The sequence below is a fragment of the Pseudophryne corroboree genome, unplaced genomic scaffold (assembly GCF_028390025.1).
Source record: "Pseudophryne corroboree isolate aPseCor3 unplaced genomic scaffold, aPseCor3.hap2 scaffold_543, whole genome shotgun sequence".
NCBI lineage: Eukaryota > Metazoa > Chordata > Amphibia > Anura > Myobatrachidae > Pseudophryne > Pseudophryne corroboree.
In genome coordinates, this window is record NW_026970144.1 from 81,562 (window position 1) to 153,650 (window position 72,089).

Genomic DNA, 72,089 nt, shown 5'->3' on the forward strand with positions numbered 1-72,089 from the left:
GGGCTGGTAACACACAGTGACATGATGTGAGGGGAGAGCAGGAGTATAATAGGGGCTGATGCCTCCTGACTCCCTCACAGGGCAGATACATTTCCCTCATTAGTTTGTACTGACAGAAGAGGGTGTAGGATAAGAGATTGTTGTAGTGACTGAGGAAGGAGAATATGTGACTGTAATAAGTGTTTATTACTCACCTGTGCTGATATCTGTAGGGATCTCCTCCTCCTTACACTGCTGATCACCCCTCACATACGTCCCTTCTTCTCCCTCTATATCTTCTGCCTTTATATCAGTCACATAAGTCTCTTCTTCTCCCTCTATATCTTCTGCCTTTATATCAGTCACATACGTCTCTTCTTCTCCCTCTATATCTTCTACCTTCATATCAGTCACATACGTATCTTCTTCTCCCTCTATATCTTCTGCCTTTATATCAGTCACATACATCTCTTCTTCTCCCTCTATATCTTCTGCCTTTATAGCAGTCACATACGTCTCTTCTTCTCCCTCTATATCTTCTGCCTTTATATCAGTCACATATGTCTCTCCTTCTCTCTCTATATCTTCTGCCTTTATATCAGTCACATACGTCTCTTCTTCTCCCTCTATATCTTCTGCCTTTATATCAGTCACATACGTCTCTTCTTCTTCCTCTGTATCTTCTGCCTTTATATCAGTCACATAAGTCTCTTCTTCTCCCTCTATATCTTCTGCCTTTATATCAGTCACATACGTCTCTTCTTCTCCCTCTGTATCTTCTGCCTTTATATCACTCACATACGTCTCTTCTTCTCCCTCTGTATCTTCTGCCTTTATATCAGTCACATACGTCTCTTCTTCTCCCTCTATATATTCTGTCTTTATATCAGTCACATACGTCTCTTCTTCTTCCTCTGTATCTTCTGCCTTTATATCAGTCACATAAGTCTCTTCTTCTCCCTCTATATCTTCTGCCTTCATATCAGTCACATACGTCTCTTCTTCTCCCTCTATATCTTCTGCCTTTATATCAGTCACATATGTCTCTTCTTCTCCCTCTGTATCTTCTGCCTTTATATCAGTCACATACGTCTCTTCTTCTCCCTCTATATCTTCTGTTTTAATATCAGACAGAAGTTGTACCTAAAAAGAAAAAAAACACTATAATGACATTTGCATACAGTCAGATTAAACTGAGGTGAAACATTATAATATCAGTGTATAAGACACACAGCTTCTCTACAGATCATATAGTGATATATTGGGGAGACCCTGAATCCCACCTACATGATCCTCCTGTGGGATCCTGTGATTCTCCCCTGTACAGTCCTGGGAATACAGAGGACGGGGACATTTCTCTGGGGTATCTCTGTTACTGGGCCCATCTGTAGGAGACACACAGTGACTGAGTACAGTGTATATATGTGATTATCAGATGATGTGTGTATATAGGGGCCCCCATACCTGCTCTCCCCTGTACAATACATGACAGTCTCCTCTTACCCAGTGATGTGAGGGGCCGGTGATTCTCCATCATCACGTCCTTGTACAGACCCCTGTGTTCCTCTATATACTCCTCCTCCTGCATGGAGACATAGACAGTGACATCCTGACACCTTATAGACACTGGACACACACAGTGATACAGTCATCACCCAGACACATCCCCTGGTGTTACTGTATAATGCCCCTTTTCCAGCAGTCACCTCTCCAGTCATCACCCAGACACGTCCTCTGGTGTTACTGTATAATGTACCATTCCCAGCAGTCACATCTCCAGTCATCACCCATACACATCCCCTGGTGTTACTGTATAATGTCCCATTCCCAGCTGTAACCTCTCCAGTCATCACCCGGACACATCCCCTGGTGTTACTGTATAATGTCCCATTCCCAGCAGTCACCTCTCCAGTCATCACCCAGACACATCCCCCGGTGTTACAGTATAATGTCCCATTCCCAGCAGTCACCTCTCCAGTCATCACCCAGACACATCCCTTGGTGTTACTGTATAATGCCCCATTCCCAGCAGTCACCACTCCAGTCATCACCCAGACACGTCCCCTGGTGTTACTGTATAATGTCCCATTCCCAGCAGTCACATCTCCAGTCATCACCCAGACACGTCCCCTGGTGTTACCGTATAATGTCCCATTCCCAGCAGTCACCTCTCCAATCATCAACCAGACACATCCCCTGGTGTTACTGTATAATGTCCCATTCCCAGCAGTCACCTCTCCAGTCATCACCCAGACACATCCCCTGGTGTTACTGTATAATGCCCCATTCCCAGCAGTCACCTCTCCAGTCATCACCCAGACACATCCCCTGGTGTTACTGTATAATGTCCCATTCCCAGCAGTCACCTCTCCAGTTCTCACCCAGACACGTCCCCTGGTGTTACTGTATAATGTCCCATTCTCTGCAGTCACATCTCCAGTCATCACCCAGACACGTCCCCTGGTGTTACCTTATAATGCCCCATTCCCAGCAGTCACCTCTCCAGTCATCACCCAGACACGTCCCCTGGTGTTATTGTATAATGTACCATTTCCAGCAGTCACCTCTCCAGTCATCACCCATACACATCCCCTGGTGTTACTGTATAATGTCCCATTCCTAGAAGTAACCTCTCCAGTCATCACCCGGACACATCCCCTGGTGTTACTGTATAATGCCACATTCCCAGCAGTCACCTCTCCAGTCATCACCCGGAAACATCCCCTTGTGTTACTGTATAATGCCCCATCAATATCATTGTAAATACTACCAGATCCCCTCACTTCCCCAGTCATGTCCCTATATTATTACTATAGATATAAGTGGTTATTGTGACACTCCCAGACCCCCTCTCCTTCCCAGTCATGTCCCTGTATGATTACTATAGATATAAGTGATGTCACTGTGACACTACCAGATTCCCCCGCCTCCACAGTCATGTCCTTGTATTATTACTATAAATATAAGTGACATCATTGTGACGCTCCCAGATCCCTTCACCTACTGTCATGTCCCTATATTATTACTATAGATATAAGTGATGTCACTGTGGCACTCCCAGATCCCCTCACCACCCCAGTCATGTCCCTGTATTATTACTACAGTAGTAAGTGATGTCACTGCGACTCACCTCCCCAGTCAAGTCCCAGTATTATTATTATAAAAATGTGATGTCACTATGATGCTCCCAGACCCACTCACCTCCCCAGTCATATCCTTGTATTATTACTAGATATATAAGTGATGTCACTGTGACACTCACAGATCCCCTTACCTCCCCAGTCATGTCCCTGTATTATTACTATAGATATAAGTGGTCACTGTGATGCTCCCAGATCCCCACACCTCCCCAGTCATGTCCCTGTATTATTACTATAGATATAAGTGCTGTCACTGTGACACTTCCAGATCCCCTCACCTCTCCAGTCATGTCCCCGAATTATTACTATAGATATGTGATGTCACAGTGACACTCCCAGATCCTCTCACCTCCCCAGTCATGTCCCTGTATTATTACTATAGATATAAGTGATGTCACTGTGACATTTTCAGACCCCCTCACCAATCCAGTCACGTCCCTGTATTATTACTATAGATATAAATTATGTCACTGTGATGCTGCCAGATCCACTGACCACCCCAATCATGTCCCTGTATTATTATAGATATTAGTGATGTCACTGTGACACTTCCAGATCCCCTCACCTCTCCAGTCATGTCCCTATATTATTACTAAAGATATGAGTGATGTCACTGTGACACTCCTAGACCCCCTCACCTCCCCACCACCCCAGTCATGTCTCTGTATTATTATTATAGATATAAGTGATGTCACTGTGACACTACCAGACTCCCCCACTTCTCTAGTCATGATCTTGTATTACTATAAATATAAGTGACATCATTGTGACGCTCTCAGATCCCTTTACCTCTCCAGTCATGTCCCTGTATTAATATAGATATGTGATGTCACTGTGGCACTCCCAGATCCCCTCACCTCCCCAGTCATGTCCCAATATTATTATTATTACATATATAAGTGATGTCACTGTGACATTACCAGATCCCCTCACCTCCCCAGTCATGTCTCTGTATTATTACTATAGATATAAGTGATGTCACAGTGACATTCCCAGATCCCCTCACCTCCCCAGTCATGTCCTTGTATTATTATTATAAATATAAGTGACATCACTGTGATGGTCCCAGATCCCCTCACCTCCCCAGTCATGTCCCTTTATTATTACTATAGATATAGGTGATGTCACTTTGACACTCCCAGATCCCTTGACCTCCCCAGTCATGTCCCTGTATTATTACTAGAGATATAAGCAATGTCACAGTGATACACCCAGATCCCCTCACCTCCCCAGTTATGTCACTTGGATACTAAAGTTTCAACAATAAATGGATACAAAGTATTTAAAAGAAACAATAATGGTGAATTGTATCAGTTGAAGAAAACTATTTAGTATTATCCTGTATTTATGTGGTGCCATAAGGGATCCACAGCACCCATTACATAGTACATAAACAAATGAGCAAAAATAAAATAAACTTACAGTTTGAGACAATATAGGAAAAATACAAGATTTATACAGAAAACCGGGGGTTAGGTGCCATCAAAGGGAGTACGGAGTATAAGATAGTGTAAGTAAGAGAAGGCAAAGCCCATGATGGAGAAGGTCCTGCTCTTGCGAACTTACAATCTAAAAGGTGAAGGGCTAAGACACCAGGGTGACATAGAAGGGTTAGACTGTGAGCGTGGACAAGACGGTTAGGAGGATAGTTGGCTGGGGTTGGTGAAGAAGTGGGTCTTGAAAGCCCAATTGAAGATTTGTAGGAAGGTGGAGAGTCGGATGGGGAGAGGTAGAGAATTCCAGAGAAAGAGAGCAGCTCGTGAGAAATCTTGTAGGTAGGAGTGGGAGGAGGTGAGGAGGCGGCGTGCATTAGAAGAGCGAAGAGAACGGGTGGGAGAGTAAAGGGAGATAAGGTCAGAGATGTAAATGGGAGAGGAGTGGGTGAGGGCTTTGTAAGTGAGTGTGAGAAGTTTGAATTGGATTCTGAAGGGGAAGGAGAGCCAGTGAAGGGCTTGTAGGAGAGGGGAGGTGGACATAGTACATGAGGAAGATGAGCCAGGCAGCAGCATTGAGGGTAGATTGGAGTGGAGTTATGTATGTGTTATGGGTGCCAGTCAGGAGGAGATTACAGTAGTCCAGTCTGGATATGACCAGTGAGTGGCTCAGAGACTTGGTGGAATTCTGGGTGAGAAAGGGTCTAATCTTGGAAATATTTTTTAGATGAAAACGGCAGCACCGTGAGAGATGCTGAATGTGTGGTGTGAAGGAGAGGGAGGATGGAAGGATTACTCCAAGACAGCGCACTTGGGGGCTAGAGGAGTGCCATCAATAGATAATGAGATTGTAGGAGGTGAGGATATGCGGGAGGGAGGGAAGATGATCAGCTCGGTCTTAGACATGTTAGGTGTAATAAAGCGCTGGAACATCCATCGACAGTTGGAGATACGAGTAAGGAGAGCAGGAGAGAGGTCCGGAGAGAGGAAAGATAGATTTGAGTGTCATCAGCATAAAGATGATATTGGAAATCAAAAGAACTAATGAGCTTACCTAGTGAGGACGTATAGAGAGAGAAACAAAGAGGACCAAGGACAGAACCTTGGGGGACACCTACTGTTAGTGGAAGAGGGAGGAGCTGGAGTCATGAGAGGAGACAGAGAAAGAATGGTCAGAGAGGCAGGAAGACAGCCAGGAGAGGGCAGTATCACGCAGACCAATGGAGTGAAGGATTTGCAGTAGGAGAGGGTGGTCCACAGTGTCAAAAGCAGCAGAGAGGTCAAGAAGAACAAGTAGAGAGTAGGATTTAGCAGCATGGAGGTCATTGCAGACTTTTGTAAGGGCAGTTCACTGGAGTGGGGAGGACGGAAGCCAGACTGGAATGGGTCAAGCAGTGAGTGTGAGGAACGAAAGGAAGTAAATATTATAACACAGGCCGCTGCCCCTGTAGAGTAGGATGCCACAGGCCGCTCCTCCTGTTTATTATGACAACACAGGCCTCTCTTCTTCTCTATTATGACAACACAGGATGCTACCCCTGTAAATTATGACAACACAGGATGCTACCCCGGTATACTATGACAACACAAGATGCTACCCCTGTATATTATGACAACACAGGCCACTCCCCCTGTATATTATGACAAAACAGGCCACTCCCCCTGTATACTATGACAACACAGGATGCTACCCCTGTATACTATGACAGCACAGGATGCTACCCCTGTATATTATGACAATACAGGACACTCCCCCTGTATATTATAACAACACAGGCCGCTCGCTCTGTATACTATGACAACACAGGCCGCTCCCCGTGTATACTATGACAGCACAGGATGCTACCCCTGTATATTATGAAAACATAGGCCACTCCCCCTGTATATTATGACAGCACAGGCCGCTCCCCTTGTATGCTATGACAGCACAGGATATTACCCCTGTATATTATAACACAGGCCACTCCTCCTGTCTATTATGACAACACAGGCCACTCCTTCTGTATAGAAAGACAATACATGCCACTCACACTATATAATATTAGTAACAAGACACCAAAGCCCCCTTCCCCTGTATAACAGGACGTCACAATCCACTACCCCTGTATAGAAGGATGCCACAGGCCACTCCCCCTGTAGAGTAGGAAAACATATGCTGCTCCCCTGTATATTAAACAGCTCCTCTGTATATTAAAACAACACAGTCCACTCCCTCTGTATAGTAATAAAACACAGGCCACTATCTCTGTATAGCAAGACAATACAGGTCGCTACCCCTGTATAGTACAATGCCACAGGACAGAACACATTAATGTCTCGTGTGTGCGGTAACGGCGCGGTCCGCGCCACCTGTATTGCGGTAACGGCGGGGTCTGCGCCACCTGTATTACGGTAACGGCTGGGTCTGCGCCACCTGTATTACGGTAACGGCTGGGTCTGCGCCACCTGTATTGCGGTAACGGCGGGGTCTGCACCACCTGTATTACGGTAACGGCGTGGTCTGCACCACATGTATTACGGTAACGGCGGGATCTGCGCCACCTGTATTACGGTAATGGCGGGGTCTGCGCCACTTGTATTACGGTAACGGCGGGGTCTGCGCCACCTGTATTACGGTAACGGTGGGGGGTCTGTGCCACCTGTATTATGGTAACGGTGGGGCCTGCGCCCACCTGTATTACGGTAACGGCGGGGTCTGCGCCACCTGTATTACGGTAACGGCGGGGTCAGCGCCACCTGTATTACGGTAATGGCGGGATCTGCGCCACCTGTATTACGGTAATAGGACACTAGAGTGTCAGCCACCTGTACAGGGATAATGCAGCACCAGAGGCTGCTCCAGCTGCACTATAACAAGGCACCAGAGGCTGCTCCCCCTGTAGTACAGAACCTGACACCAGAGCTGCTCAGCCTATAGAATAATAATAATAATAATAATAATAATATCATTACCTGCTGCCAGACACAGCAATGGCTGCTCTCTGCTCCTGCTGCCTTGTGGGAATGATAGAAGGAAGGCGGAGCTCAGACCAGGGGGAAATGGCCGCCGCTCCTGACGTCACTACACGGCCATGGAACCTATTGCTGCTTTAGCTGCTGCCTGATTGGTCTACAAGAAAATGGCCGCCGGCCTCCTGCACTGAGGACATGTATGGTAATAATCATAACAGAACACGGGCTGTGGGCGGGGTGTGGGAGGGGAGGGGCCTGTCACCAGGAAGCAGCCCAAGCCAATCATCCCCTACTTCCGGCCTGTGCGTTCCACCTTACTTCCGGTCACTGCATTCCATTCAAGCCTCAGTGTCCGTAGAGATCAGGTAATGGCGTCTTACTATACAGGGGGAGCAGCCTGTGGTGTCCAGTTAGTATTATACAGGGGGAGAAACCTGTAGTGTCCTGTTGTTGTTATTATTATAATTTTATTATTTTTATACAGGAGGAGCAGCCTGTGGTGTCCTGTTGTTATTATTTTATTATTATACAGGAGGAGCAGCCTGTGGTGTCCAGTTATAATTATTATACAGGGGGAGCAGACTGTGGTGTCCTGTTTATAATTATTATACAGGAGGAGCAGCCTGTGGTGTCCTGATATTATTATTATTATTATTATTATTATTAATAATATTATAATACAGGGGGAGCAGCCTGTGGTGTCCTCTTAATATTATTATACAGGGGGAGCACCGTGTGGTGTCCAGTTATTATTATTATTATTAGTATTATTATTATTATTATTATTTTACAGGAGGAGTGGCCTGTGGTGTATTATTATTATACAGGAGGAGCATCCTGTGGTGTCCTGTTGTTATTATTATTTGTATTATTATTTTACAGAGCAAGGAGCCTGTGGTATCCTCTTATTATTAATATTATACAGGAAGAGCAGCCTGTGGTATCCTGTTATTATGATTAAGGAGAAGCAGCCTGTGATGTCCTGTTGTTATGGTTATACAGGAGGAGTAGCCTTTGGTGTCCTGTTATTATACAGGTGAGCAGCCTGTGGTGTCCTATTATTATTATTATTATTATTATGCAGGAGGAGCAGCTTATGGTGTCCTGTTGTTGTTGTTGTTATTAATATTATTATTATACAGATGGAGCAGCCTGTTGTGTATTATTATTATTATTATTAATATTATTATTATTATAAGTATTATACAGTGGGAGCAGCCTGTGGTGTCCTATTATTATCATTATTTTGCATGGGTTGCAGCCTGTGGTGTCCTGTTGTTGTTGTTATACAGGGGGAGCGGCCTGTGGTGTCCTGGTATTGTACAGAGGGAGCGGCCTGTCGTGTCCTGTTATTATTATTATACATGGGGAGCAGCCTGTCGTGTCATTTTATTATTACTATTAAGGAACAGCAGAATGTGGTGTCCTGTTGTTATTAGTGTTATACAGAAGGAGCAGGTTTTTGTGTACTGTTATTATTATACAGGGACAGCAACTTGTGTTGTCCTGGTATAGTTATTATACATTGGGAGTGGTGGTGATGTCCTACAATACAGGAGGAATGGTCTGAGGTGTCCTGCTTTTAAAGACATCTGTTATTATTTTCATACTGGGGTGCAGCCTTTAGTGTCATTATTATTATTATTACTATTAATTTTATTATATGTAATTGTGGGGATTGAAAATTTTACAAAAATTTTAGGATATATTAAAGCAGAGACCATAATATCCCTGGCATGTGTAACAGAAGATAATTAGAGCATTATGAAGAAAATGTATATCACACTCCTGGGAGTGTCACAGTGTCATCATTTCTATCTATAGTAATAATACAAGGACATGACTGGGGAGGTGAGGGGATCTGGGAGTGTCACAGTGACATCGCTTACATCTATAGTAATAATACAGGGACATAACTGGGGAGGTGAGGGAATCTGGGAGCATCATAGTGATATCACTTATATCTATAGTTATAATACAGGGAGGTGAGGGTACAGTGATACAGTGATATTGATGTCTCCCCTATTTCACAGGGTTAAACAGTGGTAAAGAAGACATCCGATCGCATTGTGTTAGGAGGACTGAGCAGAGCCCAGAGCCCCATCACGGTGCCTCCACCTCACTCACTGATACATGAGACACAATAACCAAAAGATCCTGGAACTTACCAACAAGACGATTCAGCTGCTGACTGGAGAGGTGACTTTTGGGTATGGGACATTATACAGTAACATCGGGGGACGTTTCTGGGTGATGACTGGAGAGGTGACTGCTGGGAATGGGGTATTATACAGTAACGCCAGGGGATGTGTCTGGGTGATGACTGGAGAGGTGACTGCTGGGAATGGGGTATTATACAGTAATGCCAGGGGATGTGTCTGGGTGATGACTGGAGAGGTGACTGCTGGGAATAGGACATTATACAGTAACACCGGAGGACGTTTCTGGGTGATGACTGGGGAGGTGACTGCTGGGAATGGGACATTATACAGTAACACCAGGGGATGTGTCTGGGTGATGACTGGGGAGGTGACTGCTGGGAATGGGACATTATACAGTAACACCAGGGGATGTGTCTGGGTGATGACTGGAGAGGTGACTGCTGGGAATAGGACATTATACAGTAACACCGGGGGATATGTCTGGGTGATGACTGGAGAGGTGATTGCTGGGAATGGGACATTATACAGTAACACCAGGGGATGTGTCTGGGTGATGACTGGAGAGGTGACTGCTGGGAATAGGACATTATACAGTAACACCAGGGGATGTGTCTGGGTGATAACTGGAGAGGTGACTGCTGGGAATGGAGCATTATACAGTAACACCAGGGGATGTGTCTGGGTGATGACTGGAGAGGTGACTGCTGGGAATGGGACATTATACAGTAACACAAGGGGATGTATCTGGGTGATGACTGGAGAGGTGACTTCTGGGAATGGGATATTATACAGTAACACCAGGGGATGTGTCTGGGTGATGACTGGAGAGGTGACTGCTTGAAATGGGACATTATACAGTAACACCAGGGGATGTGTCTGGGTGATGACTGGAGAGGTGACTGCTGGGAATGGGACATTATACTGTACCACCAGGGGACCTATCTGGGTGATGACTGGAGAGGTGACTGCTGGGAATGCAGCATTATACAGTAACAACGGGGGACGTGTCTGGGTGATGACAGGAGAGGTGACTTCTGGGATTGGGGCATTATACAGTAACACCAGGGGATGTGTCTGGGTGATGACTGTATCACTGTGTGTGTCAGGTATCTATAGGGTATCAGGATGTCACTGTCTATGTCTCCATGCAGGAGGTGGAGTATATAGAGGAACACAGGGGTCTGTACAAGGACGTGATAATGGAGAATCACCGGCCCCTCACATCATTGGGTAAGAGGAGACTGTCATGTATTGCACAGGGGAGAGCAGGTATGGGAGTCCCTATATACACACATCATCTGATAATCACATATATATATATATATATATATATATATACTGTACTCAGTCACTGTGTGTCTCCTACAGATGGGCCCAGTAACAGAGATACCCCAGAGAGATGTCCCCGTCCTCTGTATTCCCAGGATTGTACAGAGGAGAATCACAGGATCCCACAGGAGGATCAGGTAGGTGGGATTTAGGGTCTCACCCATATACCAAAGTTACTGTCCCTCTGATCTGTAAAGACGCTGTGTGTGTATTATGCGCTGATGTTATACTTTCTCCTGCAGGGTCCACAGGTTATCCACAGTATAACTTTGGGACATGAGGTAGCGACTGCGGATTGGCACCAACGATCAAAGCTTTTGGCCTTCCAGAATGCAATGGGCCTATATCCTATTCTATCTCCTATATCCCCGCCTCCTGGCTCAGGCAAATCAGTTTTTTGTTTGGTGCGGCAGGAGCCGGACCATGGTCAGAGGGCTTCTGTTTTTTTATTTTTAGAGTCTTACTCTTTTTTGAGTGATTCGTACCTTAGAAAGAGTCGCTCCAACAATTCCCGCTGGGTCGCAAAAACGCTTACCCATGAGTACAGTGCTGTTTCGGCGGGCGTCTGTGTAGGATGTACTAGCAAGTCCAGCAGACGTTACCAGGCTGTGCCCGGAGCACAGGGAATAGGTAAAGCGTTGGTTCTGTTAAGCGGGAAACGCGAGACACAGCCGCACTGTTTTGGGAGGAGACTACCAAACAGTCTCTGATGCGGCTGCCACCCTGGGTTCACCAGCGCTAGGCCTCAGGTATTATAGGCTCCAGGAGTAGTATGAGGCCGGGATCCCTGGGCTTGATGTCAGCAGTGGGGAGTAAGACGCTCTCCCGGTTCATGACCAGTTTCCTCCGAGTTTCCCACCATGAATTGATTTCCTGCTTCCGTCTGAGACGCTGTGTATCTAAAGGACCCAGTCGCAGCTTAGGCGGCTGTGTGACTTGTGCGTCGGTGTTCATTTGGGCGTCTGTGTTCACTGTAGGTCACTAATAGCGTCTAGATCCACTCAGCGTTCACTAACGTATTGATCGATCCTGGAAGCGGGGTGAAGTCTCCCTGTATCCCACTCTCCTGAGCCAGGTGATACAGCACTGAGTCTCTATCTACCTTTGAGTACGAATATTTGGATACTGTAAGTGATTGATGCATATGAGTCTGTAAATTATTGCTGCTGTTTCTTTCGCTGTTCTAGAATACATTTAAAGTCCTATATAAGGTAATGCAGTAATGTTTCTCCTATATACCTGAAATGTATCTGTAGTTGAATATGTGCTCATATTGCTTACTATACCAATGTATAACCTGTGACTGATTGCTTGTATGATTGCTGACTTTACTATAATTCTGTCAGTTTTCTGTGTATTTCAATCCTCAATGCTGGTGCAAAGCAGGGAGGGATCGGATTGTATGTCACTTTAATAAGTTTGAAAGTGATTTCAGTCACAAATTGTGTAGATAACACTGTACAGGTGTGTGATTTGTTTATCATGTCTAAAAGAGGCAAGGGTGAGGAGGATACACTCTCCACAGCAGCACCAACACTAATTTCATGTTTGTCTTGTAAAGCTGGGTTAACCTCTCAGGATTTGGTTCAAAATGGATTATGTGCAAATTGTTTTAGCTCTCACCAAAGCTTCTTGAATAATCCAAGGCAGGCACAGGTTCAAATGGAACCCCCATGTGCTACGTTTGCACAGTCATTACCCAGTATAGCTGAGAGGATAATGCCATCTCCCATACCAGGGATAGGTTATCCTATTAACCCTTACATGCAACATTCCACCTGGGGTTTATCATATCAGTACAGGTATTTGCAGCCTTTCAACAAAAACAGGCTGAAAGGCTGATGGAAAGTAAATCACATAGACATGAAACAACATCTTCACAGTCTACACATGTTTCAGATGGGGATACTTTGGAGTATGAGAACTCATCGCACTCCGGGTCTGCATACAGAGATGAGGATAAAGGTCAGTGGACAAACCTGAGCTAATTAGTGCTATGAAGGCCTTTCTATCCTTAGAAGAAGCAGCAGAGCCTTTGTTAAAATCCAAGGCACCTGTGTTTAAACGTCCCAAAACAGGACCGAATTTCCTGGGTCAGAGCAGCGGACGGAAATTATGCAAGAGGCTTGGGTAACACCCAGTAAGAAGTTTAGAATTCCAAAGAAAAGGAATTCCCATTATCCTCTTCCAGGTGGGGACTGTTTAAAAAGAGAGGTGGCTCCCAAAGTTGATACACGTCGTTCAACTGGTGCGAAAATCTACATTACCTCTGCCTTCAACATCATTAAATGATGTCATGGATAGGAAAATAGATGGGTTTTTTTAAAACCATTTTCTTCCTGTCTGAGGCAGTCATAAGACCAGCCATGGCTTTAGCCTGGATGGCAAAAGCAGTGGCGGCCCGGGCTGATGCATTGGAGGATGATCTCTCATTGGCATCTAGAGAGCAAAAATCCCATATTGCACATATTAAACAGGCGGCTATGTTTATGGAAGAAGCAGCCTTGGACATGGGTACTATTGTCTCTCAAGCATCAGCCTCAGCAGTAGCAGCTCGCAGAGCGGTCTGGCTACGTACATGGGAAGCTGTCTCAGAGTCCAAGGAGGTTCTAGAGTCTTTGCCTTTTTCTGGAGATATTCTTTTTGGTAAAGAATTAAACATTATTTTGTAGTCAGAGGCATACTCCAAGAAAGTGAAGTTTCCTTCCACACACAAATCCAAACCTAGGTTTCCAGCTTTTCAGGCCTTTTGGACTCAAGGAAAGGGTTATGGCAAACAGTCCCAATCTGACAAGTCTGGGAAAACTAAAAAGCTTTGGGCTACCAGAGTCAGAAGATAAGCCATCAGCCTGATGGTGCGGGCCTCCACCTGGGGGGACCCCAGGGTGGGAGGAAGACTTCTTAATTTTGCACATGTCTGGCAACAGTCTGACACAGATGCCTGGGTGCAAGAAGCGGTATCTCACGGTTATGCATTTGCTTTCAAGAAACACCCTCCACAAAGGTTTTTTTGTACCAGCCCGTCTTCATTGGAAATGAAGACCAGGGCTATTTCAGGAGTTGCTTCAGTCAGGAGTGATAATTCCAGTTCCCCTGCACAACGAGGACAAGGTTTTTATTTCAACCTGTTTCTAGTTCAGAAACAGAAACTTGAGATTGACCATACTCAATCTCAAGGTGCTGAACAAGTACGTTTGGGTGCTTCGGTTTCATGTGGAGACTTTACGTTCCATTATTTTGGCCATGGAGCTGGAGGATTTGATGGTATCTCTAGATATCCAGGATGATTACCTGCATGTTGCTATAGCACTGTCCTATCAGTGCTATCTCAGGTTTGCTACCCTCCAGCAATACTTTCAGTTTCAGGCCCTACCATTTGGACTGGCCACAGCTCCCAGAGTATTCAGCAAAATTATGGTGGTAATGGCGGCTTATCTTCGTCGACAAGGGATAAGGAGTTTTCCATACCTCTACGACCTATTAATCCTGGCACAATCTGAGGAATTGCTTCAGTGTCATCTGCAACAGACTATAGCTTGTTGAGAGAGACACGGTTGGCTCATAAATTGGGAAAAGTCGTCCCTGGTTCCGTCACAGCGAATGACTCACTTGGGGGCTGTGTTGGATTCGGGTCTTTAGAGAATAATTTTACCTCTGAACAAAACGTACAAAATTCAGTAAAGGATTCAGGAGCTACTACACAGTCAAAGGGTATCCACTCACGCAGCAATGCGTGTGATGGGTTTGATGGTGTTGAGATTCGACATGGTGGAGTATGCTCAGTTCCACTCGAGGCCTCTTCAATGTCTGATCCTTTCCAAATGGAATGGTTTTCATCAGACAATAAAAACTCAGACTATGGTCCTTCCTCTGGAATTAAGGAGGTCATTAGCCTGGTGGCTACAGACAACCCATCTGGACAAAGGGAGACCCTTTTGGATATCATATTGGGAAATTCTGACAACCGATGCCCTTAAGGGTTGGGGAGCAGTGTCAGGAAGAAGTTGCTTCCAAGGACAGTGGACCAAGAAAGACAATTGCCTGACAATAAATATATTGGAACTTCGGGCCATTTATATGGCACTCATTCAAGGGAAACCAGTTAAAATCCGCTCGGACAATGCAACAATAGTAGCGTATCTCAATCATCAAGGAGGAAGTCGTAGCCAAAAAGCAGTGAAGGATGTAAGCCGCACGTTAAGGTGGGCAAAACTTCATCATCCAGCCTTGTCTGCAGTGTTTTTTCCGGGAGTCCTAAATTGGAAGCAGATTTTCTCAGTCGACACGCCATTCATGCAAATGAATGGGCCTTACACACCGAGGTGTTCCAGATTCTGGTAGACAAGTGGATGTTACCGGAGATAGATCTCATGGCATCCCGTCAGAAGAATAAAGTTCAGGCATACTGGTCAAAAACAAAGGATCCCAGGACGACCTTTGTGGATGTCAGTGAAATGGGAATTTTGTCTGGCCAATGTGTTTTCACCAATCGCCCTGTTACCTAGGGTGATGCGATAGGCAAAACAGGGAAAGGACACCGTGATACTAATAGCTCCGGCTTGGCACAGAAGACATTGGTACACAGATCTGCAGAGGATGTTGATGGATGCTCCATTTCTACTCCCTCAACATCCAGATCTGCTGTCTCAGGGTCCTTTTTTTTCACAAACATGTGGATCGACAGTCTTTGACGGCGTGGCTCTTGAGACTTCCATTATGAAAGCAAGAGGATTCTCACAACAGGTAATTCAAACAATGCTTAGAGCAAGGAAACCTTCCTCAGCTTGCATTTATCACCGAATATGGCAAGCCTATATTCAGTGGTGCAGTGACCGGAAATTTGACCCTTGGTCTTTCAGAGTTTCCAGAGTCCTAACATTCCTTCAGGCAGGAATGGACAAAGGACCACATGTGGCTTCCTTGAAAGTGCAGGTGTCAGCATTGCCTGTATGGTTCCAAAAGAAAATTACTAACCTACAGGATGTTTGCACTTTCTTCCAGGAAACGCTTCACATCCAACCTCCCTGCAGTGCCTTGAGATATAAGTTTAGTCCTAAAGGCACTTCAAGTTGATCCATTTGAACCACTAAAGCAGGTGGATCTTAAATGGTTGACAGCTAAAGCTCTCTTTCTACTGGTTGTTGCTTCAGCTAGAAGAGTGTCAGATACGGGCATTATTATGTCGTCCTCCATTTCTGATTTTTCATCCAGATAAGCGGTTCTTAGAACCAAATCTTGTTATCTTGCTATAGTGGTGTCTAAATTCCATCTTAACAAAGAAATTGTTGTCCCGGCCTTCCAAGGGACGGACTTTTCTGCGGAAGATGCATCATTGGACATAGTTCTTGCCTTAAGGATCTACGTGGATCATATCAGTGCCATCAGAAAGACAGACACTCTCTTTGTTCTCTATGGATTTTACAATAGAGGATTGCCTGCTGACAAGCAGACACTGGCGAGGTGGCTTCGGATGACTATTTCAGAAGCATATTCTCAAGCTGAACTCCCTATTCTGGCTAATATCTCTGCTCACCCTACACGTAAGGAAGGTCCATCATGGGCAGCACAACGTAGTGCTTCAGCTAAACAGATATGTAAGGCAGCCACATGGTCTTCCATTAACACATTCATTAGACATTATACCTTTAATACCGCAGAACGCTGAATTCAGGCAAAAGATTCTCCTGTCCAATCAGGAGCGTCCCACCCACTAAATTTGCTTTGGGACATCCCAATGTTATCCTGTGGATAACCCGTGGACCCTGCAGGAGAAATAATAGTTATGGTAGACTTACCATTTGATAACTCTATTTCTCCTTAGTCCACAGTACCCACAGGGATCCCACCCTGACGCTCCTGATTTGAGGATCCTTTCACCTACTAACATCTTCCATCTTGTACGGAAGGGTGTGCATGTGTGTTCTTCTCGCCTGATTAGGTCTCTTTATGATGCTTCTGCCTTGAGCTTTGGAAAACAACTGAATTACCTGAGCCATGAGGCGGGGATTTAGGGGACTGGCCTGTTGCATTCTGGGAGGCCGAAAGCTTTTGATCGTTGGTGCCAATCCGCTGACGCTACCTCATATCCAAATGTATATCCTGTGGATACTGTGGACTTATGAGAAATAGAGTTATCAACGGTAAGTCTACCATAACTATTTTTCACCTCAGTTTAAACTGACTGTATGCAAATATCATTTCTCTGACGTCCTAGTGGATGCTGGGAACTCCGGAAGGACCATGGGGAATAGCGGCTCCACAGTAGACTGGGCACAAAAGTAAAGCTTTAGGACTACCTGGTGTGCATTGGCTCCTCCCCGTATGACCCTCCTCCAAGCCTCGGTTAGATTTTTGTGCCCGACCGAGCAGGGTGCAATCTAGGGGGCTCTCCTGAGCTTCTTAGAAAAAGTTAGTTTTAGGTTTCTTATTTTCAGTGAGACCTTCTGGCAACAGGCTCACTGCATCAAGGGACTAAGAGGAGAAGAAGCGAACCTGCCTGCTTGCAGCCAGCTTGGGCTGCTTAGGCTACTGGACACCATTAGCTCCAGAGGGACCGAACACAGGCCCAGCCTCGGAGTCCGGTCCCAGAGCCGCGCCGCTGGCCCCCTTACAGAGCCAGAAGCAAGAAGAGGTCCGGAAAATTGGCGGCAGAAGACATCAGTCTTCAACAAGGTAGCGCACAGCACTGCAGCTGTGCGCCATTGCTCCTCAGGCACACTTCACACTCCGGTCACTGAGGGTACAGGGCGTAGTGTTCACTTTAGGATTTTTTTAGGGCAGGGTGCTGATCACTGAGGAGGGCACATTTTAATTTTGAAGGGCACATTTTTGGAGTGACGCTTTGCGCACAAAGCATAGCGCATATGTCTATAGTTGTTACACATATATTTTCCCCTTGGTGTATCATATACCGATACATACATACATATAGGAGACGTATGTAACACCCAACATCTGTACTGAGAAAAATACTGTATATATCCAGTCTTCTTGAAAGAATGGCTGTAGCATATAAATAAGTAGATAATGAAGGTTTCTTCCAGCACTGAAGTAGTTCTATTCCTTATGTTTTATAAAACAGCAACGTTAAGCAGAGGGTTAAAATATTTAGGTACAAAATAAGTCTGTTCTTCTACTAGTGAAATAGTGTAAGCAGTACATGCTCACTGCTTACCCTGTTCTTTCCCTCTTTATCAGAATGTTGTTTTATACAGGAGCCACAGCAGTGATGTCATTTCCTCCTCTTCTATCCCATTCGCAGAGGACAGAAATTGTGTTCCAATTTAACATGCACTCTGACTGTTGCATTCTGTATACAAGGAGGTGATTTCTGGTCCTGCAGGGTGCACTGAGAAAGGGCAGGGTGCTTTTTCACATTTGAAAAATGGGCAGGGTGCAGCACCCTGCTGAAACAGCCTAGAAGGAACACTAAGGGCGCTAGGGGGGGGCGCCCTGAGCAGCAATATAAACACCTTGGCTGGCGAAAATACACCACATATAACCCCCAGGGCTATGTGGATGTATTTTAACCCCTGCCAGAATACAGCAAAAAGCGGGAGAAAAGTCAGCCGAGAAGGGGGCGGGGCCTATTTCCTCAGCACATTGGCGCCATTTTCCATCACAGCTCCGCTGGAAGGACGTCTCCCTGACTCTCCCCTGCAGTCCTGCACTACAGAAAAGGCTAAAAAAGAGAGGGGGGGCACTAATTTGGCGCAGTTTGATAAGATCAGCAGCTATAAGGGGAAAACACATTATATAGTGGTATCCCTGTGTATATATAGCGCTCTGGTGTGTGCTGGCATACTCTCCCTCTGTCTCCCCAAAGGGCTAGTGGGGTCCTGTCCTCTATCAGAGCATTCCCTGTGTGTGTGCGGTGTGTCGGTACGATTGTGTCAACATGTTTGAGGAGGAAAATGATGTGGAGGCGGAGCAATTGCCTGTAATAGAGATGTCACCCCCTAGGGAGTCGACACCTGAGTGGATGGGCTTATGGAAGGAATTACGTGACAGTGTCAGTTCTTTACAAAAGACAGTTGACGACATGAGACAGCCGGCTACTCAGCTTGTGCCTGTCCAGGCGTCTCAAAGGCCATCAGGGGCTCTAAAACGCCCGTTACCTCAGATGGCAGATACAGACGCCGACACGGATACTGACTCCAGTGTCGACGATGAAGAGACGAATGTGACTTCCAGTAGGGCCACACGTTACATGATTGAGGCTATGAAAAATGTTTTACATATTTCTGGTAATACAAGTACCACTAAAAAGGGTATTATGTTTGGTGAGAAAAAACTGCCTGTAGATTTTCCTGCATCTGAGGAATTAAATGAAGCGTGTGATGAAGCGTGGGTTTCCCCCGATAAAAAACTGTTAATTCCTAAAAAGTTATTAGCATCATACCCCTTCCCGCCAGAGGATAGGGCACGTTGGGAAACACCCCCTAGGGGGTGGATAAAGCGTTCACACGCTTGTCTAAACAGGTGGCACTACCCTCTCCTGAGACGGCCGCCCTTAAGGAACCTGCTGACAGAAAGCAGGAGAATATCCTAAAATGTATATACACTCACACGGGTGTTATACTGCGACCAGCAATCGCCTCAGCCTGGATGTGCAGTGCTGGGGTGGCTTGGTCGGATTCCCTGATGGACAATATTGATACCCTAGACAGGGACAGTATATTACTGACTATAGAGCATTTAAAAGATGCATTTTCTATATATGCGTGATGCACAGAGGGATATCTGCCGACTGGCATCAAGTCTAAGTGCGCTTTCCATTTCTGCCAGTAGAGGGTTATGGACACGACAGTGGTCAGGTGATGCGGATTCCAAAAGGCATATGGAAGTATTGCCTTATAAAGGGGAGGAGTTATTTGGGGTAGGTCTATCAGACCTGGTAGCCACGGCAACTGCTGGGAAATCCACATTTTTACCCCAGGTAGCCTCTCAACATAAGAAGACGCCGTATTATCAGGTGCAGTCCTTTCGGCCCCATAAGGGCAAGCGGGCAAAAGGCTCCTCTTTTCTGCCCCGTGGCAGAGGGAGAGGAAAAAGGCTGCAGCAAACAGCCAGTTCCCAGGAACAGAAGCCCTCTCTCGTTTCTGCCAAGTCCTCAGCATGACGCTGGGGCTTTACAAGCGGACTCAGGCACGGTGGGGGCCGTCTCAAAAATTTCAGCGTGCAGTGGGCTCACTCGCAAGTGGACCCCTGGATCCTTCAGGTGGTATCTCAGGGGTACAAATTGGAATTCGAGACGTCTCCCCCTCGCCGTTTCCTAAAGTCTGCTTTACCGACGTCTCCCTCCGACAGGGAGGCGGTATTGGAAGCCATTCACAAGCTGTATTCCCAGCAGGTGATAATCAAGGTACCCCTCCTGCAACAGGGAAAGGGGTATTATTCCACGCTGTTTGTAGTACCGAAGCCGGACGGCTCGGTGAGACCGATTTTAAATCTAAAATCCTTGAACACTTACATACAGAGGTTCAAATTCAAGATGGAGTCACTCAGAGCAGTGATTGCGAACCTGGAAGAAGGGGATTATATGGTGTCTCTGGACATCAAGGATGCTTACCTCCATGTCCCAATTTACCCTTCTCACCAAGGGTACCTCAGGTTTGTGGTACAGAACTGTCACTATCAGTTTCAGACGCTGCCGTTTGGATTGTCCACGGCACCCCGGGTCTTTACCAAGGTAATGGCCGAAATGATGATACTCCTTCGAAGGAAGGGAGTTTTAGTTATCCCTTACTTGGACGATCTCCTGATAAGGGCAAGATCCAGGGAACAGTTGGAAGTCGGGGTAGCACTATCTCAGGTAGTGTTGCGGCAGCACGGTTGGATTCTCAATATTCCAAAATCGCAGCTGATCCCGACGACATGTCTTCTATTCCTAGGGATGATCCTGGACACAGTCCAGAAAAAGGTGTTTCTCCCGGAGGAGAAAGCCAGGGAGTTATCCGAACTAGTCAGAAACCTCCTAAAACCAGGCCAAGTGTCAGTGCATCAATGCACAAAGGTCCTGGAAAAAATGGTGGCTTCCTACGAAGCAATCCCATTCGGCAGATTCCACGCAAGAACTTTCCAGTGGGATCTGCTAGACAAATGGTCTGAGTCGCATCTTCAGATGCATCAGCGGATAACCTTGTCACCAAAGACAAGGGTGTCTCTCCTGTGGTGGTTGCAGAGTGCTCATCTTCTAGAGGGCCGCAGATTCGGCATTCAGGACTGGGTCCTGGTGACCACGGATGCCAGCCTGCGAGGCTGGGGAGCAGTCACACAGGGAAGAAATTTCCAGGGCTTGTGGTCAAGCCTGGAGACATCACTTCACATAAATATCCTGGAGCTAAGGGCCATTTACAATGCTCTAAGCCTAGCAAGACCTCTGCTTCAAGGTCAGCCGGTGTTGATCCAGTCAGACAACATCACGGCAGTCGTCCACGTAAACAGACAGGGCGGCACAAGAAGCAGGAGGGCAATGGCAGAAGCTACAAGGATTCTTCGCTGGGCGGAAAATCATGTGATAGCACTGTCAGCAGTGTTCATTCTGGGAGTGGACAACTGGGAAGCAGACTTCCTCAGCAGGCACGACCTCCACCCGGGAGAGTGGGGACTTCATCCAGAAGTCTTCCACATGATTGTAAACCGTTGGGAAAAACCAAAGGTGGACATGATGGCGTCCCGCCTCAACAAAAAACTGGACAGGTATTGCGCCAGGTCAAGGGACCCTCAGGCAATAGCTGTGGACGCTCTGGTAACACCATGGGTGTACCAGTCAGTGTATGTGTTCCCTCCTCTGCCTCTCATACCCAAGGTACTGAGAATTATAAGACGGAGAGGAGTAAGAACCATACTCGTGGCTCCGGATTGGCCAAGAAGGACTTGGTACCCGGAACTTCAAGAGATGCTCACAGAGGACCCGTGGCCTCTGCCTCTAAGAAGGGACCTGCTCCAGCAAGGACCCTGTCTGTTCCAAGACTTACCGCGGCTGCGTTTGACGGCTTGGCTTTTGAACGCCAGATCCTGAAGGAAAAAGGCATTCCGGAGGAAGTCATCCCTACCCTGATCAAAGCCAGGAAGGATGTAACCGCACAGCATTATCACCGCATTTGGCGAAAATATGTTGCGTGGTGCGAGGCCAGGAAGGCCCCAACAGAGGAATTTCAACTGGGTCGATTCCTGCATTTCCTGCAAACAGGAGTGTCTATGGACCTCAAATTGGGGTCCATTAAGGTTCAAATTTGGGCCCTGTCGATTTTCTTCCAGAAAGAACTGGCATCAGTTCCTGAAGTACAGATGTTTGTCAAGGGAGTGCTGCATATACAGCCTCCTTTTGTGCCTCCAGTGGCACCTTGGGATCTCAATGTAGTTTTGGGGTTCCTCAAATCACATTGGTTTGAACCGCTTAAATCTGTGGATTTAAAATATCTCACATGGAAAGTGGCCATGCTGTTGGCCCTGGCTTCGGCCAGGCGCATGTCAGAATTGGTGGCTTTATCCAGCAAAAGCCCCTATCTGATTTTCCATTCGGACAGGGTGGAATTGAGGACTCGTCCTCAGTTTCTCCCTAAGGTGGTGTCAGCGTTTCACCTGAACCAACCTATTGTGGTGCCTGCGGCTACTAGGGACTTGGAGGACTCCAAGTTGCTAGACGTTGTCAGGGCCCTGAAAATATGTTTCCAGGACGGCTGGAGTCAGAAAATCTGACTCGCTGTTTGTCCTGTATGCACCCAACAAGCTGGGTGCTCCTGCTTCTAAGCAGACTATTGCTCGTTGGATTTGTAGTACAATTCAGCTTGCACATTCTGTGGCAGGCCTGCCACAGCCAAAATCTGTAAATGCCCATTCCACAAGGAAGGTGGGCTCATCTTGGGCGGCTGCCCGAGGGGTCTCGGCTTTACAACTTTGCCGAGCAGCTACTTGGTCAGGGGCAAACACGTTTGCTAAATTCTACAAATTTGATACCCTTGCTGAGGAGGACCTGGAGTTCTCTCATTCGGTGCTGCAGAGTCATCCGCACTCTCCCGCCCGTTTGGGAGCTTTGGTATAATCCCCATGGTCCTTACGGAGTTCCCAGCATCCACTAGGACGTCAGAGAAAATAAGAATTTACTTACCGATAATTCTATTTCTCGTAGTCCGTAGTGGATGCTGGGCGCCCATCCCAAGTGCGGATTGTCTGCAATACTTGTACATAGTTATTGTTAACTAATCGGGTTATTGTTGTTGTGAGCCATCTTTACAGAGGCTCCTCTGTTATCATGCTGTTAACTGGGTTCAGATCACAAGTTGTACGGTGTGATTGGTGTGGCTGGTATGAATCTTACCCGGGATTCATGAATCCTTCCTTATTGTGTATGCTCGTCTGGGCACAGTATCCTAACTGAGGCTTGGAGGAGGGTCATAGGGGGAGGAGCCAGTGCACACCAGGTAGTCCTAAAGCTTTACTTTTGTGCCCAGTCTCCTGCGGAGCCGCTATTCCCCATGGTCCTTACGGAGTTCCCAGAATCCACTACGGACTACGAGAAATAGAATTATCGGTAAGTAAATTCTTATTTTTAGTGGTGTTTTTTTTTGTGTTTTAGGTAGAACGTCTGTCTGATATTAAATCAGAAGACATAGAAGGAGGAGAAGTGACTGATATAAAGAAAGAAGATATAGAGGGAGAAGAAGAGGTGTATGTGACTGATATAAAGGCAGAAGATATAGAGGGAGAAGAAGAGGTGTATGTGACTGATATAAAGGCAGAAGATATAGAGGGAGAAGAAGAGACGTATGTGACTGATATAAAGGCAGAAGATATAGAGGAAGAAGAAGAGACGTATGTGACTGATATAAAGGCAGAAGATATAGAGGGAGAAGAAGAGACGTATGTGACTGGTATAAAGGTAGAAGATATAGAGGAAGAAGAAGAGACGTATGTGACTGATATAAAGGCAGAAGATATAGAGGGAGAAGAAGAGACGTATGTGACTGATATAAAGGCAGAAGATACAGAGGGAGAAGAAGAGACGTATGTGACTGATATGAAGGCAGAAGATATAGAAAGAGAAGAAGAGACGTATGTGACTGATATAAAGGCAGAAGATATAGAGGGAGAAGAAGAGACGTATGTGACTGATATAATGGCAGAAGATAATGAGGGAGAAGAAGAGACGTATGTGACTGATATAAAGGCACAAGATATAGAGGGAGAAGAAGAGACTTATGTGACTGATATAAAGGCAGAAGATATAGAGGGAGAAGAAGAGACGTATGTGAGGGGTGATCAGCAGTGTAAGGAGGAGGAAATCCCTACAGATATCAGCACAGGTAAGTAATAAACACTTATTACAGAAAAGAGTCGCATATTCTCCTTGCTCAGTCACTACAGCAATCTCTTACACTACACCCTCCTCTGTCAGTACAAACTAATGCTGAATATTTATTTTTCCAGCGTGGAGTCAGGAGCCATCAGCCCCTATTATACTCCTGCTCTCCTCCTCACATCATGTCACTGTGTGTTACCAGTCCAGAGATCTGACCAGTCTCCTCCCCACACTCTCTGGTGTATCTCATACATCAGGAGCCATGAGCCTCTATTATTCTCCTCCTCTCCCCCCTCACATCATGTCACTGTGTGGTACCTATGTTTTCACCTGCAGGGTCCACAGTAGTATCCACAGGATATACATTGGGATATGAGGTATCGTCAGCGGATTGGCACCAATGATCAAAAGCTTTCGGCCTCCCAGAATGCAACAGGACAGTCTCCTATATCCCCGCCTCCTGACTCGGACAATTCAGTTTTTTTGTTGGTAAGACAGGAGCCGGACCACGATCTTTAGGCTGCTGATTTTGACAGTCATAAGCTTGTTTAATTTATTTTTGTAGTCTTAGGTTTTTTGAGCAAGTTTTCTAAAAAGCGTCTTACACCCCACCTTAGAAAGAGTCGCTTCAACAACTACTTGCTGGGTCACGACAACACTTACCCACGGGTACAGTGCTGTTTTGGTGGTTGTCTGTGTAGGATGTACTACCAAGTCCAGCTGACGTTACCAGGCTGTGGCCGGAGCACGGGAAGAAGGTAAGGCGTTAATTCTGCCTAACGGAGGAGACGTGAGATACAGACGCACTGTTTTCGAGATGGAGACTACTGATGCGGCTGCCACCTCGGGTGCACCAGTGCTAGGCCACAGGGATCATAAGGCAGGCACAGGTTCAAATTGAACCCCCATGGGCTTCTTTTGCACAGACATTATCCAGTATTACTGAGCGGATAATGCCAGCTCGTATACCAGGGATAGGTTACCCTATTAACTCTTACATGCAACATTCCCCCTGGGTTTTATCACATTCAGTCCAGGAATCTGCAGCCTTTCAAGAAAAACATGCTGAAAGGCCTGTGGAAAGTAAATCACACAGACATGAAACTACATCTTCAAAGTCTACACATGTTTCAGATGGGGACACTTCGGAGGATGAGGATTCCTCACATTCTGGGTCTGCATAGAGACACGAGGATGAAGGTCCCAGCTCAGTGGATATACCTGAGCTAATTAGTGCTGTGAAAGCCATTCTATCCTTATAGGAGGCAGCAGAGCCCTTTGTTAAAATCCAAGGCTCCTGTGTGTAAACATCCCAAAACAGTCAGAACTGAATTTCTGGGGTCAGAACAGCTGACGGAGATTATGCAAGAGGCTTGGGTCACACCCAGTAAGAAGTTTAGAATTCCAAAGAAATGAAATTTTCATTATCCTCCTTCAGCTGGGGACTGTTTAAAAAGGGAGTGGCTCCCAAAGTAGATATGCACGTCATTAGATTGGTGCGAAAATCTACATTACCTCTGCCTTCAACATCATTAAATTATGTTACTGAAAAATAGACGTTTTTAAAAAAAACATTCTCCTTGTCTGGGGCAATTGTAAGACCAGCCATGGCTTCAGCCTGGATGGCAATAGCAGTAACAGCTTGGGCTGATGCATTGGAGGGTAATCTCTCATTGGCATCTAGAGAGCAAAAATCCCATATTGCACATATTAAACAGGCGGCTATGTTTATGGAAGAAGCAGCCTTGGACATGGGTACTATTGCCTCTCAAGCATAAGCCTCAGCAGTAGCAGCTGGAGTTCAAGAAGGTTCTGTTGCTCTTTACTGGAGATATTCTTTTTGGTAAAGAATTTTGGAGTCGGAAGAAGACTCTAAGAAAGTGAAGTTTCCTTCTACTTACAAGTCTAAACCTAATTTTTCTGCTCTTTCGGACCCAAGGAAAGGCGAAAGGAAAAGGTTACGGAAAACCGTCCCATTCAGACAAGTCTGCAAAGACTTAAAAGCACTGGGCTACCAGAAGGACCCCAGGGTGGGAGGCAGACTTCATCATTTTGCACAGATCTGGCAGCAGTCCACCACAGATGCCTGGGTGCAAGAAGCGGTATCTCACGGTTATGCGTTTGCCTTCAAGAAACACTCTCCACAAAGGTTCTTTTGTACCAGCCCGTCTTCAGTAGAAATAAAGGCCAGGGCCTTACAAGAGGCAGTTCAGAGGTTGCTTCAGTCAGGAGTGATAATTCCAGTTCCTCCTGCTCAACAAGGACAAGGTTTCTATTCAAAATAGTTTCTAGTTCAGAAGCCAAATGTGTCGTTCCGGCCCATACTCAATCTCAAGGTGCTGAACAAGTACATTGGGTGCCTCCATTTCATATGGAGACTCTACATTTGGTCCATTATTATGGCCAAGGAGCTGGAGGATTTTATGTTATCCTTGGATATTCCGGATGCTTACCTGCATGTTCCTATAGCACAGTCCTATCAGTTCTATCTCAGGTTTGCTATCCTCCAGCAAAATTTTTAGGTTCAGGCCCTACCATTTGGAATGGCCAAGAGTTTTCACCAAAAATATGGTGGTAATGGCGGCTTATCTCCGTCGACAGGGGATAAGGAATTTTCAATCCCTCAACGATTAATTAATTCTGGTGCAATCTCAGGAATTGCTTCAGTGTCATCTGCAACAGACGATAGCTTGTTTACAGAGACATGGTTGCTCATAAATTGAGCAACGTCGTCCCTGGTTCCGTCACAACGGATGACGTTTCTTGGGGGCTGTATTGGATTTCAGTCTTTCAAGAGTAATTTTACCTCTGAACAAAATATCTACGATACAGTTGAGGATTAAGGAGCTGCTACACAGTCAAAGGGTATCCATTCACGCAGCTATGCGTGTGATGGGATATATGGTGTCGACATTCGACATGGTAGAGTGTGCTCAATTAGACTCGAGGCCTCTTCAACGTCTGATCCTTTCCAAATGAAATGGGTTACATCAGACAATAAAAACTCAGACTATGGTTCTTCCTCTGGGAGTATGGAGGTCATAAGCCCGGTGGCTACAGACATCCCATCTGGACAAAGGGAGATCCTATTGGATCTCAGATTGGGAGGTTATGACAACGGATGCCAGTCTTCAGGGCTGGGGAGCAGTGTCAGAAAATGGTTGCTTCCAAGGGATGTGGACCAAGGAAGAAAGTTGCCTGCCGACAAATATATTGGAACTTTGGGCCGTATATATGGCACTCACTCAGGCATAGGACATTCTTCAGGGGAAATCTGTTCAAATTCATTCGGACAATGCGACGGCAGTAGTGTACCTCAGTCATCAAGGAGGATTGCGCAATGAAGGAGTTAAGCCACACATTAAGAAGGGCAGAACTTCATCATCCAGCGTTGTCTGCAGTATTTGTTCCAGGAGTCCTAAACTGTGAAGCAGGTTTTCTCAGTCGACACGCTATTCATGCAAGCGAATGGGCTTAACACACCGAGGTCTTCCAGAGTCTGGTAGACAAGTGGGGGCTGCCGGAGATAGACCTCATTGCCTCTCGGCAGAATTTCATAGTACCCGCATATGGGTCAAGAACAAAGGATCCCAAAGCGATCTTCGTGGATGCTCTGTAAGATGGGACTTTCAGCTAGCCTATGTGTTGCCCAGGGTGATTCGGAAGGTCAAACAAGGGAAGGTCACCATGATTCTAATTGCTCAGGCATGGCCCAGAAGGCACCAGTACAGTCAGTGGACACTCCATGGCTACTGCATCAACGTCCAGATCTACTGTCGTAGGGTCCTTGTTATCACAAGCCTCTGGATTGGCTGTCTTTGACTGCGTGGCTCTTGAGACGTACATCCTTAAAGCTAGAGGATTTTCTCAATATGTAATTCACACAATGCTTAGAGCAAGGAAATCAACTTCTACTTGTATTTATTACCGTGTGTGGCAAGCATATATCCAATAGTACAGTGGCAAGAAGCTGGACCCCAGGTCTTATAGAATTTCTAGGGTCTTAGCATTCCTTCAAGCAGGAATGGATAAAGGTCTCCGTGTGGCCTCCTTGAGAGTACACGTGTCAGTATTAATGGTTTGGTTTCAAAAGAAAATTGCCAACCTGCATGGTGTTAGCACTCTTGTCCAGGGAGTGCTTCACATCCAACCGCCTTTTGTTCGTCCTACAGCTCCTTGGGATCTAGATATAGTCCTAAAGGTGCTTCAAGTTGCTCAATTTGAACCACTGAAGCAAGTGGATCTTAAATGGTTGACAGCTAAGGCTCTCTTTTTGTTAGCTCTTGCCTCAGCTAGAAGAGTGTCAGAATTAGGGGCATTGTTATGTCGCCCTCCTTTTCTGATCTTTCACCAAGACAGAGTTGTTCTCAGAACCAAATCTGGTTATCTTCCTATGGTGTGGTCTAAGTTCCACCTTAACGAAGAAATTGTAGCGCCGGCTTCCCAAGGGACAGATCTTTCAGTGGGAGATGCATCATTGGATTTAGTCTGGGCTTTAAGGATCTACGTGGATCATACCAGGGCCATCAGAAAGACATATACTCTTTGTGCTCTATGGATTCTACAAAAGAGGATGTCCTGTGGACAAGCAAACGCTGGTGAGGTGGCATCGAATGACTGTCTCAGAAGCTTACTCTCGTGCTGATCTCCCTATTCTGGCTAATGTCTCTGCTCATTCTACTCGTAAGGTACTGTAGGTCCATCTTGGGCTGCACACGGTGATGTCTCAGCTGAACAGATATGTAAGGCAGCCACATGGTCTTCCATCAACACATTCATTAGACATTATACCTTTAATACCTTTGCCTCTCAGGATGCTGCATTCGGGCGAAGGATTCTCCTGTCCAGTCAGGAGCGTCCCCTCCACTAAATTTGCTTTGGGAGATCCCAATATATTTCTCTTATGTCCTAGAGGATACTGGGGTCCATTTAGTACCATGGAGTATAGACGGGTCCACTAGGAGCCATGGGCACTTTAAGAAGTTTGACTGTGTGTGCTGGCTCCTCCCTATATGCCCCTCCTACCAGACTAAGTTTAGAAAATGTGCCCGGAGGAGCCGGTCATGCTTATGCTCCTGAAGAGTTTTCTGCATTTACTTTATCTGTTTGTTATTTTGAGGCAGGACTGGTTGGCACCAGCCTGCCTGCTTCGTGGGACTTAGGGGGCAACGGCCCAACCTCTGGAAGAGTTAATGGTCTTGTTCCCCGCTGACAGGACACTGAGCTCCTTAGGGAACTGTTCGTAAGCCCCGCCATGGCAAGCGTTCATTCACGCAGCACGCCGCCACCCCTAACAGAGCCAGAAGACTGAAGAGTGGTGAGTACTAAGCCGGCGTCCCAGTTAGCGGGTTGCCGGCCATTATGGCAGCACGAGGGTATGGAGTCGCACGGCTTCTAACTGAGGCGGATTGTGTCTCCAGACTCGGTACGCAGTGCGAATGCACCGCTTATGAGGGTATGAACCGAGTCTCAGTACACTGTACACAGTACCCACACTGGCAAACACAGAATTAAAACGGCTCTGACTTTAAGCACTAAAATACCTTAGCCAGTATAAAAAAAGCGGGAAGACTGCTCGCCATAGAGGGGCGGGGCTTCACTATGAGAGGATCCAGCAGCTCACCAGCACCATTTTCCCTCTGCAGTGGACACAGACGCTGACTAGAAAGGGATGTGCAGCTCCTCCGGAGAGACTCCAGATTACCTCAGCAGCACCAGGGGGTCATAGCAGGGGAGGAACGATTATTAGTCCCTAATCTAGCTACTTAGTCTGCAACCCGGCTAAGCTTGGCATTAGCTATAAGGGCGCTGTATGCTGGCTCCATCTTATCTGTGTCTCCCTGGAAGGGCTCTTTGTGGGTTAAGTATGCTTTAACCTGTGTGTGTGTGTGTGTGTGTGTGTGTGTACTATCACATTTACATTATGACAGGTAAAGAGTGTGTTTCATGTACGGCAGATTGTTCCTCTTCCCCAGGGGGCTCATTACCGTGTACTCAGGGCCGTGCACCTTCCCAGAATAGTGGGGCTGAACCAGTATGGCTGGAATCCATTAAAGAAATGATGTCAAATATTTCTACATTTTCTCGCAATGAGAAAGAGACGCAATACTTGAGACAGTCTGTGGATGAGTTTAAGAGTAGAGACTCAGTCCCCAAACCATTTCTCACATTCTCACTCTCATCTGGCTGACAGCAGTACTGTTCAGGGCATTGCCCTCCTCGGTGTACAATTTGCTGCCACAACAGACAGAAGAAGTATCTCTCTCTCTCTCTCTCTCTCTCTCTCATCTGACTGACTGCGGTACGGTTTAGGGTCATTCTGTCCCCTTCAGCGTACAATTCGCGGTCACAACAGAGAGTAGTAGCGAGTTTTTTCCTTCTTTCTATCTCTTTTTCTTCTACATAATGGTATATACCTATACTAGCTAATAGCTTCAAGAATTTATTCCAATATACAGGACTCTTGAGCTCCAACAAACTCTGCATTGACTTGACTTGAAATGAAGTGAAATTGAGTGAGATCTAATACCCTACATTTACAAGGAGACGGTGCATAGAACTTTCTAGATGCCAATTACTTGAATCATCATCATTACCACCATAATTGGAGACCTTTTTGTTATTTTAGGAAATTCAGTTCCTTTGTGTGAATGGAAGTAAAATAATATAATTTTTGAATAACGTGTGATTAATGTACACTATACATGTAAGAATACTTGAATTCTCCTGACGCAACACATATTTGGTCTATTAGAACATAATATATAATATTCTTGGATTGAGCATCCTGAATTATATTTTCACCACTATCTTGATCCTTCTAAATCACCAGGTAAATCAAGATTGTAATAATTAGACCTATGGTCAGTATTTTAGTTTAGAAAACAGAATAAACGTTAAGTTTTAAAGGACTCGCCAGAACAAAAAAATTCAGTATTTTAAGTTATTCTTTTTCCATAATTGAATTCTAAGAGTGCTCCCAAAAGGGTCTTTTTTTGTCTTTTTCTTCTAATAATCTGTAGCTTGATCTACAAAAAATATTTGGGAGCACCACCAATAATTTACTTCTGTGAATTCAGCAATCAACAGTGATTATATTGGTTTTTGAATATTTCTAATTATATGTATTTATGTATTTAGTTGGTGCGGAACTGTACATCTTCAATAAGAGGAAGAGCTGCTTGAGGATATATCTGACACTGCCAGACAATACCTGTCTCACATTACCACCGCCGTCTGTTACATTCAGGAGTACTGGCAGCCAAGGCATCGACTACGTCTGTTCTGGGTCCCCATATACTGTGGTTGAGGTCATGGAAGGTGGACATAGACTCCAAAAAGACCTTGGAGGTACTCCTTCACTGCAGACATTTTGTTTGGTGAAGACCTGAATAAAATTGTGTCTGAATTAGCAGCTGCTAAGACTGCTTTTCTCCCAAATACTAATCCTTCTGCACTTTCATCCTCAAGGGAAAGCAAAAGTTCAGGCATACCCGAGACAATCTCATGCTCCCAAAACCACAAAGCCCAAGGCCAAACAATCCTGGGATGCCCGTCAGCCTGCTTCAGAACACAACAAGCCTGCTGCATGATGAGGCGGGACTCCCCCTGGGGGATACTAGGGTGGGAGTCAGACTTCTACAGTTCACCCAGGTCTGGTTTAAGACCACTTCAGACGCATGGGATCCGTTAAAGGCGCAAGCTTTTCAAACAAGTGTCAGTTCTCTCCCGAGTGCAGGAGTGGTCGTGCCAATACCTCAGCACCAGAGAGGTAGAGGTTATTATTCCACCCTGTTTCTAGTTCCAAAACCAAATGGGTCATTCCGGCTTATACTCAACCTCAAATCTCTGAACAAGTTTGTGAGAGTGCCCAGATTTCGTGTGGAAACACTGCGCTCAATTTTACTGGCTATGGAACCCGGAGGATGCATACCTGCATATACCTATTGCCAAGTCACACCAGCAGTTTCTGCGGTTTGCTATTGGCAACCTACAGTATCAGTTCAAGGCTCTGCTATTTGGACTTGCTAAGGCTCCTCAGATCTTCACCAAGGTCATGGCCGTAATGACGGCACCTCTCCGTCGCCAGGGAGTCAGGATCCTGCCGTATCAGGACGACCTGCTGATCCTGGCACCCACAATGTCCTCCTCAGTCATCTGCAACTAATGGTAGGCTTCCTACAAGCCCACAAGAGGCTCATCAACTGGAAGAAATCCTTGCGGGTCCCAGCTCAGAGCATGGCGCACCTAGGGGCACTTCTGGATACACACAGTCAATGGCGGTTTCTGTCTACAGAATAGGTCTTGAAGCTTCAGGACAGTATAATGCTTTCGTCATCGCCCCGGAGTGTCGATACACTCGGCAATGTAAGTACTTGGCCTGATGGTGATGGCATTCGACATGGTAGAGTACGCTCAATTTAATTCCCGCCCACTACAGGAGTTAATCCTTTCCAAATGGGACGCCCGACCTCATCGGATCAGATCTTAGATGACTGCGTTAACTCCGGAGGTTCGTTTGTCGCTGACCTGGTGGCTACAGGATCAATGATTAAGCAAGGGCCGTCCCTTCTGGATCTCCAACTGTGTTATGCTGACAACAGATTCCAGTCTGAGAGGATGGGGTGCGGTGTTGGAGCAACACTCGTTTCAGGGTTGCTGGACCAAGGAGGAATAACTCCTCCAAATAAATATTCTGGTGTTGAAGGCGGTGTTCAATGCACTATCTCTCGCCCTGTCTCTGGTACAGAACAGGCCTGTTCAAGTAGGGTCAGATAACGCCACCACAGTGGTATACATAAACCATCAAGGCGGCACTCAAAGCCACATGGCAATGATAGAAGTGCCAAAAATGCTTTGATGGGCGGAACGCCATCTGCGAGCCATATCGGCAGTGTTCATTCCAGGTGTCCAAAACTGGGAAGCAGAATTCCCCAGTCGCCAGGACGTACATGCCGGTGTGTGGAATCTTCATCCGGAAGTCTTTCAACTCCTAGTGGACAGATGGTGCCTACTGGACGTAGACCTCATGGTATCTCGACACAATCACAAGGTACCGATTTTCGGATCAAGTACCAGGGATCCTCAATCAGCATTCATGGATGCACTGGCTATTCCATGGAACTTTCGGCTGCCCTATGTGTTCCCTCTGGTGTCACTCCTGTCCAGGATACTACGGAGGTTCAAACAAGAAGGAGGAATACTACTTCTAGTCGCTCCAGCGTGGCCTCGAAGGTATTGGTTCTCAGACAAGCAGGGTCTCTCAACAAAGAGACCCCTTCTAATTCCGCAGTGTCTGGACCTTGTCCTACAGGGCCCCAGACCTGGCTAGACTGGCTTTGACGGCGTGGCTTTTGAAGCTTCACTACTGAGGGCCAAATGATTTTCCGAGGCAGTTATTCAGACTATGCTGAAAGCCTTTAAACCGGCATCTGCCCAGATTTATTGCAGAGTCTGGAATTCTTACTTCACCTGGTGTGCTGACAAGAATTATGAGACATGTCAATTCAGAACGTCCAGAATCCTGGCTATTCTGCAACGAGGCCTTGACCTAGGTCTTTGTCTGGCCACCCTCAAGGGTCACATCTCTGCCTTTTCGGTATGGTTTCAGAGGAAAATTGCATCATACCTAACTTTCATATTTTCACTCAGGGCGTACTTAGAAGACAGCTTCCCCATGTTCCTCCTGTGGCTCCATGGGATTTGACTGTTGTACTAAAGGTCCTGCAAGAGTCTCCATTTGAACCTTTTGAGTTGACGGACCTTAAATAGCTCACGGCCAAGGTCCTGTTTTTGCTGGCTATTGCCTCTGCAAGAAGGGTATCGGTCTTAGGGTGGACGACAGGACATAGTGCCTATTTGATTTTTCACAGTGACCGGCAGTTCTTCAAACTAGACCGGGTTATTTGCCTAAGGTGGTGTTATCTTTTGACCTTAACCAAGAGATTGTGGTTCCAGCCTTTATCTCTTCAGATTTGTCTTCCAAAGACCGTTCTTTGGATGTGGTAAGGGCTCTCTGTATTTATGTGGAAAGGACTGCCTCTATCAGGAGGTCAGATTCCGTTTTTGTACTGTTTGGTTTCCACAAACGTGGCTGGCCTGCGAATAAGCAAACTTTGGCAGATGGATTAGAATGGTGATTGCACAAGCTTATGTGCAGGTTGGACTTCCAGGTCCTGCTGCTACTAAAGCCCATTCTACTTGGTCTGTTGGACCCTCTTGGGCAGCTCGCCGTGGCGCGTCCACAGAACAATTGTGCAAGGCGGCTACATGATTCTCAGTGAACATGTTTCTTAGGTTCTATGCGTTTGATACTTCCGCCTCCCTTCCGTTTTTGGACGCCAGGTTCTCATGCCAGCTAAGGTGTGTCCCCTCCCTCGAGGAACTGCTTTAGGACATCCTCAATGTTTCCCTGTAGAACACAGTGTATTCTGCTGCAGAAAAGGAGATTTATGGTAGACTTCCTATGGTTAAATCTCTTTCTGCGAGGTACACTGGGTTCCACGGGGCACCCACCACAACACACTTATCTTCTTTGGGTTTGTGTGGCATTACCGTACACACATCATCCTTATTACTATTGAGAGAATAGAGGTAAAACACTGATGATTGAGGTGTAAAAGTGGATTATAACCTAGCAGATGATGATGATGATTGCAGTGTATCATATGGTGTATTGCATGTAAAGTACCTTGTTCCAAACCTACTCTGCTGTAGCAATATACCTTATATAAGGGTGAGTAACACATGTACAGGCTTACCAGCGTATGTGCGCACACATAAAGGAATGCTACCTTAACAATGCTTCCAGGAGTAACGTTAGGAGACTTTTCTCTGATCCATCAGCTCATATGACTGATGTTATTGTTCATCTAGAATCTCCAATTCATACGATATGTTCCCCCTCCATTGTTTTACATTGGTGCTGACATAGGATTTGGCGAGTGACTACATCTCCATTTATACTTCATGGTTAGTTACCAGTACAAGAGAGAGATATATCTAAGTCTTATTATAATATTACATTTGTTATTGTGAGTGTTCTCAGGAGGGAGGACACAATGATACTCTGAGGCACAATATTATAAAGCCTTCATTAAAAGTTATGTTTTATTATACACACACATTTATAATTAAGTGTCCCAGAAAGTCGTCTTCTCCTATTGTTTACAATATTAATATTGTTACAGAAAATGTCACATTTCCATAATGTATTTTATTTCCAGCAGATGGACACACAAGCAGGAATATCTCAGAAGGACATCTAATGTTATCCCCAGATTGTGACATAAAAGATAATGACAGTATACAGGATTCTCCAGGAGATAACCCCATTACCCCAATTATACATCCAGCTCTATCAGCTGATACCTCTGATCCTGGAAAATGTTCTCCTGATCACTCTGATATTGGTGCATCTGTTACAGCTCTGAGAGTAAATACAGAGTTTCCGTGTTCTATAGATGCCAAATATGTTACACAGAACACAAAGATTATTACCCATCATCCAGCTAAGGCAGGTGAGAGGCCACTGATATGTTCTGAGTGTGGGAAATGTTTTACAGACAAATCAGGTCTTATTACACATCAGAGAAATCACACAGGTGTGAAGCCATTTTCATGTTCTGAGTGTGGGAAATGTTTTGCATATAAATCAGGTCTTATTACACATCAGAGAAATCACACAGGTGTGAAGCCATTTTCATGTTCTGAGTGTGGGAAATGTTTTGCATTCAAATCAGATCTTCTTAGACATCAGAGAAGTCACACAGGTGAGAAGCCATTTTCTTGCTCTGAGTGCGGGAAATGTTTTGCCCGGAACTCACAACTTGTTACACATCAGCGAAGTCACACAGGTGAGAATCCATTTTCATGTTCTGAGTGTGGGAAATGTTTTACATGCAACTCATATCTTGTTATACATAAGAGAAGTCACACAGGTGAGAGGCCATTTCCATGTTCTGAGTGTGAGAAAGGTTTTGCACGGAAATCACATCTTCTTACACATCAGAGAAGTCACACAGGTGAGAATCCATTTTCTTGCTCTGAGTGTGGTAAATGTTTTGTAAGTAATTCACATCTTGTTATACATCAGAGAGGTCACACAGGTGAGAAGCCATTTTCTTGCTCTGAGTGTGCGAAATGTTTTGCACGGAAACCAGATCTTACTACACATCAGCGAACTCACACAGGTGAGAAGCCATTTCCATGTTCTGAGTGTGGGAAATGTTTTGCACTCAAATCAGATCTTATTAAACATGAGAGAAGTCACACAGGTGAGAAGCCATTTTCTTGCTTTGAGTGTGGGAAATGTTTTACACAGAAATCACAACTTGTTAGACATCAGCGAAGTCACACAGGTGAGAAACCATTTCTATGTTCTGAGTGTGGGAAATGTTTTGCACACAAATCAGTTCTTATTAAACATGAGAGAAGCCACACAAGTGAGAACTCATTTCCATGTTCTGAATGTGGGAAATGTTTTCCATACAAATCATCTCTTGTTATACATGAAAAGTCACACATGTGACTTCTCTCATGTCTTGCTCTGAGTGGGGAAAATGTATTACACACAAATCACATCTTGTTACACATCAGCGAAGTCACACAGGTGAGAAACCATTTCCATGTTGTTAGTGTGGGAAATGTTTTACACAGAAATCACATCTTGTTACACATGAGAGAAGTTACAGACATGAGAGGCCATTTCCATACTCTGAGAAATAAATCAGCTCTTGTTGCACACAATAAACATCACTCAGGTGAGAAACCATTTTAATCTTCTGGAGTATACTTATCACTGCCATGCGTTGTTCTTCAAGGTTCTTATCCTATCTCCTATGCATTTTGCAATATACATGCTACCGCAGGGTGAAACAGACTAAAAAGGAATTTTCAGGCGCAAATATGAATATATAAAAATGACTATGGGGTAAATTTACTAAGGTGGGAGATTTTTAGAACTGGTGATGTTGCCCATGACAACCAATCAGATTCTACTTACCATTTATCTAGCTGCTTCTAGCAGATAATAGATATAATTTGATTGGTTGCTATGGGCAACATCACCAGTTCTAAAAATCTCCCACCTTAGTAAATTTACCCCTATATCTCTAGATTATTTTAGTAGCAGCAATTAGCCCAGTCGTGTCTGTGTGAACACTGATTTTCAACGTAGCAGCTCAATGGTCCAATTCAGTGGATCTCTAGCTTCCCATGTATGCAAAAGAAATGAATGGGGCTATTGCGCTGATTTACATTACTGTTACCAAGCAATACATTCTAGCTGGATGAAGATGCAACACTTTAAGGTGAAAAATGAATATCGCGATTTTTTTTTCCCACATAAAAAATTATTTTAAACACAATGGTCACACGTAAATATAAAAACAAGCAAATAGAATGACATTTAGAAGCAGCCAATGGAAAAGTGCGGTATATCTGATGAATTGCGTGTATCCTGTCTGGATGTGATCACCTCTCGGCTCTCTCTCTCCTGAGCCGGAGGTGTTTGAATAGCGGCTCTGTTCCTCTGCTATATGACGGGCCCGTCACTTACTTAGTTTGCGGCAAGCCAGTGTAGTCTCACCATAGGCGGTGCTGCTGGAATGCAGAGGTGATGATTTCCTTTTGGTGGTCCACGTCTCATGCTGGAGGGGTCACTTGCCTCTAATAGTATAGGTGTGGATGCCTCTGGACGTCCTCAGACTGAGCTGGATGATAGGAATAAACCTCAACCGGTTTCGCACCTCAGGGTGCTTTCTGAAAGAGTCTTGCTTAAACATAATTCATTAGATATACGGTACTTTTACATAGGGTGCTTCTACATGTGATTCTATTAACTTGTTTTTATATACAGGTTGAGTATCCCATATCCAAATATTCTGACACACGGAATATTCCGAAATACGGACTTTTTTGAGTGAGAGCGAGATAGTGAAATCTTTGTTTTCTGTGGCTCAATGTACTCACACTTTGTTTAATACACAAATTTATTAAAAATATTGTATTAAATGACCTTCAGGCTGTGTGTGTAAGGAGTATATGAAACATAAATGATTTGTGTGAATGTACACACACTTTGTTTCATGCACAAAGTTATTAAAACTATTGTATTAAATTACCTTCAGGCTGTGTGTATAAGGTGTATATGAAACATAAATGTATTCTGTGCTTAGATTTAGGTCCCATCACCATGGTATTTCATTATGGTATGCAATTATTCCAAAATACGGAAAAATCCCATATCCAAAATACCTCTGGTCCCAAGCATTTTGGATAAGGTATACTCAACCTGTATATATATGTGTGTGACCATTGTGTTGAAAATAATTTTTTTATGTGGAAAACAAAAAATTTAAAAATCAAGATATTGATTGTTCATCTTAAAATGTTGCATCTTCATTCAGCCAGAATTTATTGATTGGTAACAGGAATTTAAATCGGCACAATAGCCGCATCAATTTCTTTTGATATAATCAGCTGTCATGTCCTAATCTACCACTGCTATGCAGATGACCTGTCTCTTGCTCTGGGTACTGAGAACCCAGTACCAATCCTAAATGGTTGCTGAGCTCCAGGTGTTGGTGATGCCAGTTGCTGGCAATAGTGGAGAAGACAGGGTGGCTGGCAGTATTGGTGGTGGCAGTAGTGGGGGAGACAGGGCGGGCGGCAGTGTGGGGAGACAGGGCAGTAGTGGGGGGAGACAGCGCGGGTGGCAGTAGTGGGGGGAGACAGCGCGGGTGGCAGTAGTGGGGGGAGACAGCGCGGGTGGCAGTAGTGGGGGGAGACAGCGCGGGTGGCAGTAGTGGGGGAGAGACAAGGTGGATGGCAGTAGTAGGAGAAGACAGGGTAGGTGGCTGTAGTTGGGGGACACAGGGTGGAACGCCGCAGTGCAGTACCAGGGGCTGCTGGAGGTAGTAAAGAGGTGTATGGGTCCCACACAGAACCAGTTGATAATTAGAGTTAATTATTATGCTTCCTTATTTCTAATGAATCCCTCGGGGATGCAACCGCAATGTGTGTGTCCGCGCAGCCACTGTGCATTTTGCCACCCATGGCAAACTGTGATGCCGGCCACTATGAATGACCCCCATAGGCTGTTGTGCAGGGGGTAAAGTATTTTTTAAGTTTAAAATATAGACAACAATATGTGTATTAAAGATATGAAATAAAATCGTTGAAAAACAAATGATTTCCGGTGTGATTTTGGCTGTGTCCGATTTTAACAGCTCATCTAAATAGTTGGATGATATTACGGGGGATGGAGGGGTCTCTCTGTGTAAATAGTTTTATCATTTGTTGGTTTTAAATAAATTATGTCTGTTCAAATGTTGTTTATTTTACTTATAGGTGAATTAGGTTTTTTTGTATTTAAAAAAATAACTTACCTGACCCTTTCCTGGAAATGTCCATGTATGAAGGTATGGGAGATACCTGCTGAAGTCCCTCCTACTTACATTTGGGAGGTCCGGTTGTTTTGAGGGAATTAGCAGCAAATATGAAATTATACATTGGCTCCGTAACGTCTCGCTGGCACTCTGATTTTTGCAAAAATATGTTACACAAAATGACATTTGCATTAACAACTATTAATTAGGCTAGAAAAACACAACACAATTTAAAAAAAAAATCTTTAGATACAAAAAATTAAAGAAATTCACCAATTCTTGTCTGGACTCATTGACTCTATCAGGAGAACAAGATACTTTTTAGCAAGGACTATGCCAACAGTAACCAGTAGAGCAGGGCTGGCCAAACCAGTCCTCGAGATCTACCAACAGTACACATTTTCCAGACCACCTAGCTGGTGCACAGGTGTAGTCATTACTAATTAAGATGTGCTGCATTCATTCCTAACTGACAATTCTACAGATCTCCAGGAGGCCTGGAAAACATGAACTGTTGGTAGATCTCGAGGACCGGTTTGGCCAGCCCTGCAGTAGAGGAACCAGGCGTATCCCACAGAATATCAGTGCTGCCACCATACATGGGGGAGAGAAGATAAAGGGCAGATTTCTGAACAGTGCTTTTAGAAGGAACACAAGAAGTGCATAGATCACAATGATCAGAAGTCCGGGACAATGAGGTCAAGAAACCAACGCTGTGGTACTAATGACCTCAATACAGATCACTAGGAGCAAGAGACTAGGGTAAGGGCAGCAACAATTTTTTTAAACACAACTGAAAATCCTGTTTGAAAAAAACGAATTATTAATTAAAAAATCGAGAACCGTCCAGTACAGAGGACTGTGTACTCAGCATGTCTAAGACTGTGTACATATGGCGCGCGCAAATATAGTCAATGTTGGGCTGCCTGCACAGTCTATTATTCCTTGCGATGCTGATCCCGCGCATCGGCACCACAAGGACTATACACACGGTGCGATATGCACTATATTTTCTTATGATTTTGACTATATGGTGAAAATCGAAAGAAATATCGCACCGTGTGTACACAGCTAAAGTACGTACCACTGGACGACGCACTGGAATGCGCTGTTTTCTGCCGGGACACACACAGCCCACCCCGGGCTGTGTGGGTCCCGGCAGAAAACAGCTCATCTGTTGGGGGTTTCCCGTCGCATATTGCATGGGTTGGTGATGTTGGTAGGTGGGTGGGGGCACATTTGGGAGACAGCACCTGACAGGAGGCGTTATCTCACATGTGAAGGGATGGAAAGGTCTGCGCACTGAGTTAATGTGAACTGGGTGTGCTGCAGTTATAGGGGATGTCCACTCCCCTTTATAAATACTTGGGATAAGGTTGGTTTATCCTCCCTGCGCTATCGCCCCTCGGTGTCTGATGCCTGTAGTCTGGCTTGTTAAAGCCTTTGTTGTGTAATGATTGACATCTGCCAATGAAATGCAATATCCTGAACCGGTTCTGGAACCTTTACTTATGATTATATGAGATGGAGTATGCATACATATACAGTGCATTAATGCAGAAATCAATATTGTATGAATCAAATATATAAAGTACCGTGGTGCAAAAATCACTCAGTTCATGAGAAAGTTCCGTGCACTCAGCATCTAATGCGGAGATGAATGAGATATCCAATGATCACTATCGGTGCTAGAGACCAGAGACCCGTGTCTCTACAGTGGCTACAAGTCTGTGTAGTCTTCAGCGCTACCGTTGCGACCGTTTGTCTCAGACGGTGGGACTCGGACATTGTTCAGGATGAACACAGGGGCTCCGGGCTGACTCCGCTCTGTCTACCGTGCCTGCGTCCTCGGTTGGTCTTGTTCCAGACTTCCCCGGGAGCTTGCGTCCTGCACCTGGCTTGTTGTTGCCTGTCCCCAATATCCCTCATGGACTACGAGAAAAGGATTTACCAGTAGGTATTTAAAATCTTATTTTCTCTTGCATCCTAGAGGATGCTGGGGTCCATATTAGTACCATGGGGTATAGACAGGTCCACTAGGAGCCACTGGCACTTTAAGAGTTTAATAGTGTAGGCTGGCTCCTCCCTCTATGCCTCTCCTACCAGACTCAGTTTAGAAAATGTGCCCGGAGGAGCCGGTCACAGCTAGGGGAGCTCATAGGAATTTTTCTAGTTTTTTTTCTTCTTAGTGTTAGGCACAGGGAGGCTGCTGGCAACAGCCTCCCTGCTTTGTGGGACTTAGGGGGGCAGTAGTGTCCAACCCTGAGAGGTTAATGGCCACTATCTCTATTGACAGGACACTGAGCTCCTAAGGGTGATGATCGTTAGCCGCACGAGACAACCGCTCACTCCCGCAGCATGCCGCCACCCCCTAATGGAGTCAGAAGTTTCCAGTGGCGAGTGAGTCACCAGCTCCCTGGACATGGGGGGGAGCTGATGTGAATGGCGGCTACAGCGTAGGAGCGCAGTACTAACCACTCCGGAGAGCTCAGTGGTACACAGTGTGGCACTGAGGGGCGCCTTGATCCAGCGCAGATACCCTCATTGGTCATCAAGGCTATCAGGGACCTCGGTAACGCTGCTAGCAGAATCCTCAGGCCAGTATAATCCTTTGAAAGTGCGGGAAGAGGCATCATTTCCAGGGGACGGAGCTTCTCCTCTGAGTGGACCCAGCAGCGTTTAGCGCCATTTTTCTCCCTGCAGATGTAGCTCCAGAGACGCTGACAGTCCCTCCACACGACTCCAGCTATCCTGTGCGGTACCAAGGGGTTGCAGAAGGGGGGGAGGCTGTGTATTGCTGTGTAGTCTATGAAGGGTACACAGTCAGCGCCAGGTGGGATATACTGCCTAAATAAGCGCTGGCTCCAACCTCTGTGCTTCTCTGAACGATTTTGGGGGGAACTGTGTCTGACATTTTTACTGTGTGAGTGTGGGTGTATGCTTGCTCACTGACCCATGTCCGGCATATCTTATGCTGCAGAGGATGCTTCTACAGAGGAGTCCATTCCATGTACCCAGGAATATAATGTATTGTCTCAGATTCCTGTTTCTGAGCCAGAATGGCTGACTTCTATTAAGGGAATGATCTCTCAGATCTCTACAAGGGAAGACCATACTGAGACTGAAACTAAAGGAGTCTATGGCAGTTTGGTCCGGTTCCATTTACATCCCTTCTAAATTCCCTAGCGTATACCCAAAGAAACGTGCGCTTGCCCAGATTATGCAAGATGACACAGATACCGACTCTGACACAGCAGACAGTGATGGGATGTGCTGAGGGGGGCGGCATCCCTTGCAAAGGGGGTGCAGCTGATGATTGAGGCCATTACAACTTCCCTGTGTCCAAAGTTAAATCCTGGGAAAACCCGGAGAAGAAATTCCAGATCCCCAAAAGGGTACTGGTTGCTTTTCCCTTCTCTGAAGAGGATAGGAAAAGTTTGGAGACCCCACCCAAAGTTGACGCCTCTGTTTCCAGACTGTCAAAAAAGGTGGTTTTACCTGTCCCGGGTTCTACTGCATTGAAAGAACCGGCTGATCATAAGATTGACACTACGCTCAAATCCATATACACTGCTTCAGGGGGCATTAAGGCCTACTATTGCCTGTGCATGGATCTCTAAAGCTATAGTAAAGTGTTCAGGCATGGTACTAGAGGGCTTAGATACAATGGATAGAAGTGAACTGTTTTTACGCAACATACATGATTCTGCGGGGTTCATGGTGGAATCCATGAAGGATCTGGGTACGCTGAATGCAAGGTTATCTTCCATGTCTGTCTCAGCTCGCGGGGGGCTCTGGCTACGCCAATGGTCTGCCGACGCGGAATCCAGGAGAAGTGTGGAGAACCTACCCTACACAGGTCAGGCTCTATTTGTGGAAGTGTTGGATGCATGGATTTCCACGGCAACCGCGGGTAAGTCCCCTTTTCTTCGCTCAGCTCCGCCTTCTATGAAGAAACCATTTCTTCATAGCACCGAGGGTCTTCACCAAGGTGATAGCAGAGAAGATGGTTCTCCGCAGACAGGGAGTGAACATAATTTCATATCTGGATGATCTGTTGATAAAGGCATCGTCCAGGGAGAAGTTGTTACAGTCCATTACTCTCACTCATTTGCTCAGGGAACACGGTTGGATCCTGAACCTTCCAAAGTCACATTTGGAGCTGACAAGGAGATTGTCTTTCCTGGGGATGATCCTCGACACGGAAGTGCAAATGGTGTTTCTACCAGTGGAGAAAGCGTTGGTGATACAGTCAATGGTCTGGGATGTCATGAAGCCTGCCAGGGTATCAGTTTATTAGTGCATGCACCTTCTGGGGAAGATAGTTGCCTCTTACGAGGCTCTACAGTATGGAAGATTTCATGCTCGGTCATTCCAACTGGATTTCCTAGACAAGTGGTCGGGATCTCACCTACACATGCACCAGAGGATACGTCTTTCGCCGAAAGCAAGGATTTCACTCCTCTGGTGTCTGCAACTGCCTCACCTTCTGGAGGGCCGCAGGTTTGAGGTTCAGAACTGGATCCTTCTAACCATAGATACAAGTCTCAGGGGTTGGGGCGCAGTCACCCAAGGGGAAACCTTCCAAGGAAGGTGGTCAAGTCAGGAATCCCTTCTTCCAATAAACATCCTAGAACTAAGAGCCGTGTACAATGGTCTTTTACAAGCAGCACCACTTCTGCAAGATCAGGCCATTCAGGTACAGTCGGACAATGTAAATGACAGTGGCCTACATAAACCAACAGGGCGGAACGAAGAGCAGAGCTGCAATGTCAGAGGTGACAAGAATCTTCCTCTGGGCAGAAAGGCACGCAGTGGCGCTGTCAGCGATCTTCATTCTGGGAGTGGACAACTGAGAAGCAGACTTCCTCAGCAGGCACGATCTCCATCCAGGTGTAGGGGGCCTCCATCCCGAGGTGTTCACAGAGGTGACCAGTCATTGTGGTGTGCTTTAAATAGATATGATGGCCTCGCGTCTCAACAAGAAACTTCGGAGGTACTGTTCCAGTTCGAGAGACCCACAGGCAGTGGCGGTGGATGCCCTGGTAACGCCGTGGGTGTTCAAGACAGCGTATGTGTTCCCTCCACTTCCACTCATTCCAAGAATTCTAAAGCTTGTAAGAAGAACAAGAGTTCAGGCGATCCTCATTGCTCCGGACTGGAAAAGGAGGGCTTGTTACGCGGATCTGCTGGATCTACTACTGAAAAAGTCCTCTTCGGGAGGATCTTCTGCAACAGAGGCCGTTCACTTATCAAGACTTACCACGGCTACGTTTGACGGCATGCAGGTTGAGCGGCAGATTTTAGCTCGGAAGGGTATTCCGAACGAGGTTATTCCTACCCTGATACAGGCTAGGAAAGGAGTAACATCTAAACATTACCATCGAATTTGGAAAAGGTATGTGTCTTGGTGTGAATACAAGAAATTTCCTGCGGTGGAGTTTCAATTTGGATGGTTTCTCCTCTTCCTGCAAGCAGGTGTGGATATGGGCCTGCGGTTGGGATCCATAAAGGTCCAGATTTCGACTTTATCCATTTTCTTCCAGAAAAAAATTGGCTGCCCTTCCTGAGGTTCAGACCTTTTTGAAAGGGGTTCTGCATATCCAGCCTCCCTTTGTGGTACCAACGGCACCCTGGGATCTTGACGTGGTGTTGCATTTCCTGCAATCGGATTGGTTTGACCCTTTATAGGAGGCTGAGGTTCAAGTTTCTCAAGTGGAAGGCTGTCACATTGTTGGCCTTGGCTTCTGCGCGTAGTGTGTCAGAATTGGGGGCTTTGTCCTGTAAAAGCCCCTACTTAATCTTCCATGAAGATAGAGTGGAGCTCAGGACGCGTCAACAGTTCCTTCCTAACGTTGTGTCGGCTTTTCATATCAAACAACCTATTGTGGTGCCAGTGGCTACGGACTCCTCAATTGCTTCAAAGTCCTTGGATGTTGTGCAGGCTTTGAAGATCTATGTGAAGAGGACTGCTCGTCACAGAAAATTGGACTCTCTGTTTGTCCTTTATGATCCCAAGAAAATTAGGTGTCCTGCTTCTAAGCAGATGATTTCTCGCTGGATTAGGTTCACTATCTCGCATGCATATTCTACGGCAGGATTGCCGTTCCCAAAATCTGTTAAGGCCCACTCTACTCATAACGTGGGTTCTTCCTGGGCGGCTGCCCGGGGTGTCATGGCTTTGCAGCTTTGCCGTGCTGCTACTTGGTCGGGGTCAAACACATTTGCTAAGTTCTACAAGATCAATACTTTGGCCTCTGAGGACCTCAAGTTTGGTCAATCAGTTCTGCAGGAGCCTTCGCGCTCTCCCTCCCATTCTGGGAGCTTTGGTACATTCCCATGGTACTAATGTGGACCCGAGCATCCTCTAGGACGTAAGAGAAAATAGGATTTTAATTACCTATCCTTTTCTAGTAGTCCGAAGAGGATGCTGGGCGCCCACCCAGCGCTTCGTTATCCTGCAGGGGTTACTTGTTTCAGTACTGCTTTGTTACTAGTTAAGTACTGCATTTTTTTTACTGGGTTCAGTAATGTTTAAGCTGTTGCTGAGTTTTCAGGCTAGTTAGCTTGGATTTGCCTTGTTTGTGTGAGCTGGTGTGAATCTCGCCACTATCTGTGTAATATCCTCGAAGTTGTCCGTCTCCTTGGGCACAGTTTCTAGACTGAGTCTGGTAGGAGGGAAATAAAGGGAGGAGCCACTATTAAATTGTTAAAGTGCCAGTGGCTCCTAGTGGACCCGTCTTTACCCTATGGTACTAATGTGGACCCCAGCAACCTCTACGGACTGCGAGAAAAGGATATACCGGTAGGTAATTAAAATCCTATTTTCTTGCTTGAACTTCCATAGTACCCTGGGCAGGAGTGACACTGGAGGGAACACGTATGGCAGCTGAAAGTTCCATGGAATTGCCAGTGCGTCCACAAGCGCTGCTTGAGGATCCCTTGATCTGAAGACCGAAACCTTGTGATTGTGTCAAGACGCCATCAGGTCCACATCTTGTAGGCCCCACTTGTCTACTAGGAGTTGAAAGACCTCTGGATGAAGACTCCACTCTCCAGCATGAACATCCTGACAACTGAGGAAATCCGCTTTTGTTGAGGACTCTGGGAATGAACACTGCTGATATTGCTGGATGATGGTGTTCCGCCCAGTGGAGGATTTTTGATACTTCCAGCATTGCCATGCGGCTTCGAGTACCAACTTAATGATTTCTGTATGCCACCATGGTGGCGTTGTCCAACTGTACCTGAACAGGCCTGTTCTGTACCAGAGGCATGGCAAGTGTTAACGCACTACCCTTAATTCTAGAATGTTTATGGGGAGGAGAGATTCCTCCTTGGTCCACTGACTCTGGAGAGAGTGTTGCTCCAACACAGTGCCCCAACCTCTCAGACTGGCATCCATTATCAGCAGGACCCAGTTGGAGATCCAGAAAAGGCGGGCCTAGCTCAGCTGTCGGTCCTGTAACCACCAGCTCAGTGACAGACTGACCTCCGGAGTCAAGGAGATCATGTGAGACCTGACCCGTGAGGCTGGCCATACCACTTGGAGAGGCTTAACCTCTGTAGAGGGCGTGAATGAAATTGAGCGTACTCCACCATGTCGAAAGCCGACACCATGAGGCCTAGTACTTATATCGCCGAGTGTATCGACACTCCTGGGTGAGAGAGGAAGTATCTGATTTTGTCCTGGAGTTTCAGGACTTTCTCTGGAGACAGAAACAATCTCTGTGTGTGTGCAGTAGATCTCCCAGGTGCACCATGCTCCAAGCAGGGACCAGAGATGACTTTTTCCAGTTGATGAGCCAACCATGGGCTTGTAGGAATTGGACCGTCAGTTCCAGATGACTGAGGAGAACATTTTGGGAGTTCACCAGGATCAGTTAATTGTCCAGATACGGTAGGATCCTGACTCCCTGATGGCGGAGATGAGCCGTCATCATGGCCATTACCTTGGTGAAGATCCAAGAAGCCGTGATCAGTCCAAACGGCAGAGCCTGGAATTGGTAATGTAGGTTGCCAATAGCAAACTGCAGATATTGCTGATGTGATATGGCAATAGGTATGTGCAGATAAGCATCCTGTATGTCCAGGGATACCATATAGTCTTTGGGTTCCATGGCCAGTATAACAGAGCACAACATTTCCATCCGGAATTTGGATACTCTCACACATTTGTTCAAAGATTTGAGGTTGAGTTTAGGCTGGAAGGACCCATTTGGCTTTGGAACGAGAAACAGGGTCTAATAGTAGCCCTTGCCTCTCTGTGGCAGGGGTAACCGTACTACCACTCCTGTATCCAGGAGGGATTGCACAACCAATTGTAGAGCTTGCGCTTTCAGCGGATCCGAAGGGATAACCGTTGAGCAGAACTGGTGAGGGGAACGTCTCCGGAAAGAGATTGCTTACCCATCAGAGACAGCTTCCCGCACCCAGGAGTCCACAGTGGTCTTTAACCAGACCTGGGTGAACTGCAGAAGTCGGCCTCCCACCCTGGGGTCCCCCAGGGGGAGGCCCGCCCCGTCATGCAGCAGGCTTATCTTGCTTGTAAGCAGGCTGACGGGTGGCCCAGGATTGTTTAGGTTTGGGCTTAGTGCTCTTGGAAGCACAAACCTGCCTCATGTACGTCTGACCCTTCGCTTTCCCTGTAAGTCAAAAGGAGCGAAAAATGGTACTCTTACCCTTCAGAGCAGAAGGATTAGTACTTGGGAGACATGCAGTCTTAGCAGACACCAAGTCAGTGACAATCTTGTTTAGATCCTCCCCAAATAGGATGTCTCCCTTAAAAGGGAGAACCTCCAAAGTCTTTTTGGAATCCAGGTCCACCTTCCAGTACCTTAACCACAAAATTCAGTGAGCCAATATAGCCGTAGTATACGCTGTGGCGGCCATTACACCTGCCTCAGAGGCCACCTCCTGTACATAGTGTGAGGCTGTGGTGATATAATACAGGTATTGTCTGGCAGTGTCAGATATATCCTGAGGTAGCTCCTCCTCAATTGCTTGAACCCATGCTTCAATTCCTTTTGCGGCCCAGGAGGCTGCTATAGTGGGTCTATGTACAGCACCAGTAAGAGTGTAAATAGATTTCAGGCAACACTCCACACGCTTATCCGTCTGTTCCTTTAGTGCGGTGATGGTGGTGACCGGCAAGAGTAGATTATACCACAAGACGGGCAACATGAGACTCCACCAGCGGTGGAGTTTCCCACTTTTTACTCAACTCTGCAGGGATAGGATAACGAGCTAGCATATTCTTGGACAGGGAACATTTCTTACCTGGAGATGACCAGGGTTCCTGACGTATTTCAATTAAATGGTCAGAATGTGGTAAGACTACTTTAGCAACCTTCTGATGTTTGAACTTATCAGGTTTCTTAGACACAGTAGTGGGCTCAATCTCATCATCTATTTGGGAAATCAGCTTGATAGCCTCCACTAGGTCAGAAACATCAATATGAGTTGTAGAATCCTCGTCAGAAGCAACTGTATCAGTGTCTGATAGATCCGTACATTACCCGTCTTCATCAGAATTATCTGAAATATTTGTGGATTGTGAGGAGGAATTTGCCCGCTTAGGTGGCCCCTGTAGGGCGTGGAGCAGGCTTTTGTCTAACCAGAGATTGATTTAATTGTTGCAATTGGGTAGACAGGGTATCTGAACTACAGGGACAATATGTGGCTGCAATGACATAGGAGGTCCAACAGGGGGCGCAAGACGTGCCATTAGTGTATTCAGCATACTTGAGAATGCTGCCCACGGTGGTTCCTGATTGGCCACAACAGTTGCGGGTTGACTGGAGGGCGTATGGCACCAAGTGCCTGAACCATCAATTAAAAATTCCCCCTCAGGTAAATACATGGCTCTAGCGCTGCATGATGCAGGAGTGTCCGTGGATTTCCCATCCTCTGTGGCAGACATTATTATAAATCTAGCCCTGGGACGTAACAGTACAATATAGCCAGACAAATATAATACCAGCAAATAACCCCCTGAGTTATGCGTTAGTAAATACGAGCACAACAGAGGATTTAAGTATATGAGGTGACTGAAAACACAGAATAAATACCAGAAATCATATTTGCTGTGTAGCACTATATAATGAATGGACCCTGACGCACCTAGCCCCCCAGGGTACAGAATATAGTGATAGCAAGAGGTGGGATACACGAAATGGAGACCACACAGGAGCTACAGGCACACTCAGAGGCAGATTTATTAAGCCTGGTGAAGAGCAATTGCTTTTCTGACGTTTGGAGAGTGAAGGAACCCACTGCCAGAGATTACACCTATATATGACATATATACTAGGCTAGACATGATCTTTTTGAGTACCGAACTAGCCCAATGCATACTGGATACCTCCATACACCCCAGCACGTGGTCTGACCATGGCCCAATTACGGTGGATGTTACTGAGCCTCTAGTTTCCGCTCGCCAGCCCTCGTGGCGCTTAAATGATAAGGTCCTCCTTAATCCCATGCTTAAAGCCCAACTAGTTCAGGAATTAGTTCACTACTTCAGATCTAATAAAAATCCTAGTATTAATAATCATAATCAGCGCCAGACCAATCAATTGGTAATGACTACAACTTGCACTTTTTTATATTTATGTACTTTGATATTGGATATTAACTTGAGGCAATACAACTTCAGTTGATACTGGCATGGGTGGTCCTCAGCAACCCCATTGTTGTTGTTGTTGTGTCCCTTGAATGTGCTGCACTAGATTGTGGTGAATAACACTCCGAGATGGATCCTCAATGTGAATACCAATAATTGAAAAATAATTAGTTTATATATATTCCACGTGGGCATATTATATTGCTGCTATAATACATGATGGAAGTCGGGGCAGTAATGTGCGGGCAGTAGTCTGACGCTCACGGCGCCCTGTATCCATGGAGATGATTTGGATAAACTACTGGTCTGGGTGTGCCCAGTGCTCATCACGGGAAGTGACGTAGCGGCATCTGAGATGCAAAACCAGGAAGTAGAGAGCCCGGTGGAAAGCGGATGAGATATGCTGAACTAGAGTGCACTACCTGGATGGTGAGGCATGTGCAGAGGGATGGAATACACGCTGGGGGGAGCGGGGCGGACAGCCGATTCACCTGTAAGTAGTTGTACTTTGTATGGGTATTTAGGTGATGTGTTGTGGTTGTTCACTCACAGATGGCTCCACACTAAGCAGGGGCAATGACATGATGCAATTGTCTTCAACGGTCATTCGGTGACCGAGGTCGACGGACTGAGAAGTTACCTTCTGAACCCTTTTTGTCCTAAAGTATATTTATGGAAGTACTGTGTAGGCATTATGGATGCCACATTGGTTGGGTATGATGTTTTTTGATAATCCATGCTGAGCCACCGTGACTTATTGTTCATTTCTTGAATGCCCAATATGGGTGAGAATAAAAAGTAAGCGTTTTTCTGTGATGGATCGAGTGCCCTCTCTTACAGTGGGGGTAATTCCAAGTTGATCGCAGCAGGATTTTTGTTAGCAGTTGGGCAAAACCATGTGCACTGCAGGGGAGGCAGATTTAACATGTGCAGAGAGAGTTAGATTTGGGTGGGGTGTGTTCAATCTGCAATCTAATTTGCAGTGTAAAAATAAAGCAGCCTGTATTTACCCTGCACAGAAATAAAATAACCCACCCAAATCTAACTCTCTCTGCAAAAGTTATATCTGCCCCCCCTGCAGTGCACATGGTTTTGCCCAATTGCTAACAAACTTGCTGCTGCGATCATCTCAGAATTACCCCCATTATGTCTGTTTATCTGGACTGGAATGGAACAGATAAACCATGCCCTAAAATACCAGTGTTAAGTTTTTGTATTCACGATTGGATAAATCTGTGTCATACTATGGGATTTAAAATGATACATATGTGTGCGCCTCGCTATTATTAATATTATTAATAAATGCGGTCATCAAGTGCTTTATATTATTGTTCTACAAGTTACGGGTGTTCTCTGTAATACGTACAGCAGTAATTGTTTTTAGAGGATTGTAGCACAGTGGGAGGTTGAATGTGTATCTCTTTTTATGGGTGTTGTGATGTGTTTTGTACGCTGTACATATTATTTTGCTGATTGTGTTTGAATAGGGTATATCTCTTATATTTTGATATATTATGATTATATTATCTATTATATTATGATTATTTTAATCAATTTGTAAATATTTTTAATACAAAAACGCACTGCATTGTTCAACTAGTTATCATCCATCTATAATACACACCGTCGTATTTGTTTTAGAGAACCACATACTGTATTTGTTCTGCATTGTACAGCTGTGTTAACAAAATAGCGGCGACTCATTGTAATGTAATATATTTAAAAAAAAATACATTGGGGTATATGCAAATGCGGTCGAATTGCCGCAAATGTCGAAAAACGGGGCATTTTTAACACAAAAAAAAATTGACAATGCAATACAGTACTTTTCGACAAAAAAACGGACGTTTCAGTTTCAACTTTTTGAAATTCGACAGTTGTCAAATTCGACATGTCTGCAATGGTAAAAATGTGGCTTTTAGACAAAAGTATATTCAATTGAAGAATGTCTATTCGAAAACAGTGCTTTTCGACAGTAATTTTGTCAGTTTCATTCCGCCTCACTTGCTGGCGGAATCTAATAAAAAATGTAAAAACATGTTTTTTTGTGTTTTTTTTTTTATTGCTAATAGCATATCTATTTATATTAGAAGGGATTATGTGCTTGGTTTGTCTATTAGAAGACACAAGTATTATTTATAGATTTTTTAAAAATAATATATTTTTTTAACTGATTTAAAATAGAGAGAGCATCGTTTTCAGTGGGAAGGGGTGGGAATTGGTTAAAATCAAGAAAAAAAATGCGTGGGGTCCCCCTTCCTAAGCATAACCAGCCTTGGGCTCATTGAGCCAGTCCTGGTTGTAAAAATACGGGGGAAAAATTGACAGGGGATCCCCAGTAGTTTTACAACGAGCACCGGGCTCTGCGTCCGGTCCTGGTGCAAAAAAATAAGAATTTACTTACCGATAATTCTATTTCTCGGAGTCCGTAGTGGATGCTGGGGTTCCTGAAAGGACCATGGGGAATAGCGGCTCCGCAGGAGACAGGGCACAAAAGTAAAGCTTTTACAGGTCAGGTGGTGTGTACTGGCTCCTCCCCCTATGACCCTCCTCCAGACTCCAGTTAGGTACTGTGCCCGGACGAGCGTACACAATAAGGGAGGATTTTGAATCCCGGGTAAGACTCATACCAGCCACACCAATCACACCGTACAACTTGTGATCTAAACCCAGTTAACAGTATGATAACAGAGGAGCCTCTGAAAGATGGCTTCCTAAACAATAACCCGAATTAGTTAACAATAACTATGTACAAGTATTGCAGATAATCCGCACTTGGGATGGGCGCCCAGCATCCACTACGGACTCCGAGAAATAGAATTATCGGTAAGTAAATTCTTATTTTCTCTATCGTCCTAAGTGGATGCTGGGGTTCCTGAAAGGACCATGGGGATTATACCAAAGCTCCCAAACGGGCGGGAGAGTGCGGATGACTCTGCAGCACCGAATGAGAGAACTCCAGGTCCTCCTTTGCCAGGGTATCAAATTTGTAAAATTTTACAAACGTGTTCTCCCCTGACCACGTAGCTGCTCGGCAGAGTTGCAATGCCGAGACCCCTCGGGCAGCCGCCCAAGATGAGCCCACCTTCCTTGTGGAATGGGCCTTAACAGATTTAGGCTGTGGCAGGCCTGCCACAGAATGTACGAGTTGAATTTTGTTACAAATCCAACGAGCAATCGACTGCTTAGAAGCAGGTGCACCCAACTTGTTGGGTGCATACAGTATAAACAGCGAGTCAGATTTTCTGACTCCAGCCGTCCTTTAAATGTATATTTTTTTAAGGCTCTGACAACGTCCAACAACTTGGAGTCCTTCAAGTCGTCTGTAGCCGCAGGCACTACAATAGGCTGGTTCAGGTGAAACGCTGATACCACCTTAGGGAGAAAATGCGGACGCGTCCGCAGCTCTGCCCTATGTCGAATGGAAAATTAAATAAGGGCTTTTATAAGATAAAGCCGCCAGTTCAGATACTCTCCCGGCCGAAGCCAGGGCCAGTAACATAGTCACTTTCCATGTGAGATATTTCAAATCCACATTCTTTAGTGGTTCAAACCAATTGGATTTGAGGAAATCTAAAACTACATTTAGATCCCACGGTGCCACCTTAGGCACCACAGGAGGCTGTATATGCAGTACTCCTTTTATAAAAATCTGGACCTCAGGAACTGAGGCCAATTCTTTTTGGAAGAATATTGATAGGGCCGAAATTTGAACCTTAATAGATCCCAATTTGAGACCCATAGACAATCCTGATTGCAGGGAATGTAGGAAACGACCCAGCTGAGATTCCTCCATCGGAGCACTCCGCTGCTCGCACCACGCAACATATTTTCGCCTAATACGGTGATAATGCTTCGCGGTGACTTCCTTCCTTGCCTTTATGAAGGTAGGAATGACTTCTTCTTCTGGAATGCCTTTTCCTTTTAGGATCTGGCATTCAAACGCCATGCCGTCAAACGCAGCCGCGGTAAGTCTTGAAAAAGACAAGGACCCTGCTGAAGCAGGTCCCTTCTTCAGAGGTAGAGGCCACGGATCGTCCGTGACCATCTCTTGAAGTTCCGGGTACCAAGTCCTTCTTGGCCAATCCGGAGCCACTAGACTTACTCCTCTTTGCCGTATAATCCTCAATACCTTTGGTATGAGAGGCAGAGGAGGAAACACATATACTGACTGGTACACCCAAGGTGTTACCAGCGCGTCCACAGCTATTGCCTGCGGATCTCTTGACCTGGCGCAATACCTGTCCAGTGTTTTGTTGAGGCGAGACGCCATCATGTCCACCATTGGTTTTACCCAACGGTTTAATAGCATGTGGAAAACTTCTGGATGAAGTCCCCACTCTCCCGGGTGAAGGTCGTGTCTGCTGAGGAAGTCTGCTTCCCAGTTGTCCACTCCCGGGATGAATACTGCTGACAGTGCTATCACGTGATTCTCCGCCCAGCGAAGGATCCTGGCAGCTTCTGCCATTGCCCTCCTGCTTCTTGTGCCGCCCTGTCTGTTTACATGGGCGACTGTCGTGATGTTGTCCGACTGGATCAACACCGGTCTTTCTTGAAGCAGAGGTTCCGCCTGGCTTAGAGCATTGTAGATTGCTCTTAGCTCCAGAATGCTTATGTGAAGAGACTTTTCCAGGCTCGACCACACTCCCTGGAAATTTCTTCCCTGTGTGACTGCTCCCCAGCCTCTCAGGCTGGCATCCGTGGTCACCAGGATTCAATCCTGTATGCCGAATCTGCGGCCCTCCAATAGATGAGCCTCCTGCAACCACCACAGAAGGGATACCCTTGTCCTCGGCGACAGGGTTATCCGCAGGTGCATCTGAAGATGCGACCCTGACCATTTGTCCAACAGATCCCTTTGCATGGAATCTGCCGAATGGGATTGCTTCGTAAGAAGCTACCATTTTTTCCCAGGACTCTTGTGCATTGATGTACAGACACCTTTCCTGGTTTTAGGAGGTTCCTGACCAGGTCAGATAACTCCTTGGCTTTTTCCTCGGGAAGAAAAACCTTTTTCTGAACTGTGTCCAGAATCATCCCCAGGAACAGCAGACGAGTTGTCGGCATTAATTGGGATTTTGGAATATTCAGAATCCATCTGTGCTGCTTTAGCACCTCTTGAGATAGTGCTAAACCCATCTCTAGCTGTTCTCTGGACCTTGCCCTTATTAGGAGATCGTCCAAGTATGGGATAATTAATACGCCTTTTCTTCGAAGAAGAAATATTATCTCGGCCATTACCTTTGTAAAGACCCGAGGTGCCGTGGACAAACCAAACGGCAGCGTCTGAAACTGATAGTGACAGTTTTGTACAACGAACCTGAGGTACCCCTGGTGTGAGGGGTAATTGGAACGTGGAGATACGCATCCTTGATGTCCAAGGATACCATAAAGTCCCCTTCTTCCAGGTTCGCTATCACTGCTCTGAGTGACTCCATCTTGAACTTGAACTTCTTTATGTACAGGTTCAAGGACTTCAGATTTAGAATAGGCCTTACCGAACCATCCGGCTTCGGTACCACAAAAAGAGTGGAATAATACCCCTTCCCTTGTTGTAGAAGAGGTACCTTGACTATCACCTGCTGAGAATACAGCTTGTGAATGGCTTCCAAAACCGTCTCCCTTTCTGAGGGGGACGTTGGTAAAGCAGACTTCAGGAAACGGCGAGGTGGCTCTGTCTCTAATTTCAACCTGTACCCCTGAGATATTATCTGCAGGATCCAGGGATTTACCTGCGAGTGAGCCCACTGCGCGCTGTAATTCTTGAGACGACCGCCTACCGCCCCCGAGTCCGCTTGCGAAGCCCCAGCGTCATGCTGAGGCTTTTGTAGAAGCCGGGGAGGGCTTCTGTTCCTGGGAAGGAGCTGCCTGTTGCTGTCTCTTCCCTCGTCCTCTGCCTCGTGGCAGATATGAATAGCCCTTTGCTCTCTTATTTTTAAAGGAACGAAAGGGCTGCGGTTGAAAGGTCGGTGCCTTTTTCTGTTGGGGAGTGACTTGAGGTAGAAAGGTGGATTTCCCGGCCGTAGCCGTGGCCACCAAATCCGATAGACCGACCCCAAATAACTCCTCTACGCATCGCCTGTCCACTGTCGTGTCCATAAAGCTCTTCTGGCCTAAATGGACATAGCACTTACCCGTGATGCCAGTGTGCAGATATCTCTCTGTGCATCACGCATATAAAGAAATGCATCCTTTATTTGTTCTAACGACAGTAAAATATTGTCCCTGTCCAGGGTATCAATATTTTCGATCAGGGACTCTGACCAAACTACCCCAGCACTGCACATCCAGGCAGTCGCAATAGCTGGTCGTAGTATAACACCTGCATGTGTGTATATACCTTTTTGGATATTTTCCATCCTCCTATCTGATGGATCTTTTAAGTGCGTCCGTCTCAGGAGAGGGTAACGCCACTTGTTTTGATAAGCGTGTTAGCGCTTTGTCCACCCTAGGAGGTGTTTCCCAGCGCTCCCTAACCTCTGGCGGGAAAGGGTATAAAGCCAATAACTTCTTTGAAATTAGCAGTTTTTTATCGGGGCACCCCACGCTTCATCACACACGTCATTTAATTCTTCTGATTCGGGAAAAACTACTGGTAGTTTTTTCACACCCCACATAATACCCTGTTTAGTGGTACCTGTAGTATCAGCTAAATGTAACATCTCCTTTATTGCCAAAATCATATAACGTGTGGCCCTACTGGAAAATACGGTTGATTCGTCACCTTCACCACCGGAATCAGTGCCTGTGTCTGGGTCTGTGTCGACCGACTGAGGCAAAGGGCGTTTTACAGCCCCTGACGGTGTTTGAGGCGCCTGGACAGGCACTAATTGAGTGTCCGGCCGCCTCATGTCGGCAAACAACTGCTTAAGCGAGTTGACGCTATCCCGTAATTCCACAAATAAAGGCATCCATTCTGGTGTCGACCCCCTAGGAGGTGACATCCTCATATTTGGCAATTGCTCCGCCTCCACACCAATAACGTCCTCATACATGTCGACACACACGTACCGACACACAGCAGACACACAGGGAATGCTCTATACGAAGACAGGACCCACTAGCCCTTTGGGGAGACAGAGGGAGAGTCTGCCAGCACACACCAAAAAGCGCTATATATGAAAGGGATAGCCTTATGATTAAGTGCTCCCTTATAGCTGCTTTTATATTAATATATTGCCATTTATTATGCCCCCCCTCTCTGTTATACCCTGTTTCTGTAGTGCAGTGCAGGGGAGAGACCTGGGAGCCTTCCTGACCAGCGGAGCTGTGACAGAAAATGGCGCCGTGTGCTGAGGAGATAGGCCCCGCCCCTTTTTCGGCGGGCTCGTCTCCCGCTATTTAGTACATTTAGGCAGGGGTAAATATCTCCATATAGCCTCTGGGGCTATATGTGAGGTATTTTTAGCCTTTTTAAAGGTTTTCATTTGCCTCCCAGGGCGCCCCCCCCCAGCGCCCTGCACCCTCAGTGACTGCCGTGTGAAGTGTGCTGAGAGGAAAATGGCGCACAGCTGCAGTGCTGTGCGCTACCTTAAGAAGACTGCAGGAGTCTTCAGCCGCCGATTCTGGACCTCTTCTTGCTTCAGCATCTGTGAGGGGGCCGGCGGCGTGGCTCCGGTGACCATCCAGGCTGTACCTGTGATCGTCCCTCTGGAGCTTCATGTCCAGTAGCCAAGAAGCCAATCCATCCTGCACGCAGGTGAGTTCACTTCTTCTCCCCTCTGTCCCTCGTTGCAGTGATCCTGTTGCCAGCAGGAATCACTGTAAAATAAAAAACCTAAGCTAAACTCTCTAAGCAGCTCTTTATGAGAGCCACCTAGAATTGCACCCTTCTCGGCCGGGCACAAAAATCTAACTGGAGTCTGGAGGAGGGTCATAGGGGGAGGAGCCAGTACACACCACCTGACCTGTAAAAGCTTTACTTTTGTGCCCTGTCTCCTGCGGAGCCGCTATTCCCCATGGTCCTTTCAGGAACCCCAGCATCCACTTAGGACGATAGAGAAATATGGGGGACAAAAGACCAGTGCCGGGCTCCACTAGCTGGAAAGATAATGCCACAGCCGGGGGACACTTTTATATCGGTCCCTGCGGCCGTGGCATAAAATCCCCAACTAGTTACCCCTGGCCAGGGTACCCTGGAGGAGTGGGGATCCCGTCAATCAAGGGGTCCCCCCTCCAGCCACCCAAGGGCCAGGGGTGCAGCCCGAGGCTGCTCCCCCCATCCAAGGGCTGCGGAATATGGAAACCAGAGGAAGTCACATGATATAATTTCAGCTTCCTGACAGGCCACTGCCCCCACTCCACATAATGCTCGGATATAAATGTCTGCCACTATTTAGTTACACAGAAAGAGACCCCCCCTGTAATGTCATCCACTATTCACATGATATGTCACAATCACACATAGCCACAATCACAGGTACATACAGTCACTATTGGTGGTTCTGGGCTCCGGACAGTTCAAGGGAAATCGCACAGTCACAATGGCAGCGTGTGTACCCACCTTTACACACCAGACGGGATATTTATACACAGCAACACTGATATTATGTGGACACAAAAGTAACAACACAAGTGACACAGTAACAGGAAATTGTTTCTGTCACCATAGCGACAATTATCTGATAATAAGATAATACACAGACACATAAAAAGACTCAACGTAAATCTTTTGTTTTTAAACGACTTTATTTCATATATTTAATACACAGATTTTTCTCCATATTTTAAACTGAAATACTTTACTCTGCTCAACATGGATAAAAATAAGATTTTAATTACGTACCAGTAAATCCTTTTCTCGTAGTCCCTAGAGGATACTGGGGTTCTATTTAGTACCATGGGGTATAGACGGGTCCACTAGGAGCCATGGGCACTTTAGGAGTTTAATAGTGTGGGCTGGCTCCTCCCTCTATGCCCCTCTTACCAGACTCAGTCTAGAAACTGTGCCCAAGGAGACGGACATACTTCGAGAACAGGATTCACACAGACAGTGGTGAGATTTGAACCAGAACACACATGACCAAAGGAAAACCATGCCAACAAATCATGAAACATGAACAGCAACAGCTGAACCAATACTTACCCACGTAACTATGCAGGAATACGAAGCACTGGGCGGTCGCCCAGTATCCTCTACAGCAGGCATTCCCAACCGCGGCCCTCAAGGCACACCAACAGTGCAGGTTTTAGTGATATCCAGGCTTCAGCATAGATGGTTAAAATAAGATTTTACTTACCGGTAAATCTATTTCTCGTAGTCCGTAGAGAATGCTGGGGACTCCGTAAGGACCATGGGGAATAGACGGGCTCCGCAGGAGATAGGGCACTTTAAGGAAGACTTTGGATTCTGGGTGTGCACTGGCTCCTCCCTCTATGCCCCTCCTCCAGACCTCAGTTAGGGAAACTGTGCCCAGAGGCGACGGACAGTACGAGGAAAGGATTTTAGTTAATCCAAGGGCAAGATTCATACCAGCCACACCAATCACACTGTATAACCTGTGATAAACTACCCAGCTAACAGCATGAACAACAACATATCATCAGCGCAAGACCGATGCAACTATAACATAACCCTTATGTAAGCAATAACTATATACAAGTCTTGCAGAAGAAGTCCGCACTTGGGACGGGCACCCAGCATCCTCTACGGACTACGAGAAATAGAATTACCGGTAAGTAAAATCTAATTTTCTCTTACGTCCTAGAGGATGCTGGGGACTCCGTAAGAACCATGGGGATTATACCAAAGCTCCCAAACGGGCAGGAGAGTGCGGATGACTCTGCAGCACCGATTGAGCAAACAGGAGGTCCTTCTCAGCCAGGGTATCAAACTTATAGAACTTTGCAAAGGTGTTTGACCCCGACCAAGTAGCAGCTCGGCATAGTTGTAGTGCCGAGATCCCTCGGGCAGCCGCCCAAGAAGAGCCCCCCTTCCTAGTGGAATGGGCCCTAACCGATTTAGGCAATGGCAATCATGCCGTAGAATGCGCCTGCTGAATCGTGTTACAGATCCAGCGAGCAATAGTCTGCTTTGAAACAGGAGCGCCAACTTTGTTGTCTGCATACAGAACAAACAGAGCTTCAGTCTTCCTGATCCTAGCCGTTCTGGTCATATAAATCTTCAAAGCCCTGACTACATCCAGGGACTCGGAATCCTCCAAGTCCCGTGTAGCCACAGGCACGACAATAGGTTGGTTCATATGAAAAGATGAGACCACTTTTGGCAGAAACTGAGGACGCGTCCTCAACTCTGCCCTATCCACGTGAAAAACCAGGGCAGGGACTTTTATGTGATAAAGCTGCCAATTCCGAAACACGCATTGCCGAAGCCAAGGCCAACAACATGACCACTTTCCAAGTGAGATATTTCAACTCCACTGTTTTGAGTAGCTCAAACCAAGGTGACCTGAGGAAACTAAATACCACAGAAAGATCCCACGGCGCCACTGGAGGTACAAAAGGAGGCTGATTATGCAACACCCCCTTCACGAATGTCTGTACTTCAGGAAGAGAAGCCAATTCTTTTTGAAATAAAATGGACAAGGTTGAAATTTCTCCCAAATCCACTCCTGTTTGCAGGAAGTGAAGCAGACGACCCAAATGGAAGTCCTCCGTAGGAGCAGCCCTGGCCTCACACCAAAAAACATATTTTCGCCATATATGGTGATAATGTTTCAATGTCAGATCCTTCCTAGCCTTTATTAGTGTAGGAATGACCTCCTCCGGAATACCTTTTTTCGCTAGGATCCGGCGTTCAACCGTCATGCCGTCAAACGCAGCCGCGGTAAGTCTTGGAACAGACAGTGCCCCTGCTGCAGAAGGTCCTGTCTTAGAGGAAGAGGCCACGGATCTTCTGTGAGCAACTCTTGCAGATCCGGACACCAAGTCCTTTGTGGCCAATCTGGAACAATGAGGATTGTTCTGACTCTGCTTAGTCTTATTATTCTCAACACCTTGTGTATGAGAGGCAGAGGAGGAAACACATAGACCGACCTGAACACCCAAGGTGTCACTAGAGCGTCCACTGCTACCGCCTGAGGGTCTCTTGACCTGGCGCAATACTGCTTTAGCTTTTTGTTGAGATGGGACGCCATCATGTCTATCTGAGGCAGTCCCCACCGACCAACGATCTGTGCGAAGACTTCTGGATGAACTCCCCACTCTCCCGGATGCAGGTCGTGTCTGCTGAGGAAGTCCGCTTCCCAGTTGTCCACCCCTGGGATGAATACTGCTGCTAGGGCGCTTACATGGCCTTCCGCCCAGCGAAGAATCCTGGTCATTTCTGCCATGGCCACTCTGCTCCTTGTGCCGCCTTGGCGGTTTACATGAGCCACTGCTGTGACATTGTCCGACTGAATCAGAACCGGTTTGTTCCGAAGCAATGCCTCCGCTTGGCGTAGGGCGTTGTATATGGCCCTCAACTCCAGGACGTTGATGTGGAGACAAGTCTCTAGATTTGACCAGAGACCTTGGAAATTTCTTCCCAGTGTGACTGCTCCCCAACCTCGGAGGCTTGCGTCCGTGGTCACCAGGATCCAGTCCTGAATTCCGAACTTGCGGCCTTCTAGGAGGTGAGCACTGTGCAGCCACCACAGGAGAGATACTCTGGAAGACAGGGTGATCCTTTGATACATTTGTAAATGGGACCCGGACCATTTGTCCAGTAAATCCCATTGAAAGGTCCTCGCATGGAACCCTCCGAAGGGGATGGCCTTGTACGATGCCACCATCTTCCCCAGGACACGCGTGCAGTGATGCACTGAAACCTTTTTTAGCTTTAATAGGTTACTGACTAGGGCCATGACCTCCTGAGCCTTTTCCGTCGGAATAAAAACCTTTTTCTGGTCTGTGTCTAGAATCAGGCCCAGAAAGGTCAGACGCGTTGTCGGGACTAGCTGGGACTTCGGTATATTGAGAATCCAGCCGTGCCTTTGCAACATTCTCACCGACAGCGACACGCTGTCCAGCAACTTCTCCCGAGATCTCGCCATTATGAGGAGATCGTCCAAGTATGGGATAATTGTGACCCCCTGCTTGCGCAGGAGCACCATCATTTCCGCCATTACCTTGGTGAAAATTCTCGGGGCTGTGGAAAGCCCAAATGGCAACGTCTGAAATTGGTAAATGACAGTCCTGTACTGCAAATCTCAGGAATGCCTGGTGAGGAGGGAAAATCGGAACATGAAGGTATGCATCCTTTATGTCCAGGGACACCATCCAATTCCCCCCTCCCCTCCAGGCTGGCGATGACCGCTCTGAGCGATTCCATCTTGAACTTTTTCAAGTACAAGTTCAGAGATTTTAGATTCAAAATGGGCCTGACCGAACCGTCTGGTTTCGGGACCACAAACAGGGTTGAGTAATACCCCTTTCCTTGCTGGAGAAGGGGAACTTTGACTATCACCTGTTGAAGATACAATTTTTAAATTGCAGTCAACACTAACTCCCTCTCTGATGGGGAAGCTGGCAGAGCCGATTTGAAAAACCGGCGAGGAGGCACGTCTTCGAATTCCAGCCCGTATACCTGAGAAACAATCTCTATGGCCCAGGGATCCACCTGTGAGTGAACCCAGACCTGGTTGAAAAATCGAAGACGTTCCCCCACTTGAGCTGACTCCCCCCGGGAAGCCCCAGCGTCATGCGGTGGACTTTGCAGATGTAGGGGAGGACTTCTGCTCCTGGGAACTAGCTGCATGCAGCTTTTTTCCCTTGCCTTTTCCTCTGGCAAGGAAGGACAATCCCCGTACCTTCTTGCTTTTATGGGAACGAAAGGACTGCATTTGATAATCAGGTGCCTTTTTAGTATGCTGCGGGGGGACATAAGGTAAGAAATTCGATTTACCGGCCGTAGCAGTAGAGACAAGGTCAGAGAGGCCTTCTCCAAACAACTCCTCCCCCTTGTAAGGCAACGACTCCATATGCCGCTTTGAATCGGCATCCCCCATCCACTGTCGGGTCCACAAGAGTCACCTAGCAGAAATAGACATAGCATTTATTTTGGAGCTTAGTAAACAAATGTCTCTTTGAGCATCCCTCATAAAAAAAGCAGCATCTTTGATATGCTCTAGGGTCATTAGAATGGTATCCTAATCTAGGGTGTCAAGTTCCGTAGATAAGGAATCTGTCCATGCTGCGACAGCACTACAAACCTAAGCCGATGCCATGGCCGGTCTAACGATAGTACCGGAATGTGTGTAAATGTGCTTCATGGTAACCTCCTGCTTACGATCAGCAGGATCCTTGAGGGAAGCTGTATCCTGAGAAGGCAGTGCCACCTTCTTGGATAAGCGTGTCAGTGCCTTGTCTACCTTCGGCGAAGATTCCCATCGTATCCTGTCCTTTTGTGGAAAGGGATACGCAATGAGAATCCTTTTGGGAACTTGTAGTCTCCTATCTGGAGATTCCCAAGCCTTTTCGCACAAGTCGCTTAGATCAAATGAGGACGGAAAGGTGACTTCAGGCTTTTTCCCTTTATACATGTGTACCCTCGTGTCAGGGACAGGGGGTTACTCAGTGATATGCAAAACCTCTTTAATGGCCATAATCATGTAACGAATACCTTTCGCCACCTTTGGCTGTAATTTTGCATCCTCATAGTCGACACTAGAGTCAGTATCTGTGTCGGTATCTGTGTCAGTGATCTGGCATATTGTGCGTTTTTGAGACCCCAAAGGACCTGGTGCCACAGGGACAGGTATGGACTGGCTACCTGACTGATCCCTAGCTTCAGCCTTGTCTATTCTTTTATGCAGTAAATTTACATTTGCATTCAAGACATTCCACATATCCACCCAGTCCGGTGTCGGCGTTGCCGACGGCGACCTAACAATCATACGTTCCCCCTCCTCTTTAGATGAGCCTTCCAAATCAAACATGTCGACACACACGTACCGACACACTTCACACACACAGGGAATCTCTTTTCTGAAGAGAGGTTCCCCCTTAGGCCCTTTGGAGAGACAGAGAGAGTATGCCAGCACACACCCCAGCGCAATATACCCCTGGAGACAAACACAGAATGTTTTTCCCAGTAGCGCTGTGAAATGTATAAAACACCAATAATGTGCCCCCCCTCTACTTTCAAACCCCCTTTCACCGTGTGTAAAGCAGGGGAGAGTCTGGGGAGCTTCCTCTCAGCGGTGCTGTGGAGAGAAAATGGCGCTTGTGAGTGCTGAGGGAGAAGCCCTGCCCCCTCGGCGGCAGGCTTCTGTCCCGCTCAAACTTATGAAAAAAAGGCGGGGGCTCTTTTATATATATGTACAGTGCACACCTGTACATGGGGTGGCATTCTGTGTGCCGACGGTCGGGCTCCCGGCGCTCAGTATACCGGCGCCGGGAGCCCGACCGCCGGCATACCGACACTTATTTTCCCTCGTGGGGGTCCACGACCCCCATAGAGGGAGAATAAAATAGTGTGGCGCGCATAGCGCGCCACCGTGCCCGTAGCGTGGCGAGCGCAGCGAGCCCGCAAGGGGCTCATTTGCGCTCGCCACACTGTCGGTCAGCCGGCGGTCGGGCTCCCGGCGCCGGTATGCTGGGCGCCGGGAGCCCGACCGCCGGCCAGACGTAGTGAACCCCTGTACATGTATATATACTTTTTGCCATAGGAGAGGTGTTATATTGCTGCCCAGGGCGCCCCCCCTGCGCCCTGCACCCTTACAGTGACCGTAGTGTGTGAGGTGTATGGAGCAATGACGCACAGCTGCAGTGCTGTGCGTTACCTCTGTGAAGCACCGAAGGCTTCTGCCGCCTGAGACGTCTTCTGTCTTCGTTTCTTCTGCTCTGTAAAGAGAACAGCGGCGCGGCTCTGGGAGTGAACGCCCAGGACGAACCTGTGTTCACCCCCTCTGGAGCTAATGGTGTCCAGTAGCCAAGGAAGCAGAGCCTATCATTTAAGTAGGTCTGCTCCTCTCTCCCCAGTCCCTCGATGCAGGGAGCCTGTTGCCAGCAGTGCTCCCTGAAAAAGAGAAAAAATCCTAACAAAAATGCTTTCTAAGCAGGAAGCTCAGGAGAGCTCCCTGCAGTGCACCCATTCTCCTCTGGGCACAGTGTAAAACTGGAGGAGGGGCATAGAGGAAGGAGCCAGTGCACACCCAGTATCCAAAGTATTTCTTAAAGTGCCCTATCTCCTGCGGAGCCTGTCTATTCCCCATGGTCCTTACGGAGTCCCCAGCATCCTCTAGGACGTTAGAGAAATTAAAATAACTGAGCTAATTAAGTCACCTGTGTTCAAGCCTGGATATCACTAAAACCAGGACTGTTAGTATGCCTTGAGGACCGTGGTTGGGAAACACTGCTCTACAGACTATGTGAAAAGGATTTACCGGTAGGTAAATAAAATCCTATTTTCTTTTACGTCCTAGAGGATACTGGGGTTCCATTTAGTACCATGGGGATGTACCAAAGCTCCCTGTATGGGAGGGAGAATGCTGAGGGTCCAGCAGAACTGATTGGCCTGAGGACCTAACGTTTGGTCAAAGAATCGAACTTGTAGAACTTAGCAAACGTGTTTGAACCTGACCAAGTAGCTGCTCGGAAAACCTGTAGAGCCGAGACACCCCGGGCAGCTGCCCAGGAAGAAACGAAGAACTGAATGAGTAGAGTGGGACTATACAGATCTTGGAACCGGCAATCCTGCCATGGAATAAGCATGCTGGATAGTACACCTGATCCAGTGAGCAATTGTCTGCTTAGAAGCAGGACACCCAATCTTATTGGGATCATAAAGGACAAACAGCGCGTCCGATTTCCTGTGACGAGCTGTCCGCTTCACATATATCTTCAAAGCTCTCACAACATCCAATGACTTTGAAGAAGCTGAGGTGTCAGTAGCCACTGGCACCACAATAGGTTGGTTGATATGAAATGCAGACACGACCTTAGGAAGAAACTGCTGACGCGTTCTGAGCTCAGCTCTATCCTCATAAAAACCAAGTAGGGGCTTTTGTGCGACAATGCCCCCAATTCTGACACACGTCTTGCTGATGCCAAGGCCAACAGTGTGACAGCCTTTCACGTAAGAAACTTTACGTCTACCTCCTGTAAAGGCTGAAACCAATCTGATTGCAGGAACTGTAACACCACATTAAAATCCCAAGGTGTCGTAGGAAACACAAAGGGCGGTTGGATGTGCAGAACCCCTTATGTCTGAGCCTAAGGGAGAACAGCCAATTGTTTCTGGAAGAAAATGGACAAGGCTGAAATGTGGACCTTTATTGAGCTTCTTGTTGAGACGAGAGGCCATCATGTCTATCTGAGGTACTCCCCACCTGCTTGTTACCTCCGCGAAGACCTCCGGGTGGAAGTCCCACTCTCCTGGATGGAGATCGTGTCTGCTGAGAAAGTCTGCTTCCCAGTAGTCCACTCCCGGAATGAAGATTGCTGACAACGCCAATGCATGTCTTTCTGCCTAGAGAATAATTCTTGCTACCTCTGACAGTGCAGCTCTGCTCTTCGTTCCGCCCTGTCTGTTTATGTAGGACACCACTGTTACATTGTCTGACTGAACCTGAATGGCTTGATCTCACAGAAGATGTGCCGCTTGTAGAAGGGCATTGTATACGGCCCTTAGTTCCAGAATGTTTATTGGAAGGATGGCTTCCTGTCTTGACCACTTTCCTTAGAAGTTTTCCCCCTGGGTGACTGCTCCCCAACCTCTAAGACTTGCATCTGTGGGTAGAAGAATCCAATTTTGAATCCCGAACCTGCGGCCTTCGATCAGGTGAGAAGTCTGCAGCCACCAGAGAAGAGAAATTCTGGCTTTTGGCGACAGGCGTATCTGCTGGTGCATGTGAAGATTTTATCTGGACCACTTGTCCAGGAGATCCAGCTGGAAGAATCTTGCATGGAATCTTCCGTACTGCAGTGACTCATAGGAGGCTACCATCTTCCACCAGAAGGCAAATGCACTAATGAACCGATACCCGGGCTGGATTCAGGAGATCCCGGACCATTGACTGGATCACCAACGCTTTTTCCAATGGAAGAAACACCCTCTGAACTTCCATGTCGAGTATCATCCCCAAGAAGGGAAGTCTCATTGTCGGCTCCAAATGTGATTTTGGAAGGTTCAGAATCCATCCATGATCCTGAAGTAGATGAGTTGAAAGAGTAGTACTCTGCAATAACCACTCCTTGGAAGATGCTTTTATCAGTAAATCATCCAGATATGTAATTATGTTCACTCACTGCTTGCGGAGGAGCATCAGCTCTTCCATGACATTGGTGAACACCCTCAGTGCTGTAGAGGCCAAATGGCAGTGCCTGGAACTGATAGTGACAGTCCTGTAGTGCAAACCTTCGATAAGTCTGGTGAGGCGGCCAGATCGGAATGTGAAGGTGTGTATCCTTGATATCAAGGGATATTAGGAATTCCCTCTCCTCCAGACCTGAGATTACCGCTATCAGAGACTCCATCTTGAATTTGAATACCCACAAGTAAGGGTTCAAGGATTTTAGGTTCAATATCGGTCTGAACGAACCGTCCGGTTTCGGTACCACAAACAGATTGGAGTAATAACCACTGTTCTGTAGTTGTGGTGGAACTGGAACAATGACTTGTGTTTGTACCAATTTTTTAATAGCCTTCTGCAGGATTGTACTGTCTTCCTGAGAAGCTGGTAAGCCTGATTTGATGAATCTGTGAGGTGGGAGTTCTTGAAACTCCAGTCTGTACCCCTGGTCAATAATATCTTTTACCCAGGGGTCTAGGCATGATGTCGCCCAGATGTGACTGAAATCTTTTAACCTATGTCGACTTACCTGCAGCTGCCTTGGATATCCACATATCCAGTGTGTCCCCAAACAGGGCCTCACCTGTGAAGGGCAGGATCTCCACACTTTTCTTGGATTCTGTGTCCACAGTCCATTGGCGAAGCCACAGTCCCCTGCATGCCGAAACTGCCATAGTTGTGGCCCTTGCATTAAGCAGGCCAATTTCCTTCATGGCCTCCACCATGAAGCCTGCAGAATCCTGTATGTGATGTAAAAACATGTCAATGTCACTCCTATTCATGAAATCTAAATCATCTAGTAAGGTGCCTGACCACTTTACTATGGCCCTAGAAATCCACGCACAAGCAATAGTGGGTCTGTGAGCCATTCCTGTAGCAGTGTATAGTGTTTTGAGCGTAGTCTCAATCTTGCGGTCAGCCGGCTCCTTTAAGGAGGCTGTACCAGGGACAGGTAAAACAACCTTTTTTGACAATCTAGACACAGAGGCATCCACAATAGGTGGGTTTTCCCAATTCTTCCTATACTCCTGAGGGAAAGGGAAAGAAATGAGCAGCCTTTTAGGGAATTGGATTTTTTTTCTCTGGGTTTTCCCAGGTTCCTTCAAATAGGGAGTTTAACTCCTTTGATGCAGGGAAGGTAACCGAGGATTTCTTTTTTACATTAAAATAAGATTCCTCTTCCTGAACAGGAACCTTCTCGGTTATCTGCAAAATATCCCTAATGGCCTCAATCATAGCTTGTACCCCTCGGGCAGGAGCTGCATCTCCCCCCCAGATCCACCTCACCATCCCCTGTATATGAGGCGTCTGTATCAGTGTCAGCATGCATTATCTGGGCCAGTGTACACTTTTGTGGATACGTGGGTGGGGTGAGAGGCGCAGTTGTGGGGGCTGTATCCCTATTCATCAGATCCTCCACAGACTCTCTCTAAAATGACGCGTCTTTCTCAGTATGGGATAATCTGGTAGAGATATTTGATATCATACCCTTATGGAGTCCACCCAAACGGGTTCAGACCCAGAAGCCTGAGAAGGTGTACTGTTTTGAGTACATAGCAGGGACTCCCCTGGAGAAGATAAACACTCTGCAGTACAAGACACATGGGGTCATTCCAAGTTGATCGCTCGCTGTCGATTTTCGCAGCGCAGCGATCAGGTGAAAAACTGCATTCCTGCGCATGCGTATGCCCCACATTGTGCACATGTGACGTATGGGTACAAAGCCCTTTGTGGTTGTGCTCAGGTTCTAGCAAAGTTTTTCTTCGCACTGGCGGTGTTATGATTCCAGCACTCCTGGTCAGAGGAGAACTTATGGCAAGGACCGGAGCACTGGAACGGAATGCGGGAAAAGGGAGCAGGAAAGAACAATAGCCCCTGGCGCCCTAACTCTGTTGTCTCACCAGTGCTGTCAGAAATCCCTTGCGAGACTATGGTTTCTTGAGCCCTTGGCAGCCGCGTTGGAAGGGCGGATTATGTCTGCCCAACTCCGATGCCCCCCGGTCTTAGTGAGAGACAAAGGGAAATCCGAGACAGGATGATAACAAGAGGCCCTCTAACTAAACAAACAGGCCAGGGGCTATGAGCTAACTAAAAACCTAAAGTATGTGCGGAGAAACTGCCAAGGAAAAAGACAACCAAAATCCACTTGTCCAATACTCCTACCCGCCACCGCCGAATACCAGAGTGGACCTGTGGAAGCGGAACCCTCCGCAAATGCTCCAAACACAAAATATAAAGGGTAAAGCGGCAGAGCCGCGACTCACGAACACCACTGGATGTTAAACGGTGATCAGTCAGGACTCCAGGGACGAGATGATAACTCCCGAGTACAGGACTTCAGAGGACTGGAATGATCGGATACAGCAGGACTGGAAACGGACTCTCAGCAAACAAAGGCAGCATGCAGGAAGCTATTACCGGCGTCTGTGAGAAGCCCTGGGAGTGTACTTAACAGGGAGTCCTCCAATCAGCTGTTTAGAAGCTGATTGGACTAAATGCCATGCAGCTGCCTTGCTGCACGGCCAGAGAACAGGTGAACGCATTAAATCCTAAAACCCAGCAACGGGGAACGCGGTCCGCCAGTGGCGTCCCCGTTGCTAGGGTCCGTGCGGCTTCAGCGCGCCCGGCGTCTAGCGTTGCTAGGGAGCCGACGGCTGTACGTGCACGGCGTCCCTAGTTGCTAGGTGCCGGGTCGCACGGACAAGTGGACCCCGGCGCCTAACAGTACCCCCCCCCTTGAGGAGGGGTCAAGGAACCCCTAAAGCCAGGTTTCCGAGGAAATTCCCAAAAATATGCCCTCTTGATCCTCGGGGCATGAAGATTCTTATCCAGGGCCCAAGACTTTTCCTCCGGACCATAGCCTCTTCAGTGAACCAGAAAATAAAGCCGGCCCCGGGACAATTTGGAATCGAGAACCTTCTCCACCAAGAACTCCTGTTGTCCCTGTACATCCACCGGAGATCTACCCTGAGAGATCCTCCGAGGAAATCTACTGGAAGAAACGTATTGTTTCAACAGGGAACAATGAAACGTATTTCCAATCCTGAGAGATCTTGGTAAACGTAACCGAAAGGCAACTGGGTTGACTCTTTTAATAATAAGAAATGGCCCAATAAATTTGGGTCCCAATCTAGCCGAGGATTTTCGAAGCCTGATGTTACGAGTCGACAACCATACCCTATCTCCCACCTAAAAGTGCAAGGACGTCGGAGCCTGTCAGAAAATTTCTTCTCTCCAAAGGCCGCTTTTCTGAGAGCAAGGTGCACTTTTTTCCAAATGGCTCTGAGATGGGAGGTTAAGGTTAGCGAGGAGACTGAGGAATGATGAAAAAAAGAATTAGCTCTGGGGTGAAAACCAAAAACTGAAAAGAATGGAGACTCTTTAGTGGAGGAATGACAAGAATTATTGTAAGCAAACTCCGCCAACGGAAGAAACCAATCATTCTGGAGTTTGGCTGAATACAAGCGCAAACACTGTTTCAATGATTGGTTAACTCGCTCGGTTTGCCCGTTGGATTGTGGGTGGTAACCGGATGTTAATGACAATTTCATCTTTAATGAGGCACAAAAACATTTCCAGAATTGTGCAATGAATTGTGGACCCCGATCAGAAACAATATCAGTAGGCAACCCATGAAGTCTGAAAACATGGCGGAGAAACAAAACTGCCAACCCTTGGGCAGAAGGCAATCGGGGAAGAGCAATAAAATGAGCCATCTTGCTAAAACGGTCCACTACCACCCATATGACTCGGAATCCGGCTGAAAGGGGAATGTCAACCACAAAATCCATGGAAATATGAGACCATGGCCTGAGAGGAACATTTAAGGGCATAAGTTGCCCGATAGGCAAGGAACGGGGAACCTTATGCTGTGCACAAACCTGACATGAATAAACAAACTCCTTAACGTCTTTAGAAAGACCAGGCCACCATACTGAGCGAGAGACTAACTCCAAAGTCTTAGAGATTCCCGGATGCCCGGAAACTTTGTTATCATGGAATTCCGTTAAAACAGTAGCTCTCAAAAACTCAGGGACGTAAAGACGACCAGCAGGAGTATTTCCAGGAGCTTGGTGTTGAAGCTGTTTTAACTGGGTAAATAAATCTTGTGTGAGGCCTGCCCAGATGACCGAAGATGGAAGTATGGGAGTAACCGGACTGTTATTGTGAACCGGAAGAAAGCTGCGTGACAGGGCATCAGCCTTAGTATTCTTGGAACCAGGCCTGAAAGTGATTATAAATTTGAAACGAGTAAAAATAAAGCCCAACGTGCCTGCCGGGCATTAAGCCGCTTAGCCGATTCGATGTATTGCAGGTTTTTATGGTCAGTCAATACTGAAATAGTATGTTTTGCTCCCTCCAGCCAATGCCTCCACTCCTCGAAAGCCCACTTTACCGCCAGTAACTCCCGATTACCAACGTCATAGTTGGATTCAGCGGAGGAGAATTTACTGGACATAAAGGCACAAGGATGTAACTCCAGAGACTCCGGATCCTTTTGAGAAAGGATAGCCCCCACTCCAACCTCCGAGGCATCAACCTCC

The 72,089-nt window shown here is 46.6% G+C and overlaps 1 protein-coding gene across 1 annotated transcript; it reads left to right on the forward strand.

The window, feature by feature from the left end:
- Positions 1–14,238: 14,238 nt before the first annotated feature.
- On the forward strand, positions 14,239–36,908 carry LOC135032395 (gastrula zinc finger protein XlCGF57.1-like). Its single transcript, XM_063954084.1, has 4 exons — positions 14,239–14,415; positions 23,576–23,686; positions 24,071–24,302; positions 35,527–36,908. Exons 1-4 carry the CDS (start codon positions 14,239–14,241, stop codon positions 36,825–36,827), a joined length of 1,821 nt encoding a protein of 606 aa, XP_063810154.1. The 3' UTR covers positions 36,828–36,908.
- Positions 36,909–72,089: the final 35,181 nt, after the last annotated feature.

What these genes read in the sequence shown, in the direction of transcription:
- LOC135032395 (XM_063954084.1), top strand. Translation starts at nt 14,239, where the DNA reads ATGGAGCTGGAGGATTTGATGGTATCTCTAGATATCCAGGATGATTAC. An exon ending in TGTATGTGACTGATATAAAG is followed by an intron (nt 23,687 to 24,070) that starts GCAGAAGATATA and finishes ACTGATATAAAG; the next exon opens with GCAGAAGATATAGAGGGAGA. An exon ending in CCCTACAGATATCAGCACAG is followed by an intron (nt 24,303 to 35,526) that starts GTAAGTAATAAA and finishes TATTTCCAGCAG; the next exon opens with ATGGACACACAAGCAGGAAT.